Source organism: Eucalyptus grandis, chromosome 3, assembly GCF_016545825.1.
Source record: "Eucalyptus grandis isolate ANBG69807.140 chromosome 3, ASM1654582v1, whole genome shotgun sequence".
NCBI lineage: Eukaryota > Viridiplantae > Streptophyta > Magnoliopsida > Myrtales > Myrtaceae > Eucalyptus > Eucalyptus grandis.
This window is the reverse complement of record NC_052614.1, coordinates 39,069,381-39,141,469: the sequence shown is the minus strand read 5'-3', so window position 1 is coordinate 39,141,469 and position 72,089 is coordinate 39,069,381. Positions and strand designations below refer to the sequence as shown.

At 38.0% G+C, this 72,089-nt stretch overlaps 1 protein-coding gene and 1 pseudogene across 1 annotated transcript; one reads left to right on the top strand and one right to left on the bottom strand.

Annotated features, from left to right (window-relative positions):
• Window positions 1–11,543: 11,543 nt before the first annotated feature.
• LOC104435234 lies at window positions 11,544–18,756 on the top strand (annotated as a pseudogene).
• A 28,739-nt stretch (window positions 18,757–47,495) lies between these two features.
• On the bottom strand, window positions 47,496–48,836 carry LOC104437399 (auxin-responsive protein IAA33). The gene is made up of 2 exons (XM_010050340.3): window positions 48,136–48,836; window positions 47,496–47,988 (listed from the first exon to the last, which is right to left on the bottom strand). Exons 1-2 carry the CDS (start codon window positions 48,585–48,587, stop codon window positions 47,910–47,912), a joined length of 531 nt encoding a protein of 176 aa, XP_010048642.2. The 5' UTR covers window positions 48,588–48,836; the 3' UTR covers window positions 47,496–47,909.
• Between the last annotated feature and the right edge of the window lie 23,253 nt (window positions 48,837–72,089).

The following is a 72,089-nucleotide window of genomic DNA, read 5'->3' as shown; positions in this document are numbered from 1 at the left end:
TAACTTATTACGCAATCAATCAGTTACAAAGTCATCATGTGACAAATATGACTTGTGTAGTAGAAAAGTTATATAGCTACCTTAGACTATGTAAGTTGGTTACAAAGTCATCATAGAAAAGTTACATGACTTTTGTGTATGTTTACATATGCACACTTATAAACGGTTATTTTTGTTGTGATCAACGTTGCAATCAAATGCGCAAATGACCAACACCTTCTGGGACTTAATATCATGACAATCTATTACATGAAATCAAGTTGTGCTCATTATCATCATACTACATTAGACCGTATAGAATGACTTGCGATGGTTAATAGCTATATTTTACTTAGTTAGTTGTGGTTAAATTACATAGAAAATTGCGGATTAATTTTTAGCCACTAAACAAAAAGAATTTTCATCAAATTACACAGCATGTAGGAATTAGGATAATTTGCATCAATGGTGCTAAAATTTACTAATTTCAAAAAAAAAATAAAAAAATTAAACAATAATTAACTAAAAAATAAAAAATAAAAATAGCAACCAAGGAGAGGGTCAGCCTGACTCCGGCCTCCCTTTGTTTCCCTTCCCTACCCTTCCCCATGGCTCGGGCCAGCCCACTTCCTTCCCTCATCGGCCTGGCCCGCACTCATCTCTTTCCCCTCTCTTCTTCCTCCTCGCTCGACCGTGCAAGGCAGGGCACCCGAGGGACTGCTGTTGAGGTGGAGGACCGGCCGATGCTCCAAGGACTGACAGAAAGGAAGCTTCGGCCGATTTGACAACTCAAGGTGGTCAGTCAAGTTGAAGAGCTTAGAGCAACAAGTCAGCGGCAGAGTGGGAGGAAAGAAAGGGACCGTCGTTCGCACAACTCAATTCGTGGAGGAAAGGGCTATAAAATGGAGATTTGTGAAGAAATAAAATGAAGATTTCTAGTGAATGCTAGTTCCTTATGATGTTTGATTGGATTTTTTATGGTTTTGTTTTGTTATGATGGGCATCATTGTATTCGTGTTCGAGAGTGGCCGGTGGCCAATGGTGGCCGTTGGTTTTGCGCCAGCAACATTAGTCCAGTAAATTCGTGTGTTCGGCCGACTATGGTAGGGAGGTGCTCTGGTCTGGAGTTTGTGGTTCCGAGCTTGATCGAAGAAGACGACATTCAGGAGTAGTCGTGGATTTGGAAAAGTTGTGTGAAAACATTGGAAATTCTCCTTTTGTTTCCTTTAAATTTTTAATATGCTAGTTAACAAGATGGCATTTGGGAAAAAAAAATGGCATTCAGCAGTGTGCATTATATTTTTAAGATTCTGTAACAACTCATTGCTATGACTATGAAGATTCTGTGCACCAACAATTATATGGTCTCTTCCCTGACTGTCATTATTTGTTTGATTGTAGAGGAAAATTGATATAGGACGCTTCGAGGTCGTGATGTTGCCCGACTTTGTATCGCAAAATGATGCTTATGTCAGTATTTTGATGAGAGCAGCTCGAAGTTCTATCAGTGAGAAATTCCACAATTTCCTCATGGAAGAGAATGCCTTAACTCACTTGAAACTTTAATTAAAATTCTTGCACAGTGCTATTATGGGACATCCTCAATCCGACCCCTATCTAAGGAGTAGAATTACGACAGTAATCAATGAATAATGGAAAAGCAAAGGATGGTCATCTTAGGATAAAAATTCAATTTTACGTTGGTGGACTGCGAATTTTGGGAAAACTGAAAATGGGCTACAAACGAGGAGCCTTGAGGGCCCAAGCCCCGGGCTAGCCCAATGGGCCTCATGCCCACCATGGACGGCCAAGAGGGCCCACCAAAGCCATTTAAACCCACACTTATTCTTTTGGAAGCTTGCACATTAATTTACCCATGTGCATGAATAGTGTTTTACACTGTAGTCTAATTAAATTCGTAAGTTGCCCCTTCTAGAAGCTTAGGGCGCGTTTAGTAATATTTCTGTTTAAAAATTGTTCTAGAAAATAGAAATAGAAAAAAGTGTTTTGTTACGAGGAACAATTTTTGAACAAAAAAACATGTTTGGTAAACTTGTTCGAAATAAAAATAAACGAAACACGTTTAGTAAATTTGTATAATTTTTTTTTATTTCTTTTATTTTTTAATATTTTTCTATTTTCTTTCTTATTTTCTTATTTATTTTTCCTTTTTTCTTTTTCTTTTTCTTTTTCCTTTTTTCTTTTTCCTTTTTTCTTTTTTCTTCTTTTGGAGGTCGCGGCCTCGGCCATGGTCGGCGCGACCCGACGGGGCCGGCGACCTCACCCGGCCACGGCCGAGGCTTGCCGGCCCCCAACGAGGCCGAGCCTCGCCATAGCCGGGCGAGGCTCGGCCTCGCCTTGGCCGGGTGAGCTCGGCCTTGCCGGATCTCGGGGCAAGATCGAGCTCGACCCACCGGGCGCAAGGTCGCTTGCCTTGGTGGGCGAGCTCGAGCGGGCCTAGGTCGGCGAGCCCGACCTCGCCGGTGGCCGGCGACGCTCCCGGCGAGTTCACCGGCCCCCAACAGCATCGCTGGCCCCGACCGAGGCCGTGACCGTCCAAAGAAAAAGAAGAAGAAAAATAGAGAAGAAGAAAATAAAGTGTTTCTAAAATGTGTTCCGAAACAAGAAACAACTTTTTTTGTTTCTTGTTTCTGTTCCCAGATGTGTTTAAGGAACAAAAAAATAATTTTGGAACAAAAATGCAAACAAACACGTTTCTATTCTTTTTTGTTCCGGGAACAAAAAAAACAGAAATTTTTGTTCTCGGGAACAGGAACAATTTTTAACAAACGCAGCCTTATTGGCCTAATGAGACAAAATTGTTGTCTTCAAAGAGAGGGTGGGTGCCCATTTGAAGAAGAAAGGCAAGAGACCAACCAAGTTAGCTTTCCTAGTTCATTTCCAATTATAACACATGTTTGAAATCTTGCATTAATTGAAGATTGGATAGAAAGATTTCAAGAGTAATTTGTGGCCATTCGAAGGACTTGGCCAAGAGCGATTTGAGAAAATTTTTACCAAGTTCATTAATGCTTGAAGGAAACTTGGAAGAGAAGTCCTCATTCTCTCACTCATTTCTCCCATTCTCTCCCCCTTCTCTCTCTCACCATTAAACCCCCCATCCAAATTTCTCTCTGTCGACTCTCACACTCTCTATCCCTCACACAATCTCTCTCTCCCCCTTTCTTTCTTCCTCAGTCACCCCCACCATCCACCGCTGCAGTTGTTGTTGCCGCCTTATCGCCATCCTCGCACTTCACTACTCGTTCGTTGTCGGGTTGTGACGCGCCACCACCTAAGGCCATGAACCGTTGTTGTTGTTGCCATCCACCACCATGACATGCCACTGCCACCCAAGGCTGTTCGCCACTGCGCCGTGATGCCATCACCATCGTTCCCTTGCCGTGCACCCTAACCACTGTCTCCACTGTCCACCATCGTGAGCTGCATGTTGTTGCCATCGTTGCCGCTCGCCATCAAAGCTTAGAAGCCAGTCCCATGAGTGACTTCCTAAATCTTGATTAGGATGGTAGTTATGCTTGGGATTAGGGTTAGGATTAAGATTGATGATAATTAGATTAAAAGATAGGTGAATTAGGTGATAACTTATCTTGATAAGTGACAAGTAAGGGTAATAGCTTATCTTGATAAGTAATAAGTAAGGGTAATAGCTTATCTTGATAAGTGATAAGTAAGAGTGTTAGCTTATCTCGATACGTGATAAGTGCTTGCAATAGCTTTTCTTCAATAGTGATAAGTGCTTGTGATAGCTTATCTTAACTAGTAGTAAGTACTTGTGATAACTTATCTTAAATAGTGATAAGTGATTGCGATAGCTTATCTTAGATGGTGATAAGCGTTTGTGATAGCTTATCTTGAAAGTCATAAGTGCTTATGATATCTTATTTTGAAAAGTGATAAGTTATTTTGAAGTAAATCCCTAGTGTGATGTTGTGTGGAATTGAGGGGTGATTGCTAGGAGGTTTTCGTATGCTTATTTTGGTGAGTAATTAATCAATGGGTGATCATTTGGGATTATTTTATGGAATTTTGGTGTGTAAAAATTGCTAGTGTATAACATGTGAGCACTAAATACTCTTGCATTGGTCAAATCAAAAGATAAAAATTGGCTTGAGTAGTTGGTATGCTTGTGTGATCACATAAATGGTTCCGTATTCACATGACCATGAGGGACAATACCTAATGGATTTCGGATGCCTAGTGGAGGTCTAGATGTCATTCGCAAATGGATTTTGGAGCGATGCTCTTAATTGAATGTCATCTTCAAGTGAGGTCGAGACATTGTCATGCCTGATAGGGTAGGACGATGCTCGATAACACCGGAAGACCACCGACACGAGTATCGATTGTGACTGTGAGAGATTATAATAATTTGGACTCTTGTGGATACATTGTACATATTTTGTTTGGATTATTAGTCGTATTTGTCATGTGCCTACTAGAGTTGTGGATTCACGTAGATAATTATTTATGTAATTATTAGTTATGTTTTTCGGGCGTTCTATGGTGAGTTGCTCATTTCATGCTTATTGATGATGCAAAGTAAAGGTTTTGCTATCGATATGCCATCTACAATTAAGCCACACATATAGGGTGTCTCCAAGGCGAAGTACTCTCCTACACGATATTTAAGGAGTTTACTTAATGAGTTTTTCTTGTTATGACATCCTGTGTCTTCTTGGTATCAAAGCTTGGTCATTACCTAGAGTGATAAGGTGCGCTGAGACTTTGGAATAGTTAGTTAGGAAAACACCCAATGCTTGTGATTGTTGATTGTTTTGCTGAATTATGGTTCTAAATTCCTAACCGAGTTGTTGGCATTGTAGAACCAACTCTCTTTATAACTCTAAAAGATGAATAACCTAGACCTGAGAATGCCTAGAGGAACGGCAGCTCCGGTCTAAACAAGTGCCAGAGGAAAGGCACAAGGGAATCCCAAATAGATGGACTCTGCAGACCTTAGAGACGATTAGAAATATAATGGGATAGTAGGCGTATAATTAGGCTACTGCTGCTACCGCTGCTGTTGCTCATAATGATGCCTCATTAGGTAAAGACAAGAATGGCGACCGACAGATTCATAAACTAGTGGAGTAGTTTATAAAGTTGAAGTTGCCAGGAAAAGTGATCTTGAGGTTGCAACCTCATGGGTCAAGGAGATACAAAAGACCTTGCATTATTGAGGTGCACTAAGGAGGACAAGGTGACATTGACTATGTACCAACTTTAAGGTAATGCCAGTGACTGGTGGGAAGCCATTTGAGGAAGGGTCTTTTCTGAAGACACAAACCCAACATAGGGAGTCTTCATTGAAGCATTCAACAGAAAGTGCTTTTCTGAGTGCACTCAAGAACAAAAGATGACGGAATTTCTATGACTCAACCAAAATCATATGTCCATACAAAGCCAAGTTCACTAAGCTATCAAAGTACTAACCAAGATGATCAAGGACCTGGTAGATAGAGCGAGGAGATTCCGAGATGGCCTAAAGCTAGAAATCTGCAGCTAGTTGGCACCCTTAAACTTTAAAGACTACAATGAGTTATATGAAAATGTCTAGTTGATTGAAAGGGATGTGTCGAATGAATAGTCGCACTTGGATCGTGATATGCCTTTAATTGAGACCACCATCAGTTTGGAAAGAAGCCAATAATAGGAGGAAAGCACTCCATCTCTCCCAACAAGAAAAATGGTATTGGGAAGTCGGCACATAATCTTAATAGCAAGTGCCAATTCTATGGTAGGCAACATGAGACAGCACCGTGCTTGGCCAAACTGGAGCGTGCTTGGAATTTGGCCAGCACAGTCATTAGGTACGAAACTGCCTATGTCGACCAGTCGAGATACAACCCCAACAATTGCACATGGGACTACAAACCGGGACTACACCGCAGAACAATGCTAACCAATCCCCAGCTTAAGGAAGAGTGTAAGCAGTGACTAGAGAGGATGCGAAGGACTCCCGAGTCGTAATCACAAGTACAACCTCCTTACACCAGCATGCTACTTATGTGTTGTTTGATATGGGAGCTACATATTCGCTCGTAGCAAAGCAGTTTGTTAGATTAGCTAGATTAGAATTGAAACCGTTGGAAATGGTACTTAGAACCACCCTATGAAGGATAAGGTGTTACTTGTCTTAGGCTGTTGAAAGTGTAAGATTGTAGTCAATAGTCAGAAGGAATTGATAAACCTAGCTATTTTGGCCATGTATGATTTCGATGTCATTATTTGAATGGATTGGCTCAAGAAGCAATAAGCCATGGTGGACTGCTATAGTAAGGTAATAAAATTCAACCTATTTGGTTGTTCTCACTACGAGTTAATAAGGAATAGGAGAGGACCCTTGATACCCTTATTTACATTACTCGAGGTACCATGACTACTAGAGGAGAGTTGCCAAAGCTACCTGGCAAAGGTGATGGATGTGACAATGAAAGAATCAAAGTTGGAAGATATCGCAATGGCTTGAAACTTCGCAAACATTTTTCTGAAGGAATTTCCAAGATTGCCTCAGGAAAAGGAAATGTAATTTGTCATTGAGTTAACCCCCAGAACAGAACCAATCTCCAAGGCATCTTATCGAATGTCGTTGTCAGAATTGAAGGAATTGAAGGTGCATATGCAAGAGTTGCTCGATAAAGGATTCATTTGCCCTAGTGCATTGCCATGGGGAGCATAGGTCCTGTTCATGAAGAAGAAGGATGGGTCATTGTGCCAATGCATCGACTACCGACAACTTAATCAAGCGACAATCAAGAACAAGTATCCACTACCAAGGATCGATGACTTGTTTGATCAACTTCAAGGAGCTTTGGTATTCTCCAAGATAGACCTAAGGATAGGCTAGCATTAGTGGAGAATCAAGAAGGAAGATATCCCAAAGACAACATTTTGAACGCAATACGGCCGCTATGAGTTTACGGTGATGTCATTTGGGTTAACCAATACTCTAACTACTTTCATGGATGGGAAAAGAACACCCAGAGTGCCAAAATTTGGCACGGGAGACACTTAAGTGCCCAAAGTTATAAAAGATACACATAAGTGCCACTTTCTTTGAAAATAAAACACTTGAGTGCTAAGTCTGACAACCTTGGCATCCTACATGATAATTTTTATTATATAGTTTGTCAAAGAGTTGAGTAAGCAAAATAGAGGTAAAACAACATCATTTTGCTTCTTATTTGAATTTTAATATAAATATTAATTAAATTAAATTATAAAACTAAATTTAAAAAGGGGGAGGAGTTGTAGAACAGTGAGGGCTGTGCAAGCCCTCATCGCCGCTACCCTACCGTTGCCGGGAAGGTTTGGTCGGGGTCATTAGCAATGAGGGCTGGGGCTAGCAACCCTCCCCCTAGATTTGGGCGGGTCGTTAGCCTTTAGCCTAGTTGAGCACCCTTGCTGAATTTGGGGTGATGATCATCGTCGGATTTGGGGGTAGGTTGCGACCTTCACCTCAAATCTAGGCAAGGGCTTGTAGGCCCTTGCTTAGGGCCCGGCAACCCTAGCTAACCCTCTTCCCACCGTCCCTAGCCCATCCCGACAACAATGGGGAAGCATCAACGAGGGCTTGCCCAACCCTCGTTGTTCCGCAACTCCTCCCCGCTTTTTAAAATTTATTATTATTATAAATTTAGTTTTAAATTTAATTTAATTAATATTTTTAGTAAAATTGAAATTCGAGGCAAAATGACACCGTTTTTGGCTTATATAGCCATGTCATTATTTTGCACTTGTCTCATTGAGAAAAATACCATATCGGTTTTTTGGCCTGATTTTCTTACCATTGGCACTTAATTGATCCATTTTACTTCGATTTTGACACTTAAATGTATATTTTCAAATTTTTGGCACTCAAGTGTCCCCTCGTGCCAAATTTGGCACTCTAGGTGTTCTTCTCCATTTTATGGACTTAATTAACTAAGTATTTAAAGCATACTTGGATCAATTCGCCATAATATTCATCGACGACATACTGATATACTCGAAGAGCCAAAAAGAGCATGAACAATATTTGAAGATAGTATTGCTGACCCCCTAAGAAAACGCACTTTACGCTAAGTTTAGTAAGTGTGAGTTCTAGGTCGGGTAGCTTTTCTTGGTCACATAATATCTGGCAAAGGAATTTCGGTGGACCCAATAAAGATTGAGGCGGTCATGAATTGACCAAGACTAACAACGGTGATCGAAGTTCATAGTTTTCTGGGATTGGTTGGCTATTATGGGCTATTCGTGAAAAGATACTCTAGAATAGCTATGCTCCTGACACGACTGCTAAAGAAAGAAGTAAAGTTCGAATGGACAAATAAATGTGAGAAGAGTTTTCAAGAGCTCAAGCACAAGTTGACTACTGTCACAGTATTGATGGTATAGTTTAATCTTGGAGGTTATGAGATCTATAGTGACGCTTAACATAAGGGACTAGGCTATGTCTTGATGAAGCATGGAAGAGTGGTGGCCTATGCGTCTAGACAATTGAGGCCTCACGAGCAACACTATTTGATGCATGACATTTCAATTAGTTTGCGCTTTTAGCCATGGTTTTTTTTTTTTTTTTTTTTTTGTGATCCAAGAACCCCCGAACAGCTGGCAGCTGATGAGGTAAACTCGGGGTGAACTGGGCCACCACCACAAACCCAGCTGCAGGTGAGTCGCGCAATGGGGATGCGGGGTTTCGAATCCCTCCCCCCTCTGTGGGGGAGAAAGTGCGAAACCATCGCAGCCACTGCGGGCGGTGGTTTTAGCCATGGTTTTGGTGTATTGTTTTTCATGATAATTGCTCAATTAAGTCAATAGTGGGTCCATATATTACATTTATGATTAATTGACTTAATTGAATCAAAATCGGACAATTTCTCCTCAAATTGAGCAAGTTTTATCTTCAATTTGGTTATTTAGGGATTAGATTGCATAAATTTTAAACCCACAAGAGCCACAGAGGCGTAAAACAATAAGAACGAGCTAGAACTAATCAAGAATAGTAAATAACCGATCAAATTGATGTGAATCGATTCAACTTATCCTACCGGCTGCTAGCAGGGCAAGTCGGGTTGACCCCTTGCCGGCCAGTTTTGGATCTCTTGCAATCGGTTCTAGGATCCTTATTGTACCAATTTCACTCTTACGCCCTCAATTTCCCATGATTTTGCAGATTGGCTCTTCGATTCCATGAATTTGTAATTTGGCCCATAATTAGGCCCTTAAGCACAATTCTTATTTTAAACTTGAATTTTTGCAAATGGGACCCATCCGATTGCTTACTCGATGACTCCATCCTCACAAGGAAGTAGTGTTTCCTTTTTCACCAAACAGTATGGTAGTGTTGGAAACCTATCTTTCCAAATTATTTGATATTCTAGTGAAAGGTATACATAAATAATGGTAATAAAATATTACAACAAGGATGAAGTCAAGAAGGCTCTCACCAAATGAGATAAACATCAATTTTAACCCGATAACCTTTTTTAAGATTTTCTTTTTTTTGCTAACGATGTGGTCTCTAGTTTCTTAAAATACTCAATTGATGTCAATATTTAGAATAGGTTTGTTTTTTTTAACAAATTTGGCGATTATGTTCTGGCTTTTTCAATGTGAAATGTCAAAAGTTCTTTCACATTTGGTAGATATTGATGTGTAGAATCAATCATACATAATGATTTAATGATTTTTTTAAACTTAAAATAATTATTTTCTGTTTCGAATTTTGCAAAGAGGCACAATTGATGGATATGTATATATTTCATATTTCTTCCCACCAAACAAGATGACTTACGAGGGTGGCCAAAATAGAACTCAAAACAAACTTCAGGGGCGGAAAACAGAATTGCCAAGAAGAATTAGAAAGAAAATGGCTCCAATCTCTCTCCTCCGTTCGCTCCCTCCAACTTTCAAAAAGGCAAAAGAAAAAACATCAAATTCCGCCATCGCCATCAAGGATTTTCGAACGAGAGCCCTTCGAGCGCGCGCGCTCTCTCTCTCTCGAACAGCGATTCGATTCGACTGCGGCTCTTGCATCATCCATCGATCGCTCGCTCGAATCGCTCTGGGCAGGTCGAGATTCCATGGCGGATCGGGGCTCGCAGGAGGTGGAGAGAGCTCGGTTGCTGAGCTTGGCTCTGGAGTTCGGCTTCGACCTGCAGTCCGCCAGCGCAAGTTGACAAATAAGTGTGAGAAGAGTTTTCAGGAGCTCAAGCACAAGTTGACTACTGCCCCAGTATTGATGGTACAGTTTGATCTTGGAGGTTATGAGGTCTATAGTGACGCTTAATATTAGGGACTAGGCTATGTCTTGATGAAGCATGGAAGAGTGGCCTATAAGTTTAGACAATTGAGGCCTCACGAGCAAAACTATTTGACGCATGACATTTCAATTAGTTTGCGCTTTTAGCCATGGTTTTGGCGTATTGTTTTTCATGATAATTGCTCAATTAAGTCAACAAAGGGTCCATATATTACATTTATGATTAATTGACTTAATTGAATCAAAATCGACAATTTCTCCTCATATTGGGCAAGTTTTCTCTTCAATTTGGTCATTCAGGGATCAAATTGCATAAATTTTAAACCCACAAAAGCCACAAAGGCGTAAACAATAAGATTCGGCCGAGAACCAATCAAGAATAGTTAAGAACCGGTCAAATTGACGTGAATCGGTTTGACTGATCCTACCGGCCGCTGGCAGGGCAAGTCGGGTCAACCCCTTGTCAGCCAATTTTGGATCTCTTGCAATCGGTTCTAGGATCCTTATTGTACCAATTTCACTCTTACGCCCTCAATTTCCCATGATTTTGCAGATTGGCTCTTCGATTCCATGAATTTGTAATTTGGGCCATCATTAGGCCCTTAAGCACAATTCTTATTTTAAACTTGAATTTTTGCAAATAGGACCCATCCGATCGATTACTCGATGACTCCATCCTCACAAGGAAGTAGTGTTTCCTTTTTCACCAAATGGTATGGTAGTGTTGGAAACCTATCTTTCCAAATTATTTGATATACTAGTGAAAGGTATACATAAATAATGGTAAAAATATTACAACGAGGATGAAGTCAAGAAGGGTCTCACCAAATGAGATAAACATCAAATTTAACCCAATAATATTTTTTAAGATTTTTTTTTTTTTTTTTTTGGCTAATGATACGGTCTCTAGTTTCTTAAAATACTCAATCGATGTCAATATTTAGAATAGTTTTTTTTTTTTAACAAATTTTGCGATTCTGTCTTGGCTTTTTTAATGTGAAACGTCAAAAAGTTCTTCACATTATTTAGATATTGATGTGTAGAATCAATCATACATAATGATTTAATGATTTTTTTAAACTAAATAATTATTTTCTGTTTCGAATTTTGCAAAGAGGCACAATTGATGGATGTCAAACGAAACCAAGATGGCTTACGAGGGTGGCCAAAATAGAACTCAAAACAAACTTCAGGGGCGGAAAACGGAATTGTCGAGAAGAATTAGAAAGAAAAATGGCTCCAATCTCTCTCCCGCCGTCCTTTCCCTCCAGCATTCAAAAAGGCAAAAGAAAAAACATCAAGTTCCGCCATCGCCGTCAAGGTCTTTCGAACGAGATCCCTTCGAGCGCGCGCGCTCTCTCTCGAGAGAGAACAGCGATTCGATTCGACGCCGCCTCTTGCATCATCGATCGATCGATCGATCGAATCGCTCCGGGCTGGTCGAGATTCCATGGCGGATCGGGGCTCGCAGGAGGTGGAGAGAGCTCGGTTGCTGAGCTTGGCTCTGGAGTTCGGCTTCGACGAGCAGTCCGCCAGCAACTGCTTGGACCGTCTCGTTTCCCTCTACGGTACCTCCAATCGCTTACTTCGTCGCGCCCGATTTCTTTCATGCCGATTAGCGCTGCATAGGTCATGTAGGTGTTTCATCGTCCACCACGACTATGATGGCTGGGGAGTACTCTGCTTTAGGTTAGCGAAGTGGTGGTCTTGATGACGAGCGAGATGTCTGGTGCGGTTCCGGTTCGATGCGTCGAGGTTGCTCCGGATGGTGGTTTTTCCTGGTTATTAGCCGAATCGCGTGGTATCTTGGTGATTAGGGAATGGCGTGGTTGCTAAAGAAGGAGATTTATTGCGGTGAGGCTTTTATTCTGACAGTGCCTTTGGAGTAGTCGACCTTTATGATTTGAATGGACCGGAGGAGCTGATTAAATGTAGTTCACTGAGCGTTAATCCCAGCCCTATTTCTCTGCGGGTTTTGTGGAGTAGTCTTATTGACTGGCGAAATGTCTGACTTATTTCTGAACTGAACGCGAATTTACATAAAGTGTCTTGCCTACGAATTAAGTATGGTGTGTCACTGTACTAACTGCAGATTACATATTGTAGATTGTATTTATTTGATCTCTCTCTCTTTCTCTCTTTTTGTTATGGAACTTGCAAAATCATCTCTATCTTCTTTTGGTTTTCTTAAGGTGACGAAGGTCGAGAGTTTATCACTGTGGAGCACTGTGGCGATGATTTTCTGGCTGAACTTGCCGAAACTATGCAAGATACTGAGGATTGGGATGATTTGCAAGCTGCGGAATCAGAAGCTTGTGGAGTTTTGGCTGACATGTTTGGCCAAGATGTCCCTAATGACGGCGAATGCAATGTTGTGCATGATGTTAATATTATAGAGGATTCTCCACAACCTAAGAAAAATCAAACATTTCTTGAGGTGGATTCTTCTACTGAAAGTGAAGACGAAGATGATACATTTGGCAGTGCTCGAAGCAATTCGTCCACTCAACTTCTGGCCAGACGATCTTTAGAATCAATGGTATGCTTCTGAAAACTGAGAAGTTGTCTCACTCCTTTCTGCCCTAACCAGTTTTGAAGGGATTAAGAAAAAGAAAGAAAAGCAGGGTGGCCTGGCATGTTTTTCCCATGCCCAAAACTAATTTGGTTGATAGTTGTTTTGTTTGTGGCTTAAGTTTTTGATTCATGGACCTAGATTTGTCTTGGGATTGGGCCGTGTAATTTCTTGGACCAAACGCATGGCTTGAAGAATGTCTCAGTATTGTACAGGGTTGCCCATTCTGTAAAGAAACTATAGGCACCTGAAGAAGACACGATAGCTACCAGGCAAATCCCATGAGTCTGGCCACAATGGTCCAGTTGTTTAGGAGGTTGACAAAAAGTTGGCAGATCTCAGCATGACCTTTTATTCTTTTGACAATGATTCTGCACCTGTATTTTTATATATTTTTGTTGCTGAGGTATATTGGGGTCAACAAGGAAAACGAGAAGAATTGAGAACAGATTGTCTTGGTTTTTGATTGGCATCTAATTGCTTAGCCTGTTAGATGAAAGTACGATTCATAATATTTAAGTGCTGCGGTAATGCTTCTCTTAATTATGAGTGGAGAGGGAAATTAGGCAACTAGAGATTGTACCTTCTTTTTTGCTGCCATATTGGACTTTCTGGATTGCTGCACAATGATCTAAAGAGTTTAGGTGCCTGTGTAGATGCGTGGTATGCTTCAAGAAATCCTTTTCAGATTAGTAAATCAACTTATCAATATTAAACATCAAGTGAATGGTAGATAGATGATGCCTGTGTTTGGTCAAAAGATGTATACTCAAAGAGAAACCATCTCTCTGTAGAAGGAATTGCAAGCTATTTCATGACATTCTCAAGGATTATAGAAAGCTGCAGGGGTTAGAAAAAAGGTCAGCAAACTATCTTAAAAGGAGACGACCTGACGGGGTTATTGACAGTTTAACATGATTAGAACATGGGATGGTGCTTCAGTATGCACCTGCAAGGACAATACATATTCCCAATTTGTACCAACCACTCATGCTTCACACAATTCATCAAATAAGTTATTGAGTTGCTGGAAGCCAATTGAAGACAGGCGAAAACTCCAGAATGTCAGAATGATAATCGAACTGAAACTTGACTCTGTATTGGAAAGAGGTGAGCTCGTGTTGCAAACTCATGCGTATAGATTCACAAGGAAATCTCTCTAAGACAGTAAATTGCCTATGAGGGCTCTCATCCAATCAAATGTATAATAGACACTCCTAACTTGCCAGTTACTTCCACAGGCTATAAGATCTAAAATGACTTAAATGACAACTATTTGGTCAATAAGAACAGTTCATTTTTGTTTTTGATATGTAATAATACCTATATTTCTCAAATATTTTGAGTATGGCACATCATCGAAGTGTTGAATTTAGCATCCAGCATCTTTGATAGGTGTGTTTCGCAAAATGAAGGCTTGGGATTTCTTTGTGCACAATTTTCATTTTTCTTCACTCCACATCAGAAACTATTTATGGTGCTGAAGAGGCTTATTTGTGTTGAAGGACTGTAAGAGCACTTTGTCACTCATGGTTCGATATCATCAGTTTCAAATAAAAGACGTTGCTCTCGGATTTCGACATGCAAACAAGGAATTCTGAGTTTTGAGGAATTGCAAGCCTTGGATGACATAGAATTGGCAAATGTTGTTATATTCGGAAACAAGGCATTTCGACCAATGCAGCATCAGGCTTGCAAAGCTTCTGTAGCCGAGCAAGATTGCTTCATTCTCATGCCCACTGGAGGTGGTAAAAGTTTATGTTACCAGGTTAGTGAATGTTAACATTATTTCATTTGTGTAATGATGGAATGTAGAAGTATGTGTGGAGACAATGTTTAGAGCACAAGCCCTGTGCACTTTGCCGAATGGTTCCACCAATTACATACTAGATGGGTAGAACTGTATATTGAAATTTAAGCTATAAAATGATCTTGCAATCTGCTTTGCTAGCACCGTTGAGAATTTTGTGCTTAAACTTAAGGAAGAAAATGCTTTCCTAATGCAAGTGAAGCGATAGGAAGAGATTCAGGTACATAACCATGTGTTCAAAACTTCAAATGTACGGGATTGGACTCAGTTGGAGAAGAAGGAAATACAGGACATTCTCGTTCTGCCTTCGCCCATCTCTGTCCATTCTGTAATTTCTAGAATTTGAGGTCTGCTATGCTTCTAGGACCTTCGAATTACTTACTGGAAAATTTTTCTTGTTTTTGCATGTAAGTGCTGTTGTCAGTCATATTTCAGGTCTAATTCAAAAGGGTTATTAAGTCAAAGAGGAATAAGTTTTCAAATTAATAGCACCAAATTCAGATTGTAGATGTCTATATTTCCTATGCAGGTATGTGCTATGTCATCATCTCAACTAGGGGTGATCATTTCCATAATTGGTTTGAAATGGATGTCCTTTTTTCATATAAGATGGATCTTGGGAGCATGCAAAATATTGGATCCACAGAATTAAGAAGGAAGATATTTAATCTGAATTTATTAAGTGTTTTCTGTTTAGTCTTGAAGTATTTCATGTATGTTTCTAACTGAAGTAATTATAAGATAAATAGTGACAACTGGTGCTTTCTCATCAGCTAAAGGTGAATAAAAGAGTTATTCCCTCATCCCTTCATTTGCTCTTTCTGATGTTTTTACCCTTCATTTCAGCTGCCAGCAACTCTTAAACCAGGTGTCACAGTTGTTATATCTCCCCTGCTATCTCTCATCCAGGATCAAATAATTACTCTAACCCTCAAGTACGGAATTCCATCAACTTTCTTGAACTCTCAGCAAACTGCTGCCCAGGCAGCAGCTGTCCTCCAAGAACTAAGGCAAGGTTTAGCTCGATCACTCTCTCTCTCTCTCTCTCTCTCTCTCTCTCTCTCTCTCTCTCTCTCTCTGTGTTCCAACTAAAGTTTATCCTACCATACAATCATTATCCCCCCATAAAATGGTTTGCTCCATTTGTTGCAAAGGATGCATATTTTTTATGCGGTTAATGAAAAGATGCATGCCTAAGATGTTTCCCTTAAAAATAAATTTTAGCATCTTAGCCTTCCGAGAGAAGTATATCATACCATCCGATCTTTGTCCTGCCATAAAATTTTGGGCTATGCTTCATTTGTTGCAATGGGATTTCTACTGGACTTCTAAAACTTTTTTTTTTTTTGCTGAGTGTTGGGATTGTCAAGTCATTAATCTCCACTGATTTGCCTGCCTTTTCAGGAAAGATAAACCATCGTGCAAGCTATTGTATGTAACTCCTGAAAGGATTGTGGGAAACCCATCATTTCTTGAGATATTGAAATGCTTGCATAGAAAGGTACTAATTCTGATATATTGTAACTTTTTCTGAAAGTTTCTTTTTAACTTTTTGATACTCGGCCATCACACATTGCAGGCACAAATAGCTGGTTTTGTTGTCGATGAGGCACATTGTGTGAGGTATGCTTTTTGGTATCCTTGTATCTGAAGCAAAGATCGTGCTAGAGTTACATCAAATGGAAAAAACGTATTTATAATGTTGCCACTGCAAAACTACTGTCCTTGTTCCAGAGAAAAAAGCAAGTTAACTTTTATACATGCCCGCTCAAACTCTTTTTTTCAAACGTTTTTGCATCTTCTGTGTTTCTGGCCTACTTATGTTGTCAGTGTCACGCTGAACCTTCTGAAACCCAGACCTTCTGTGGAGTTCTAGTATAACAGAATGCAATTTTGAAATAACTAATTCTGGAAATGATCTAGTTCCTTGTTTTGTGAAAAGTCAGTGGCACATCATTAATCATAGTAAGCACAATGCACACAACTAAATTAAGCTCCACAGAAATTACTTTCGGATGTAATTGAAGGTGTCCATGTTTGGCACAAAAGTTAGGTCATTTAAGCTGGTTCTTGTGTCCCTACATATTCTTTTAACTTTTATACTATTCATTAACAACTTGAGATATCAAGCCAAAGTTCACACATGTGATCATTGATTGATTGTGTTTCTTATGAGGTCTTTATTGGACTTGCTCTGCTAGTGCGATTTCATGAAAGGAACGTATCGCTGTTTGGAGCTTCTCTTGTATATTTGAATGATTGTAAATCAGTAAAGCTTATTGATCATTACTTTCATGGTTGTCACTATTGCAGTCAGTGGGGACATGATTTTCGTCCAGATTATAGGGGACTGGGATGTCTCAAGCAAAACTTTCCATATGTCCCAGTGATGGCCTTAACTGCAACCGCCACCCAGCCAGTTCGTGAGGTACGAAACTTGCACATTATCCTCCAAATTTTGTTGAAAAAATCGTTCGGGTCTGATCGAAATGTACATCCATTGTAGGATATCCTAAAAGCTCTCAGGATTCCCCATGCTCTTGTTCTTGAGACAAGCTTTGACAGACCAAACCTAAAATATGAGGTCATATCTAAGACCAAGGAACCACTGAAGCAGCTTGGAGATCTGCTAAAGAATCGTTTGCTAATTTGTGTGGCATAGTGTATTGCCTCTCGAAGAGTGAATGCGTTGATGTTGCAAAATACTTGAATGATAAGTGCGGTATAAAAACAGTGTACTATCATGCTGGATTAGCAGCCCGTCAAAGAGTAACTGTTCAAAAGAAATGGCATACTGGAGAGGTCCAGGTTGTATGTGCAACCATTGCTTTCGGAATGGGAATTGACAAACCTGATGTTGTAAGTTTAAATGGACTCTAAGCCTTTACCTATATTTAGTTGTAGAGTCAAGCTGACAAGCCGCCAAATACTCAACTAATTCACTTTTTTTCTGATGTTTTAGTTTCACTGATTGGTTTGTTAGCGTGCTTGGAAGTAAACTTTACTGGTTCCATGGTCCAGTGGCCTGCTAAATTGTCATTCTTGGCTATTGATTGCAACTAACGAATTATATATTTTTTTCAAGTCAGATTCTTTCTTCCATGCATGGCACTTTGTTGTGCTGGAATTAATTAAACTAGGATAAAGTTCTTTTCTTTACTGTAAACGTGGCAAATGAATCTGATCTAATTTGTCCTCCTTTTATAATGTTTTTATCATTTTTCAACTTTGGTGGTTCAGTAAATATTTTGTTGTGGCATGTGGTCAGCGTTTTGTCATCCACAATACAATGTCCAAGTCAATCGAAAGCTATTACCAAGAATCAGGGAGGGCAGGAAGAGATAATCTACCAGCTGTGTGCATTGCTCTATATGCCAAAAAGGATTTCAGCCGGGTTGTGTGCATGTTAAGGAGTGGTCGAGGTAAAACTGAAATCTTTAAAAGTGCAATGGCTCAAGCTAGGAAAATGCAGCAATATTGTGAACTCAAGGTAATCCAATTTGTGTTCTCAACTTCTCTCTGATGATCTCAATACCCTTTGGGCTTAAACTCATATTCCACGCGCCTAAATGGAGCAAGGTCTATTGATAAATGTGTGTTTCCTCTCTAATTTGTGAAACTTTCAGGATGAGTGTCGTCGGCAAACCTTACTTGCGCACTTTGGCGAGTCTTTGAATCGGAGAGACTGTAAATACGGTTCTAATCCTTGCGACAATTGTCTCAAAGCCTCTTCATAAAGGTAAACCTTTCAGGTGTCAACTCTCTCGATGGGTGACAGGTACCGACTTACGCATGATCTTGATCTGCATAGTTCTTCTGATTCCGTCATCTGCAATTATTGGAAGACCACATGGTAATGGAGGGGCAAAGGTCCTTAACTATGGACACAGAATTCTTCAGTTATGATGGTCATGTCATCTCGTGTTTGTCTTTTCCTTTCATCTGTCGCCATGTTCCTCGTCTGGAACTAATTATTTTCGTGAGGGGAAAGAAAATGTTGGTCGACATATAAACCGGAGAGGCATATGGGAACACGCCCTCCGGTCTTGACTGCAGAAGAAAATGTTTCTTGTTTCAGTTAGTGAAGACTAGCAATGAAATCCAATTATACAAGTGCATGTTGCCTTTCGTCTTCTTTCCTGTTTTGAATTAGTGATGAATGCATATCATGATTGCATCTGAAGTTAGTTTACTTGCAGATTCAATTAATCAAGTGGTATATCTTAAGATACAATCGATTGGTTGAAAACCTTTATTAGGGTACAATCATTTGTTAATCCATCCATTGAACACCACTGGCTTTATTTTTCTGCCCCAGATCTCTCTTGCTCTCACTACTGTTGACACATTTTGGCTCACTTCATATACTCACTGTATACGTAATTCAACATAATGGTATTCCAAAAAGGGCCATCTGTTGATTTATGGTCTGTTTAAAGGTAGGTCTAGAATCTCATGGACAACATTTATTATTCTTCTTATCCAGATAATTTGATTCAGTTTTCAGTTCGTGTTCGGCATCGATAATAATAGATGGTCAAGTTATCGATAGTCTTTGTGACGGAAAATTGGAGACAGAATTGTCAAGCATGATTCTATCCTCACAGTTCATAAATAATGTCTTGCTATTTATGTTTTTCCATTTCCAGCAGTCATGTAATTTTCTCTATCGAGTAATTAACGCGTATTAGTGTTGATATACTTTGGAGAGAGACAGGTTGGTCCTGCGAAAATTTTGAGTGACTCGTTATGTTATAATAATTACAGGTGTCCTGTCTTGTCCTGCCATTCTTCGTTTTTTTCACACTTTTTTCTTGTGACCAGATTCAACCTTGTGTTTCTGGGAGATTAGTGAGCTAAACATGCAGGTAAATCTTGGTTTTTAGGTTGAGTTTTGTCGATGGTTGGTTAACTTGGTTTCATCAAAAAGCCTACTCTGGTCTCTGTTGGGATATCACAGTAATCTTGGTTTAGACGGGTGACATTCGGGTGCTCTAGCAGCGGGCACTACATTGAGTACCCAAGAGTAATCGTAGCTAATTAATGAATCTATCGGAAAAAAAGAGAAGTAATTTTTTATTAGAAAATTTTACAAACTAAAAACTAACTACTCTGGATTTTCTACTTCTACTTTGCTACGACATAGCGGACATGAATTATTACTCTTGAGCCACTTGATGATGCACCTGAAGTGAAATGAGTGCAAGCATGGTATCTTTATCACTTTATTTTCCCCATCTAGTTCGTCTAAACAAATAGAACAGCATCCGTCACCATTCTCGACAAAGTAGCTCTTCTACTTGAGCTTTTCAACGGTGCTTTTGGAGATGCCCCGCGTGACTTGATCAGGATTTGGCTCGTATCCTCCAATTGAGGCTTCCTCAGATTCTTCCATTTGGACTTCATCTTTGGTGGCCAATTCCAAATTTATGTTCATGTCAAACCCTCCATGGCCATTACCAGATGCCCGAAACACTGTACGCAGAATAGCTCTTATAATAGCAGCCCAAAAGCCGTGATGAACGCCCAAAGCATCGAGGACTCTCTCCATGTGCGTTTCGCAAAGGGATTGCCATGATAGGATGCAGAGCGGCGTCTTAAATGACTGACTCAACTCCGACAGTGTAGTGTCTTGGAAACTTATCGGCACTCCTAGTCGATCGAAAAACACTAGCAAATGTTGCCACTTGATCGAGAAGTTGAAGACAGCGGTCGGCACGCTAGAAAAATCAGGATTTCTTGTCTTCAGCTTCAAACTAAATCCGCAATACACTGTCTCCTCCATGCCGTTGCTACCGAGAGTGGACTGAAGAGGATTTTCACGTGTAATGTTGAAATCCAATCACGAAAAACCGCAGCAAATATTTTGGAAATATATTGAGAAACAGACAGAAAAAGAAGCTCTACAACGAAAAGAAAAATCCGAGAATCGAACTAACCGAACAATGGAAACGATTCCCTCTTGCAAACAGAGCAATCTGCTTCGAAACCAAGAATCGATGAAATCTGGGGTTTGTGCAGAACGGGAAATTGTAATTCTCTCAGGAGATGACAAACAATGGAACGCAATGCAGCCTTGGTTCGTGGGTCTTATTGCACAGCCGTTGGTTCGTTTTCTGGACTTTCCTGTTTTGCGGACTGGCGGTGAAATTTGAAAGGGCGTGCTGTGCACGTGCCGCGATAAAGGAAATTAATCAAATTCTATTTCTCTTTCTCTAAACTACTGATTTTCTGCGAAACCAAAAAAGGAAACAGAGAAGATGGCCACGTTCGGAAGCCAATTCTACGGCGCCGGCGCTTTCTCCGGCGGTGGTTTCATGCCCCTTCTCAGTCTACTGCGCAGTTCGCCGATCCCTCGTCCGTCTCTCTCCCCGGAGCAAGCATTACCTTACGGAGAGTTAGGATTTTGGAGTGCCAAACCAGAATCCAATGCTATTCTCTGATCAAACGGTTGATCACGAGCTCATCGTTTGGTGTTTGGAACTAAGAGTTCGCCTTGTGGAAATGCACAGAGAGGAATCTGTCTTAATAAGAGGGTTGGTGCAATGATGGATATGGCCGGGGCTCATTTAACTCTGTACTTCAGAATTCTTACTGTAGTGTTTGGATGCTGAGTTTTGAAGAAGTTCTGATTATACTTAACACGATTGTTTCAATAATTAAATTGTATTTGCAAACAGGAAGTTTGAGACTTGTAGTTCAAAACAACTCGCGGTTATCGGACAATGTCTTTATGGTTTGCTTTTGAATCCTCTTTTCCTACGAAATGATGATAACCGGACATTACCCAACATGCAGAACCATCTTCACATTGTTTTAGTGTGATCATACAGCATAATATCATGTCTTCTATCCCAAATGTCAGGTTGCAGGTATTAGTTGTATTCATAATCTTCTCTTTTGGTATCCTGCGAGCTGCTTAACATCTAAACACTTCTGTCCATTTGTTCAGGGATGGAAAGCTGAATTAGCATTATCTGATTTTGTGTTGCATACCATGCCTACTTCTTCTGAGTTTGATAGGGTCGTTGAGTTGGAGCTTGGTGCCGGAACAGGTATGTTAGGTTCTGCTGCTTTCTTAAATATGTCAGGTCATACTGTTCCAAAAAACTAAACTTACTTCACAGATTGCTTAGTTTTCTTAAGCGGTGAAGTACCATGAGGAAGTGTCCAAGTTATTTAGAGAATCAAAATTGGTGAATGGAGGATGAAAAGAATGACTGTTATGGGTATCTTCTTCTTGTGAGCTTATTTTAGGTGTAATACAAATTGCCAAATTCTGAAAGGTCAGGATAACCTTTTACTGATCATTATCATTACATGTACATACATCCCCTATTTAAACAAAGGGGAGTGCATAATCAATTCAATCTAGCATTCCTGTCTTTTCGAAACTTTGGCGACAGTCCTTTGAAAGTGCTTCCAGTTAAATTACCAGGTGAACAGTCTAGAGGTGTGAGGGTACTGATGGAACTTGTCTTACAGAGATAAGACTGCTTTGTTTCTTCATTGACTTCATTTCATCCGCTAAATTCTTTTGGTATTACTATTATGACAGTCTTCATTTCAATTTTTATGCTAGTCTTCGGTTGGCATACTGCTCCCCCATGTAGCTAAGACAGTATTCCTCACAGGTTGGAATATTGGACTCGAATCTAACTATATTATTTCCTTTCGGGACGTACAACCATCTGTTGCTGGCAGTTTTCCTCTTTGAAATATATATAGGTTCATGCGGTACAGTTCCCTGGCCGATTTATTTATTGAGGGCAGTCTTGATATATTAATAAAGTCCATTTTGCGATTTGAATAAGGTGATGACCTAGATACCCCCAAGCCCCCCAATTTTTTTTGCTGGAAAACATAGAAGGAAAAACTAATCTTAGCAATTAGAACAATTCATAGAATGTGTTATTTCTTAAGGTTACCTTTGATTCCCCATGTCATACATTAATATCGTTAGGCAATCTAGCGTTTTCACAACTCATTCTCTCTTGTTACTTTAATAATAGTCTCATTGAGGGTTGCTAGATCATTGAGAAGAAATCCTTAACAATTGTACGAAGAATGCCGAGCTCAATGATGGAGTTCTGAACTATAAGGCTACAGTTCATGTATGTGAACTTGATTGGATGAATTATTGGCCTTCTAATGTATGCACAGAAGTTTCTGATTCACAAGTGACGTAAACTCGATCTTTGGTTGATAACTAAAAGCTTTCAGTAATTGACACTGGCATATACAGACATGCACGGACTTGTTTGTACTTTCAATTGATGCTGTGCAACTGTAGACTTAACTCACTGGTTGAGTAATGTGGTAGCCATTTAGGTACTCTTGTAAGGCAAATGAATAGTTCTGAAATCTCTTCTTTACTTTGCTTCCTCTGACAGTAAAGCAGATGAATAATGTTGGCAGCACTCCTTGAGTTTTCTGCTTGTTCCCTCTCTATTTCCTTTTTCCAAGAAAAATACTTGGACATTTTCTTGATTTGTGAACCTCAACTAGGTGACTACGTTGGGTATTGCTTACAATAAAGCCAAAAGAATTACCAGTGTGCCTTTTGACTTGAACTTCTATAATGCATAGCTCAGTGCCCAAACCTATGCAAGGAATGCCCGAGGGTTTAAAGTCCTGAATCTCTTTTTCAAAATGTCTTCTGTCACGTCATTTCTTTTTTCCGAAACTGATCAACCTGGTCAACCCTGGTTCAACTAGATTTTTACTCAAGGTTCAACAGTCTGAAACTGGACGAGACCTCGCTTAACCAGTTGAACTGTTCGTTTCAGTTCCATTTTCTGAAACACGGACAAAAACCGAGACGAATTCGCCTTTCTTCCATGTGCTGGATATTAGGATGGAGAGCTCCTGTTCCCCAAGTCATGCTATTTTAGAGGATGTATTTCTGCTTCGATCATGATTACTTGCTTAATATCTTTCTGGAGGTAAAACAAAGGACTATTGAAGTTTGTTGAACTAGACACCTCACCGATTTAGGCTTTGGTGTCTTCCACAACATGTTGGCACGGTCAGGATGCTAATTTTTTTTTTCCAATGTACTCTTTATGTCTTTCAGTGTACTGCTGGCATAGTGCTATGCCCGCATATTCAGGAGAAATGGCAAGACTTGTCTTACTATGTAGTTGAATGCAGGGCCATGTTCGAGTCGAGGAATAATAACTAATTTTGCATCATGTGAACATTGTAACATAAGAAACATATTTCTTGTGTGTTTAGATGGATAGATAGTTAGATCTGGTACTTGCAATTGGTCTCTCGGGAGGATAGAGAAAACTTCGTTCTTGATCATCACTAAAAATGGTGATGGTGGTTTATGTGCGTGAGCGTGGCATGGAAAGTCTTGGCTTGTCCATGTTGCATCTTTAATATGATGTTGAAGCTTTTTTTATTCAATAACTAAGAAAGGACTTTATTAGTAGAGCAATTCTAATGTCGAACAAGAACGAAAGGAAAAACTAATAAAAAGAAAATAAAGAAGCACCAGATTAGGTGGAATCAGAGCACTATGCTTTTTAGCACTGAAATATACAAGAACATTTCTGTGCTCTCAATGCAAATTACTGTTTGTCAATCTTTTAAGATTTTGAAGTGCTATTTCAGTATTCTTAGGGAGTGAACAGTGTTTTCTCAGGTCAATTCTGAAGGACTCTACATGCTTAGAATTCGTCGCTAACATTAAACTTTGAAAGCCTTTGAGCTCACAAGCTTCAAATTCAGCAGGGGAGGAAGAAGTTCCATTTTTTGGCATTTTGTAAAATGTCGTTATAGTTATGTTGACCTCAGGTGTTGGCTAATCTCTCTTGCTTTGCTAAGAAATTACGGATGGTAGTTTGTCTTGAACAGAGAATGAGGCGCCGTTGACACCATCTGATTAATTCCACGGGAGGTACTCCCAGAAATTATCTGAACAAAGCTGCAGGGCAGCAAGGGAAAACACTTGCATATAGTTAGGTCTAGTGATTTTCTTTTGGAAGTTGGAGTGTCTTATTTTACTTAGCTGGTCTTTCCTGAGGTAATTTGATAGATGGATAATCTATTGTGCGACTGTTTTACTACATCGTATACCTAGCGTACTAGGAGCAGTGCTAGAGGCACCAAAACTTGTTATCAAATTTTCTTTACAATTTTTCTGTGATAAATCTTATTTTCATGCTTTTGATGGTTGATACCTTATTTGAATGTAAACATCAAATAGGATCTGGTCAAATTACTTGGAATAAGTTTTAATAGGAGGTAAATCTATCAAAATGGGTCACAATCAATTTATTGTAATAGATTACATATGAGCCAACTTAAACTTAAACATGGGTCATGATCAGTTTTGAAATAAGAAGCCCAAAACATATGGGTTTAATGGTCTCTAACAAATCCATTTTCAGCCCTTGGCGGAACTCACTCTTATTCGAGGCATTGTCGCCTTCGCCATTCAGTGCATCTTGCTCCTACCCGACCATCTCCATTTGCTGGTTCTCTTCCTTGAAAGGGTACTCACCCTGTACTTCCAGTAGGGAACCCTATACTAGACTATGAGGTCTTCATTGAGTGCTCAATAATGGTCGTGAAGGCAACTCGAGAGCTGCTTGAGACAGCAAGACGGCCAGGCCTTGCCGTCTCAAGCAGCTTAAGGTTTTGCAAATTGGGGTTCATATCACAAAAGAACTTCAAATTTTGCCCATTATGATATAAATATTTTGAATTTTTTTCTTGTATCACTAGAAGCTCTAGAGATGCCCATTGTGACACAAAGTTGACACAAAAAAGTTAAGGATATATGTGTCAGAGTAGGTAAATTTAGGATTTTTGGTGACGCAAAAGAAAATTTATGATATTTGTGTCCCAGTAAGTATTTTTGGGGTTTTTTTGTGTTATTTGCCTTCAAAATTGTATTTTTTTAAGTCCAAGGAAATTAGGCACATTTTCCCTTTCTCCTACTTCACCTTTAATGCTTTTAGCGTGTGGGGAAAACTAATTTTGTATTATTCAATTAAGTTTAATATATATATACATCAAAATAAACCCTAAAAGTGGTAAAGACCCGTTTACCCTTCGTACTTCTAACACTCCCCCTCAAGCTGGAGCATAAATATTAATCATGCCCAGCTTGTTACACATATGTTCTATCCTCCCATTACCCAAAGATTTAGTGAAGATGTCTACAAGTTGTTCGCTAGTTCAAATATGATTGGGAAGAATTACTCCACTCTGCAACTTCTCTTGGATAAAATGACAGTCAACCTCAATATGTTTTATTCTCTCATGAAACACGGGGTTGGAAGTTATATGAACTGCAGCTTTATTATCGCACCATAGAGTCATGGTTACTAAATCTTTAAAGCCTAACTCAATCAATAACTGTCGAATCCACACTAATTCACATGTCACTTGTGCCATGGCTCTATATTCAAACTCAACATTGGAGTGGGCAACAACACTCTGTTTCTTACTTTTCCATGATACTAGATTTCCTCTGACCAAGGTACAATACTCAGTAGTTGATCCAGCCCAATCAGCATCAGAAAATCCTTCAACTCTGAGATAACCATGGTTTTGGTAGACAATTTCTTTCCTTGGAGCTTTCTTCAAATACCTCAATATTCGAATAACTGCATCCCAGTGAGATGTACGAGGGGAAGACAAAAACTGGCTTACCACACTAACAAGAAAAGTAATGTTTGGTCGAGTAACTGTGAGATAATTCAGCTTACCTACCAGTCTTCTATATCTCTCGGATTATTAAGAATTTCACCTCCATCAGCAACCGGTTTAACCCCTTGTTCCATGGGTGAATCAAGAGGCTTTGATCCCAACATACCTATCTCAATGAGCAAATCCAAGACATATTTTCGCTGTGACAGAACAATACCTTTCTGTGATTGTATCACTTCAATTCCTAGGAAATATTTCAATTTTCCTAAGTCCTTAGTTTGAAACTATTGTTGAAGATAGGTTTTTAGCTCAACTATACCAATCAAGTCATCTCTCGTGATGATAATATCATCAACATACACAATCAAGAATAGTTTGCCTCCTCCTGATTGTTTATAAAAGAAAGAATGATCATTTCCACATCTTGATAGTCCAAAAGACTGTACAACCTTAGAAAATCTTCCAAAACATGCCCATGGGGATTGTTTCAAACCATATAAAGACTTTTTTTAATTTGCAAACTAGTCCAAACTCCCCCTGAGCAACAAACCCCGAAGGTTGCTCCATATAAACTTCTTCATGAAGAGTGCCATGCAAGAAAGCCTTCTTAACATCAAGCTGAAACAAAGGCAAGTTATATGTTGTAGCAAGAGAGATCAAAATATGAACAAAACTAAGTTTGGCAACAGGAGAAAATGTGTCTAGATAGTCAACTCCATACACCTGAGCATACCCTTTGGCAATAAGTCTTGCTTTTAAACGAACAAGAGAACCATCGGAGTTGACTTTTACAGCATAAAGGAAGTGGTACTAAGTCCCAAGTTTGATTAATCTCGAGACCCTTTAATTCTTCTTCCATTACTGTATGCCTGAGCGATAAATTTGGGAACAGGATATTATTCAACAGAAGTTAAAAAAGCCCGAAAAGTAGGAGACACAGAAGAGTGTGAAATAAAATTTGCAATTGAATGTTGGGTACAAGTACGTGTACCTTTGCGATGAGCAATAGGAAGATCAAGATAAGATACAAGCCTTGTCAACTAATGGCGAATCTAGAGCAGAAGATGACGTAGTAGTGACAGGAGGAGCGGGGGGAGCAACAGCGACACGAGGACGTCAAGGAGAGCAGGTGGTTCCTCTATAGATACTAGTGAAACAGTTGGAATAGTTGACTAAATGGTGGTCACATACAAGTCTTCATCCAATTCAGACAACAGTAATTGGAACATCATGATAAGGAGTGGATTCAAAAAATGAAACATCGGCTGTTATAAAATATTTTCTCAGTAATAGAGAATAACAACGATATCCCTTTTAAGTGCAGGAATAACCCATAAACATACACTTGATTGCCTTGGGATCAAGTTTTGATACTCTAAGTCGACGATCACGAACAAAACAGACAACCAAAAATACGGGGTGGTAGGACAAACAGTGTCTCATTAAGAAACAAAGTAGAAAAATGAATACCACCTTGCCGAACAGAAGAAGGCATGCAATTAATAAGATAACATGCAGTTAGAACAGCATCAAACCAAAAGATTTTGGGGACCTTCATCTCAAATAACATGGATCTAGTAACTTCCAATAAATGCTTATTCTTCCTTTCAGCAATACCATTCTCTTGTGGAGTATTAGGACAGGAAGATTCATAGATCATACCATGTTGAGTCATAAAATCATAAAAATATGTGGAAAAGCACTCTTTAGCATTATTAGAATGCAGAATTTTAACATGCACGCCAAATTGAGTATAAATTTCAAATATAAATGAACAAAAAATAGAAAATAATTATGAACGATATTTCATTAAGTATAACCAAGTAACTCTGGAATAGTTATCGACAAAAGTAACAAAATATCTTAAACCCAAATTAGAAACTACATGACATGGACCCTAAATATTTGAATGAACAAATAAAAAGGGAGATGCTACTCGTTTAATGACTTGAGGTGTGTAACTAACACAATGTAGTGATTGAAAACTAGCATCCAACTTTTGAAGACTACGTAGAGAAGGATGACCAAGATGATAATGGATTTGATGTGGGGACGCAACACTTGAGCAAGCAATTGAAGGAGCATCTTCAAGTACATACAGCCCCCTACCTCACGTCCTCTACCAATCGTCTTCTTTGTAGCTAGATCCTGGAAAATACAAGAATGGGGATAAAATGTTACTAAACATTAAAAGTTTTTGGTTAATTTACTAATAGACATGAGGTTAAACGGAAATTGTGGAAGATAAAGCATTGAGGACAACGGCAATGAAGGAGTTGGATAAACTGTGTCAATTCCCTTAACATGTGTAGATGATCTATTAGCTAGAGTAACTATGGACGAAGATGGAGAAAGAGAGGAAAATATACTTGAAAGACCTGACATGTGATCGGAAGCCCCTAAATCAATGATCCAAGGATGAGAAGTAGCCGAAAGGCATGCAGTAGCATTACCTGTCTGTACCAAAGTAGTAGTGGAAGAAACAGGTTGTGAGATTTGAGACTGGTTGTACCGAGCATATTCCTCATCAGACATAACCACTACCTTGCCTTTAGATGACTATGGAGTAGAGTTAATATTAGAAGCCATATTTGCGAACTGGTGCTGTTGCCTTGGTCTCCCATGTAGCTTGTAACAAAATTTCTGAATATGACCAGATTTGTCACAGTAATGACAAATTTGTGTAGTCCCCGAATTATCAGTAGATATGTGGGATTGTCCATAAAGATGCTGATGACCTTGATCTCTCCCTGTTCCTATGCCTTGGCCTCCTCCTCGACCACCACGCCCATTATATCCACCACGATTTCCTCCATCACTCCTATTAACACTACCAGTTCGAGTCTGGGATAGAAGCGCTTAACTTCCCACCATAGATGTAGTATTCTAAGAAGACTCACGAGATACTTGAAGAACTCAAGCAAACGTATCTGTGAGTGATGCAATATTCTCTCCTCCAAGAATCTGAGACAAAACAGTTTCATATTCAAAATCAAGGCCTCCTAAGAATCCCATTACAGCCAATTGTTCTCTCTGACGTTGCATTTGTTGAACATCAGCTGAAATAGGGAAAACAGCATTCAACTCCTCATACATTCTCTTAAAATCTGCAAAGTACTGCGTAATGGAACGCCCCTTCCTTTCAGACTGATAAAACTCTTGCGATAACTCATAAATCTGTGATAAGTTATTTTGGCCAGAATATAACACATTCAAATACTCTCATAGTTCTCTGACTGTATCAATATGAGTTACCAAGTCAACTACATTACTCTCCATAGAATTTAGCATTTGACCAAAAATACATGCATCAACAACATCCCAAGTTACATCATCTCTAGGCTTAAACTCAATTAAATGTCTATGTTGTTTCATGCCTGTCAAAGTAAGCTTCACAATTTTCTTCCATTGGTGGAAGTTAGCACTACCTTCGAGCTTTTTATCAATAATTCGATTAAACGAAGAGGAAATCACCTCAGTCATCACAGCATTATTCTTCTCAGGATCTACTTCAATTGGACTCTTCGAGGGATCACCCATTTTCCAAATAATAATAAGAAAATTCTGACGTTAGCTTCCGTCAAACAACTCAGCCTCAATAATTTAATAACCTAATATTACCCCGCACGAAAAATCTCCACCACCCATATGAAATAACAAAAGCTACCACAACTTGCAGATCATCAAATATGTAAAAAAAAAAAATTGTCGAGAGTAACAAATAACTGCATTGTACCCAAGCAGCAGCTATTTTGCTTCATCACAAGTCTCGAATCAAATAATCAGCCAAAACATTGAGGTCTCTTTCTCGGCAACTTAAAATTCTAACCCGCAAAAGCATCTTCTCCCATGAAAACACCTCAGAACCCAAGCTTGGTGTGGTGTCAGTCCCTGCTCTTCACGTTGTCCTTGATGGTGTTGTTGAACCTACATATTGGCGGAATAAACAAATGGGGAAAGCCATGTGAGTTTTTTTTTTTTTTTTTTTTTTTTTTTTTTGGTAAAGGTAATTATATAAATAGGGAAAGTCAAAAAACACAGATGCTTTTGAGCAAACAAAAACCTCAATCCAGTAAAAATAACTAGGCATATGCTAATTGAGCAAACACAAGTCCATAAGTTAAACATCATCAAATGAATATATCGATTCCTGCAAAATAAAACAAAATTTCTATAAAGCACTGCTCATCCTAATTCGGGGAAAATCTCCAAAAAAATCATAAACCTGTTATAATTGTGTCAATTTAATCCTAAATCTTTTTTTCTTTTATGCCAATTTAGTCTATCTAATCAATTTTGGCCGACCGGTGCTGACGTGGATGCCGGCGGATGTCAACAAAGGCTAACATGTTAATTTTTAAGTGTTTTTTTTTTTTTTTTTTTGCTTTTTATTTTCCATTTTTCCCTTTTTATTTTTATTTTTCTTTCCTTAAAATAAAAAAAATTAAAGATATATTTAAAAGATTGTCACATCAGCGTTGGCTAGCCAATATTGGCCGGATGGACTGAATTGGCACAAACGCAAAAGGTTTAGGACTGAATTAGTATAATTACAATAGGTTTATGACTATTTTGGTAATTTTTCTCTTAATTCCTAAGAGCCAATACAAAATAATACATCATGGAAAACCTTAAGAGGGAAAAGGTTAAGCAAATAAACCACAACTTAAGCGCAATGTGTTGTACCTAGCATTACATTGCACCATGACATTACTTTACCAATGTCACGCCCCGAACCCTAAGTACGTGCACATCCCTCGGCGGTCAATTAAAAATGTGATATCCCAGAACGCGTCGCTGACCCATTCTTTTTATCTTTCAATTAAACGCATGCGGAAGCGAAATAAATAAACCCCCAGTCAATAAATAAACAATCAGGATAATAAAGCACAACAAAAGTTGCCGAAAACAACTCATTTATTTATCCACTGTTACCCCTAAGAAGTTTAGTAATTACAAGCCTTTCTACGGCCAATTTCTATCGACCCTCTCAAAAACCTTTAGGGATTAGAATTAATCTAAACTTTACTAATGGTAGGGCTAGCCAAAAAGTGTCGCATCTTGTGCCCACCACATCCGCACTTAGCAGATCTCCACGCTACGGCCTTGAAAATAGTTATCAACGACGGGGTGAGATAAAATATTGAGTTAAAATCACTAAGCCTCAATTAGGACGCGAATTCGCCTCAAAGGCGGCCTAAGCACGCACCAAATATAAACTCACCTCGCCTCAGCGCACCCCTGCACATTAGCATGTCTCGTACAATAATAATAATGTAACATGCATAAATAACAATCAGAACATATGCAAGAATTTCACGTGCATTGTCGACACATGTGTTCCAATTATTACGACCCCTCAGACCACGGCCAACACAAGTTTCGGCGGTCTTCCTACATAACCGGGCATGTCCTGCCCCATCGGGCATGACATCGTCTAGGACCCCCACCTAAACAACATTCCATAAAGGAGCTTCGATCCGACCTCAACCGTGACTTGGCATCCGAACCCCCGCTAGGCATCCGATAAAATAGGGCACCGCCTCCAAACTCCCATCGGGTGACAGGTTCGATTAAGTGACCACTCAAGCACACTATCTATCAAAGCAACTTTTATTGCCGTTATTTTTCTAAGAACACCATATTTTGCCTTCAAATAACAAACTTGGGCAACCCTTTTTTTTCTTTAAAACTCTCAGAAAAAAATTCGTACGTGGTCATGTATTCAAAATCAAACCGTCAAACCCGACACCCCATTTAAAACTCCACGGTTTTATCTAGCACTTAAGATTTGGCGTCCAAACCCGACACCTCACATTTTCCTATTTAATTGCCTATAAAATCGAGTTTTATAATAATAATCGGTATCTATCATTAAGCTGTCAATCACATAATATCGGACGTGCAAACAATTAAAATCGCGCATAATTTCATCCAGGAAAATGAGCGTAAAATTCTAAGTAACGACTAATCTGTCGCTAATTACGCTAATTGCGATTAAATAAATAAATGACGATTAAATTAAGTAAATTACAATTAATTAAACTAAACTCAATTAATTAATCTAACCATACTTAATTAGACTAATCAAAATTATTTACACTAATCTCAATTAAACTTAATCTAATCTACCCTTAATCTCAATTAAGAGTAAACTAATCTTAACTAAAGCTAATTACCATTAACACTAATCTAACCATCCATAAACATAATTAACGGCCTAATCAAAGATTAGGAAGTTAACTCATGGGTTTTTTATGGCAATGGGCTCGCGGCGACGGCGACGCGACGGTGTTGAGGACGTGCCACTTCGCGGGTCGAACGGGGCTCAACGGCGGTGATGGCAGCCCTCCAAACTCTCGGCCAAAAGAGGGGGGGAAAGGGTTGGGGGCTGGTCTCGGTGGAGGTGGCGGACGGCGTAGGTGCTGGTGGCCGGTAGCGGCAGTGGACGGCTGGACGCGGAGGAGCTGGAGTTCTGGTGGTGGTTGCTGGCGGTGATGGGGTGTGCTGGACGTTGGGGTGGTGCCGGCGTGAGGTGAAGATGAGGGTGGCGTGAAGGTGAGCTGGTGGCGGTGGTGGCTGGCGTGAAGTGAAGATGATGATAGGTGATGAAGGTATTGGTGGGATGATGGAGTGATGAAGATGGCGCTGGATGGTGAAGATGGCATTGGCGGAGGTGGTGGGATGATGAAGATGGCGATGGTGTGGCGCTGATGGTGGACGATGGTGCTGATGATGGTGCGGCAGCAGAATGAAGGGAAATGGAAAAACCAGAATAAGGTGGAGAGGCAATGGAGCTGACGGCAGAAGGAGGGGATGAAGGCGTGAGGGTAAGGAAGAACGTGGGGAGGGAGAAAAAGAAAGGAATGAGCAGAAGGGTGGGGGATTTACTCGTGAGAGAGAGAAAAAGAGAAAAAAAAGGCCAATCAATCAAAACTCTTAGGAAAATATCCTAAATTCATCGTCACACATGTCTCAAAGTCCTCTATGCTCATCCTCACTCCCCCAATCAAAATTTAACTCTAATTTCCTAAATTAAAGCTTTTTGGGTAAAAATTTCAATTTTCATCCCCATCCGAATTTCATTTCCTTTTTCTTTTTATCCGAAAATCATTTTTCCGCAAAATTTCAGATTCGTCAAAAATTCGACGAAAGATGAGATGACATCCAATAAATAAATCGTGACACGCTCGAACATTCAATTCCCGAAACTGAATTAAATTTCGTAGTTAAAATCGATCGAACGCAACTTTAGTACAACATAATCTATCAAGTAGCTTTTAGGGGTTTTAGCACGTTTGACCCGTGGTCCATAATTTTTTATCCACATTTATGCATTTCCGAATCGTAGACAACCCTCGGTTGTCATGTAATCGCAATGGTTCAATTATGTATCCTGAATATAATATTGATAAAAAATCGGTTTATTGTTGTTCAACGCGAATATCGCAATCGTGCAGAACCACCTGTAATTCGACTACGTACTTCCATCGAATCGACTTATATCCGTTCGTTAATCGATTTATAACAATGTGGTATTGACCATTGCCGATTATTATGGTCAAGTGGTCAATTTCTAATTGAATTCTCTAATTTGTCGCATTTACATCCCTTAATGGCATTACCTAATAAATTAGTTAACTCGTGAATGATCAGTTCCAAGTAAAATAACCAGAAGCACGTTGATGAAATAACAATTTCATATATTCAAAACAGGGGCCAAATTTCGGGAGGTCACAACTGAGGTAAGGAGTAAATCTTTACTCATAGTCTCTTTCCCATCCTAATGACTAAACAATGTTGCATTGGAACTCTACTATTCGTCCATGAAAAAGGCAATGTAGTTGAAGCACCCACCTATATATATATATATATATATATATATATATATATATATATATATTTTTTTTTTTTTTATATTCTTCCAGATGATGCAAAACTAAGTGTTCTATAGCACTATGCTGGGAAGTTTTATAAACAAATTGTTACACCAAGCCACTTAGAGCTAACAAAACTAGCAAGATACTAGTTCGACCATGATACCATGATGGAACCATTATGCAGCGAACTAAGCAAAGACCTTACCGTTTGTACCCATGTCTCGTTTCAAGCGAAAATAGATTGCACCCACCCTTTTGGATCTCAAATCAAGTGACCCATGACTGCAAAGAGTAGCAAAATGTCACACCGCCAACTCATACAAGAATAAAGGTAATGACATGATCGTCCTTTCAACCAAATGACGTAGTCTTAATGTAATCATAATTCAACTTGATATCAAAATACACACACACACACACACACACACACACACACATATATATATATATATATATATATATATTTGACAAAAAGTCATTTGGATACAATATTGGAGTTTTTTATAAACTATCAAGAGGCTATATATACATATCCACCAAAAAGATAAAAAAGACAACTCATACCGAAAATCTCCACTATAAAAAAATTTCCCGATAATGAAATGCCCATGCCCTACTTGTGGCTTGCTAAAGAACTTGAAAAGTAAGTAAGATGAAGGAAATGAGCTATCACGGCTCAGTGCATTCACTATGCATCATTATAAAACGATATTAGGGCTCATTATCTCATTTTCAATATATGATAAAAAAAAATATCAAAAATGTTTGATAACTTTCTAATAAAAATTTATATGTATAATATTAATAAACAAAACCTATTAAGGAATAACAAACAGCCATTAATTGTCTATCCCATTGAGTAATCTCTTGAATCCGACATCGATGGTCCATTTGATCGACTATCTAATGTTCAACATCTAACTCTGGTCACATTCAATGCCCATGAGAAAGACAACCAAGTTTGCCCCTCTTGGCCACCTGTATCAGCTGGTAGTTTGGCCCAAAAAGGACATCTTGAAATAATAGGCATACCCCTTAATGAGTTCTCCTCGATACGAGCGATATCAATCAACATCTTTCTTCAAGAACCAACAATCAACATCAGAAAAGCATTTCATAAAATATTTTGCAACCAAAATGTGAAACTTGAGAGGCAACAATCAACATCAGAAAAGCATTTCATAAAATATTTTGCAACCAAAATGTGAAACTTGAGAGGCATAGCTTTGGTGCCACGTGTTTAGATGCGGAAGTGTGACTACAATAAGCACTCCTAATATTATTAGAATACCTACTCAACACCACTCACACACTAACACTCACTACACTTACAACACTCAAGTCACATACTAGAACACTCTAGCGAAGGTCCCACTCACTTCATCAAGAGCGCACACACGCATCACACACTCACGTCACTCACTGCACACACACTACACAGCACTACCACTATACACACCATATTCTAAGGGCAAGAGCCCCTATTTATAGAGTGTCAAGTTGGTCAGTGAATCGAGTTTCACACCAAAATATCTCCTTCTATTATTATTTTATGGCAACTTGCCAACTTGCATAAAACATTGGTCAAAGAAAGCAGCAGAGAGAGAGAGACGCGGAAATCTTCAATACTCCCCCTCACCGACTACTCTTGTGATCATACCGAGTTGCCTTTCGTTAGCTAAAATATCATCTTCTCCCTTCAAACTCTGGCACTCTTCCTTGGCTTTGCCCATTGCTAGTGCCAACTGTTGTACCGCATGATGAGAACTTGATTATCTGCTACAACTTTAGATGACCCTTTAGCTGTGACTTTCAACCGAGTTCTGTGAAGCTCAGATTTTAGCAATGCTAGCTTGACCTGCGCTTCAATCCTTTTTTCCTTTATCTCACTCAATTTGACCTCCAAATTCCATAAATCTTTCATTGGAGTTTTCAAATTGCCACTTATGCAGCCAAGCCTTTTATTTACGGTTTTCATTTCTTGCTTCAAGTGATTTAACTCCATATGTAGCACTTTGATGTCAACAACTTGGTCCTTTTTCTCGTTGGGCTTTTTTCCCTGCACCTGTTCATTGATTCTTGCACCTCAGGATGTAAAGTGGAGATGGTCTACGTTTCTTTTTCTCCTTCAGGTGTTCCTTGTCTGTTCCTGTATGACCAATTGGGAACTTCATAATAGGCTCGAGTTCCTTAACCTTCTCCATTTTTTTGAACTCACATGGGAAATTCTCGAGCTCTCTTTCTCTTATCTTGAACTCCTTGTCCTTCCATCTCAGCATTTTGTCTCTCATTTTCAACATCTTCTCCATCTTCACCTTCTCATCTCTTAGATGAGATCTCTTTCATCTTTTGCAATTCTTTCTCATAACTAACTGTTGGCATTGTTAGTCGCTTCTTCAAGTTCACCCTTGGCTTACTCTTCTTTGAGGACATGACAAAAGCTGTTGAATTATCTGAATCAATTATACAAGCAGTTGTCAACTCTTCTTGGTCCTTCACCACTACAAGTACTTAGAAGTCCCATTCATCTTAGCTCTCAATCTCCTTCTTGAAGGAAGTTATGACATTTCCTTCTTCTTGCCTATACCAAAAAACCCAAGTATGGAGTTCGAAAGTTGGTAGAGAGAAAGTAACAGAGAGAGGGGAGAGGTAATTGCAAAAATTCTAATAAGTGGACCCAAAATTACGCGTGTCTCATTTTGAATGGTCCGTCTTATATATAATGTGGCAAAATAGTTGCACGCAATATTTTCTCATATCTTAGACTATTGAAATTAACTAACTGCCCATGGATTTCAACTGGGTGAATTTGACCCACCCGAACCTTCCATTTATTTGAGTCGTCATTGCGCAAGTTGGAGGAGAAAGTTGAATGCTTTCGTGAAGTATGAATAGTGAATTGAAATGGGAAGTCCAAAGACACATTTTGTGTCTTCAACTTTTCACCTAGTTTAATTGTGCCTCTCTGGTTTGATTTATGGCATAACTTTTCTCAATCTCCCCAAAGCCACATGCAAATTGAAACTAGAATAAGAAAAAAAGTGAGGGGCAAGTTGATGCAAATCACAATTTCTAAGGGACAAAATATAACTAAATACAAAATTGAAGAGGTATCATATTGTAAAAATCTATGAAATAGAAAGCTAATAGTTGTACTCTGGCCACCGCGGTCGAATGATGCTTGGAAGCAAACATATTCAAGATGTAGGTAGCAGTGAAGGAAGGAGTGTTGTAGGTAGCAGTAGCAAAGGCGAAGGAAAGTGAATCTTGTTGGGTCAATTAGAGTTGAACTATTTTCAACCTAACTCGCTCGACTGGCAGGTCTATCCTATGAAGCCCTACCATCATTTCTTTGTTAAAAGAGTCTAAATATTAATTTTTGGCCAATTGAGTTTAAACTTTTGAAAATTTTCAATCAAGATCTACTCTTGTCGATGATATTCGGATAATTCAGCGCTATTCATTTTTTATGAAATGAACTAAATCCTTGGGGGCTAATTACCAAAAAAGCGTTAACTTATTTTCACAAATTAGACGATTCTAGCTTGAGGAATCAATTTTGCATTTTAAATCGGCCTCGACCTTTCTGATCCTTGCTTCGAGCACTTGCTCAACTGCTACTAGATTTCGCAACAAGTTGACTCTCATGCTCCATTTGGTTGACAAAAAATGAATGATGTAAAAGAATATTTTCTTAAAAATAATTATTTCTTCAAAAATAATTGTTCATGAAAAATATTTTCATTATCGACAATTTATATCTAAATATTTTGATAGATAATAAATATTTTTTATTTATTTATTTTTGTCAACGATGTTAATAATCATTTTCTCTAAAATATTTTTTTAATTATTATTTTTCGTAAGACAAATGTACCCCTCTTGAGAATTTAAACTTGACTGTACAGAGAGCATCGGGATTAACCATTGACAGGTTTGCAGAAATTTGATTAAACTTTTCACTGTTACGGTTAGTCCTGCAAATATTTTTATCCGACAGCATTCAAGATCCTGTCCAACCATCCATCAGCTTACCCACGGCGATTCCAACATAATCATCGATCATCGGCATCACGAATCCCGACAAATTTCGACTTCACAGACTCATTTGGAAAGCAACGAATTCAAGAAAATACCTTTCTCCCCCTCGTCTCACTGAAAGTGCCTAAAGATGTTTCTGTTCAAAATTCATGATCATTAACTCGATAGTGGAATCGCGCTAATAAACGATTCTGACCAAAAATCGGAGTTCTCGGGCTTGAAATCGACAGACAATATTTGGAACAAGACCGACCACGGGTTCTGAAATGATCAAATGAACCCGCTAATGACAACACAAATCCTTCTAGAAGAACAAGAGCAAGTTTGTTTGATCGACAAATGGAAATGAACAATCGGAACGACCAGAAATAGATTGCAAAGAAATGAAGAACACCTGTAGAAGTAATTCTTGTTCTTCAGAAGTTTGTGCGTGGCCATTCTCGGTCAGAGCCTCCTTTTACACCGATTACCATCCGCGACCGCTGTAAAACGTTCATTGATTAGGAAATGGGGCAACAAAATTCTCAATTTTTAAGATTTTTTTGGTTGTATGCGTAAAGCTTATTTTCAAAGAAAATGACATGGATTTTGAAATGTTAGGCGAGGGCCATGACCTAGTCGAACAATACGTGCGAAAACAGTTTTTAGATTTTCTTTCGTTATTTGAATTTTCATCCCTTGTCCAAGTTAGCTGTCCAAAATTGACTTTAGGATTTCTGCCGCTTGTCGCGTTTACACGTTTCAAGGAGGGTCAAACCTACTATACTCCGATAATTGTCTAGCGTGTATTAGATCGAGAGGTTGTCACACTCAATAGGAATTAATTGGATGCTTAAAAAATTTCAAACACTCAAATTGATATACAAAAGATATTAAAGGAGGATCTTTTCCTGATAAAGAAACTGAATTCTTCTTTTCTTTTGAAAATAATTGTAAAATCTCTTTATTTTTTTGCTTAAAAAATCAATATTCATTGGCACAAATTTGTGTGCTTTAGCTACGATTGATTATCGTAGCTAAATTTACGCATTTAAGTAATTTATTATTTACAGTATGATAATCATCATAATTACATTCAGTACTTAAACTTATTTCGTGAAAAACATATAGTTATGCATTCGAAGTGTGGCTAAATTGCAATTTAGTCAGTCAACAAAATTCCAACTAGATTTTACAATGACGGTCTCTTAACTTAAAAGGCAACAACATCACTAAAATTAAAAAATAAATGAAATAAATGCATTTGAAATCCTAAATATTGTTAACAAAATACAATTTAGTCCAAAAACTTTCAAAAGGTATAATAAAGTCCTAAAACTTGTTATGAAAATACAATTGAGATCTAAAACTTTTGAAAAGTTTAATGAAATCCTAAAACTTGTTAAATTGGTCAAATTAAGTGCTTCAGTTGGTAACACTTTTTGTAATTTTTTAGGATTTGATTGTAATTTTATATGTGAAGTCTTCTATTGGTGCTTTGTTGATGTCCTACACATACTCCAAACTCAAATTGTCACTAACTGAATATATTTATTTTGGGATAAGTTTATTGGAAGTTCTAAAACTTGTTACGAAAATGCAATTGAATCCTAAAATTTTCAAAAGTTGCAATTAAATCATAAAATTTATCACGATCACCTCGATTGGTCCAACTCTCCTAGTGATCTTAAAATTGCACTCCCCACGATTTGGTATTTTCATAATTTTACTCTTGAAGTATTCACAACAATTCTTAACCCTAAAATCACAAAGAGAGAGGTAAAATTCCATACTATGTAGGCCAACATCTTTTGGGTACTTTCAAAGATTTAAGAGTAATGAGGTCACCATACTAAATACCTTCTTATCAAGTCATTATCTTGACAATGAGTTCAAAAAAAAAAATTATCGTGACAAATCAACCATGATATCAAAAATTGTACGATTAAAGTTTCGAAATGTTAATTTTAACGTCAATATGCTCACTAAAAAGGTTTTCATAACTACTACTTAAGATGTTAAAAAAATGTAAAAACTGTTGAAGAATAAAAAAATGTAAAAATTGCATAGCCCGGCCTCCGGGTCGCTTTCTTGAAAAGATACGATATATTTGGTAGTGATATTGAAATAATACTTATCTTTAAAATATGTTAATTACGTTGCTTTAACTTCTGGTCAACCATCATTTTTTTATAGAAAAGACCAAAATCTCTAATCAAAACATGATGTGAATTAGATAATGGGATCAATCAATCGAACAATTCCTTCAAATCAGCATTAAATTCAATTGCAAGACTAGACCTAACCCTTTTTCTTTGTTTTTATTTCCACCAACAAGAAGACTAAAATCCAAGATAATTATTTCAAATATATAGAATAAAATTGATTCCTTATGTACTATTTTTGACACGACGGATTTGTGTACATATTAACTTTTTAGGGGCTTTGATTAAGATTTTCTTGTCCATGCGTGTCGATTCTTATTCAAACAATAGAAATTTAAATTCAAGGTGAGCCAGCTACAATTATTGATGTACTTGAAAACAATATAAAACATCTTGGATCACTAAATTCCATTTTTGACTATATTAGACAAAGCCAATGCGAAAGATACTTAGCGGAGCATGCACGGAAGCCCATCGGTTACATCCCAAAGTCTGCAAATACTGCTGACTCAAATCCAAATGTTGAACGCCGACAAAAAAAACAAAAAAAAAAAAAAAAAAAAAAAAGCAAAAAAATCCATGTTGATAATTTCTCTATTGCATGATTCCATGTGCCCGAAAAAAATGAAGTTCGATTTCTTTTTTCCAAAAGAAAAAAGAATATACTTTTCGTTTATCGTACTTTCGTGTTTGTCTAATGGAGTCCTTGATTAGAAAATTGCATCCGAAGTGCTATACTTTATGTATTAAATACAATTTAGTATCCAGCCTTTCGATTGTTTTAATCAAATTCTCAATCCTAACTAAATTGAAAGTGCAATAGAATCTCAAACTTTTAGTTGGTTTAATTAAGTTCTCAAGATTTATTGAAAAATGCTATTAAGTTTTAGAATTATGTTGAAAATGCAATTGAAGGATATCCCAATAACCCTTTTTAACCACACGATATTCATTCATTGTACTTCGTGAAGAAGGCGTAGGATTTAATCGAACCATTTGAATGGTTTTTGAATAAATTGCATTTTATACATAAGGTTCAGGACTTCTTATGTAATTTTTCCTGTTCCTATATGCTTTTAATTTTTCTCATCAAGTCATTCTACTTGCTACTAACGCGGCTCAATCTCAAGGAGTTGAGTTTGAGTTGTTGCAACGGACGAAATCTCCTGTATAATGCATATCCTTCTTGAGTTTAGGACCTTAAGATCACATTGCCATGAATCTTAGTGGATGATTATATTATTAAGAAGAAAAGCAAATTCCCAATTGCCAAATAAGATCTCTCGGGCATTTTTAACCTACTCGTTTATAATACCACTAGCAAAGTTGCACTACTGTACATGTGTGCGTAGAATTCGTGTCAAAGTATTATATTAACCTAAAAGTTAAATGATTGAGAAACATCGAATTGTAATTTATTGAAGTTCAACGATATATAATACAAAGCAAACTTTTTCTTTTTTTTTTTTTTGAAAAATTATCCAAACAGTCTTAAATTTATTACATTTTTTCCAATTTAATTATAAATATTTCAATTTTATAAATTGAATCCTAAACATCTTTACGTTTTGCCAATTGAGTCATCTAGTCAATTTTAGCCGAAAAATGCTAACATTGATACTAACCATTTTACATGATATAGTTAACATTGATATTGACATTTTTAATGATATTTAATAAATTTTGAATTATTTTATATATTCTTTAATTTTTTTCTTTCTTCTTTCCTTTTCTTCTCTTTTTTTTTTTTTGGGGGGGGATTTTGGATTGAGGCCAACGAGGGCATGCAAGCCCTTGCTCAGACTTGACAAGGGCTGTGGCACCCTCTTTGTCCATCTCGGTTCTAAGGAGGGGCTTGCATGCCCTTCATTTGACTAGCGAGTGCCATCAAGCCCACACTGGTAGCCACAAGTACCGTGACACCATTGTCGACCTTCAATTCAAAAAACAGAAAAAAAAAAAGTAAAGAAAAGAAATAATGAAGAAATAATAAAATATAATTAAAAAGTGTTTACGTCAGTTTAGACCATGTCACGTGGGATGTTTGGCGTTAGGGGTGAACATGATTCCAAGGTAGAACCTGATACTTGAGAACCAGACTAATGGAAATTTGTAGGTTTTAAGTTCCAATGTATACATGATAGGTTTTAGATTCCAAAAAACTGGTAGATTTCAAGTTCTTAATTGGAGAAATTTGGAATCTAGAATTTATAACCTAGAATCTGGAATAAGTTTTAATGTTTTTCTTAGTTCATTTCTCCGTGCGATCTTCAATATTCCATACCGTTTGATTATGAGTGTATAATTTAGAAGCACTAGTCCGAGTTTTCATTTTATAATTGAGATTTTTTTTAATAATGTTTATATTTTTCATGTGTATAAATATAAGTTATGGTTAGTGAATTATAATCATTCAAATAATAATATAAGTGGAACCTGAGTAGACCCTAGAATTGACGTTGAAACTTGTGACGAGATAAATTCCAGGTTCTAGGATATGCACGGGAGGTTTCAAGTTCTAAAAAATGAAAAACATGTTCCAACGGATAAGTCCCAGATTCTAGGCGGAGCCTATATGGAACATTAAACCGCTTACCCCTAACTGATGTCTACGTTAGTAATTTCTAACCAAAATTGACCTAATCGACTCAATTGACAAATTTATAAATTTAAAATGTTTATAACTAATTTGGCAAAAATGCATAGGTTTAGGACTTTTTGAACAGATTTTTCTTTTTTTGATTAAGTTCCTGAATTATGCGGTTTTTCCCGTTAGTCCTTTCATTAAAGATATGGATAGAAACGCTGATGTTGCATGTTGACTCAATGATAAACAGACTAAAAAAGATGACATTTAGTACAATAAAACAGAATGAAACAGAAACTAGAGAGAGGGCAACCTACATATTTTGATGTTATTAAAGCTGGCATGCACAGCATTATTCTTCTTAGTTAGTTGACTTGATTGATTAAACCGGTTATTTTCACTTGCCAAATTCCATCAACTCCCCCAAGCAAACCGACTTTCAATCTCAGCCAAGATCATATGACACAAGTACAGGTCACTTGATGTTATTTTCATAGCACAATAATTGATTTTGAATTCCCGAGACGAAGGAAAAAAAAGACCCATTGGTTTCTGGGACATATTTTCGTGGACATAAATTTGTCAGTCTTTTCTATGCTATGAATTCGAACCGTTACTTCCTTGGTCCTTAAGGGACAGGAAAATGCAATGTCATAAAGCAACAACAGCACGTAAATTGAAAAGAAAAGAGGTCCATACCATATCCCTAACCAACGCTACTTAATTGAAATTGGTCCATACTTAGAGCGAAAGTCTTTCCCCTCATTTATATCTTGTCCTTCCACAATACCTCATTTATATCTCGCCAGAGGCGCAGGCTGTATAATTTCACCTATCGATTTAGATTTCTGGGTCATTCTTTGAATTTCATTTGTATTTTACATAAATGAGGTCTCAGCTCGGTAACGTATATGTTAAGCATGCTTAATTTCAAATATGGTAACATGAACAAGTGTCTCTCGAGCACTTGTCGAATATGTTTAGCGAGAAAATAATCGATTTTTTAAATTTTAATTGCATACGTCCCAACTATGAGAATAATATTTCATTATATGGTAATTTACGGCAATTTTTAATAAGACTCTTTAAAATGATTCAACTTCAAAGCAATGTAACACCAGAAAATCTAGTATATTAAAAACTGAAATCATTGTAAAAACCCCATGTTATAACTCTTTTGAACCTAACCTATGTTTGGGAATCTTTTATGGAGGTGAAGAAGAGATGTGGATAGTCACTTTGCTCGTCTATCTTGGGAAGAATAAAAACTAAAAGGTGAAATAGAAAGAAGACTATACTTTCGAGAGAAAAATCACATGTCTCTCTCTGGACTATCGTCGACAATGATATGGATTAATGATATTCACGTGAGCTATGGATTAATGATATTCACGTGAGCCTCTCTAATTTCACTAATCTGATCAATGCACTCGATCTCATATTCATTAAATTCTATTTCTATCATAGATGAAAATGAAAAAAAAAATGATTCGAACAAAATTTTCAAAAATATGTGCATGAATAAGTGTTAATACCACCACTGGCCGCGGTGGCTCCACTGGCTACGACTCTACTAATCCTCAACGAAGAGGTGAAGGGTTCAAAACCCAGGGGAGGCGCTAGGTGTATTAAGTGTGACTCGGGGGTGGTGGGTCCTCCCGCTAAGTGTCACCTGGGGGGTTTACGGCGGCTGTCGGTGCAAGCCGGTTCCTCCAGCACCAAAAAAAATAAAATAATAAGTGTTAATACCACCGGCCGCAGTGGCTCCGCTGGATAAGGCCCTGCTGATCCTCAGCCCAGAGGTGAAGGGTTCAAAATCCAGAAGATGCGCTAGGTGTATTAAATGTGACTCGGGGTGGTGGATCCTCCCCTTAAGTGTCACATGGGGTTTCTGCGCGGCTGTCGGCTGCCGGTTCCTCCAGGACCCAAAAAAAAAAAAAAAAAAAAAAAAAGTGTTAATAAACCGTGGATAGATACGTTGGTTGAGAGTCTCTCGTTCACCGCCAAGGTCGAAAGTTTGAAACCCGTGGTTACTAGTGCGTTGTAAGTGAGGGGTCATGGTGTTGGGGTCTTGTGCTAATCACCCCCGAGATATAATCATCGATATTAGGTGTTCCATGCACTGGATGACCTTGTGACCCCCCACAAGGGGGTTTAAGCGGATTCCTCGATTACCAAAAAAAAAGTAATGATAAAGCTTTTTATTTCGCTAATGATGGAAACAATTCCAAATCTTATGAACGCCCTTAAGAAAAGGCTCAAAAAAGAATATAAAAAGGATAGAGAATATCTCCTAAAAATATCAAAATTTATTGCATGCGACAAGCATTGAGGCTAACAACAGTGAAATACTGCCAACATTTCCGCATTTCTGCTTAAGGACGCGGTCACGAAGTTAATAGTCCCGCAGATGCTCCAATGGGAAAAGTCAAGCCAATTAATTGCATCTTGGACTTTTTTTTTCTATCAGAATTTAATTAATTGCGTTGATTTAGACGTAAAGCAACGCAAAAAGTGAAATATAAAAATAAAAAAGCTGACCCATTTCACCAATTTGCAGTTTACAAAAAACTGGCCACAGAGAATTAAAGGTTGAGAAATCAATTAATTTTTAGGTGTTTGTAATAAAATGACAAAAATAAGGAAAAATGATGTGTACTGCCTACCGAGCGACAGCCAGTTGGACTCTGAGAGAGAGAGAGAGAGAGAGAGAGAGAGAGAGAGTGATTACAAATAATCAATTTCCCTTTACATTATTGAGTTGGGATCCTCATTCTTTTATTTAAGTTCAATTAATTAACTCAATTAATTGTCATTCTCAAAACCATGATACATGTATGAGATTAAACGAAGACCACTTATTCCTTTTCCGAAAAGGCGATATATCATATATTGAATTTTAACCGAGTCAAATATTCGAGAACATTTTAATTCAAATTCACTCTTATAATTATACCAGAAAAATGCACCTAACATATATTTCATATGAGATAACTTTAACGTTTTATAAAGTGAGATGTCCTGATCCTTCATCCTCGTCAATTATTGCAAGTCTTTTATATTCTTTCGGAAATGATAACATATCGCGGATGTGATAATCATCGTAGAAATTAGGAAACATCGTGCTCTCGAGGATAACCTGATTTTTCGCTTGTCTCAATGCAGGCAACAACAATCCCACTGAAATGAAAGTGCAAGCCTTTAAGCGGTGCCTACATTCTAGGAGTGGACCCATCTGATCTAAAATTAACAGTGGACCCATCTGATCTAAAATTAACTAATTAATGGCCGGAAAAATAAGGTTGATGTTTTTAAGAAGGGGCTGCTTTAGCTTCAGTCAACTACACTGTAGCCAGCCCCATCCTTTAAGTTCAGTGGGTTCACTTCCTCCATTGCAGCATCACCATACCTCCTCCATGAGAATACATGAAGATCTGTGACTTTCTTGAGTATTTCTAGAAGTTGTGCGTAAGCTAAAAGCTAGTAACATGCGTGTGGATGCCTAACTTCATGAAATATCAGTTTTTTTTATATATAAATATAAGTTAAAGACTATAAAAATATGGATAGGATGAATTTGTTTGTCAGTCTCCATCCATGGGGTCTTGTCAGAGCAATCAAACATCACAATAAGCAGAACAAGACATGAATTCTTTAAGCTTATACACAAAAAAAAATATTGCCCAGAACAATCGTCGTACCTTCGAATATCATTAGACGACATTCTTTGGAGCAGGAAAGAAACTTTGGTCTTGATGCCAAAAAGAGGAAAAAAAAAAAACTACAGACAAGACACAGAAATGTTAAAGCAAATGGAAGCGCTCTTCCAATTTTCGTACGACCTTTTTACCTTTTCTCTCGCCTAAGCATTTACTCCCGTGGGAAGCACAGTAACTCTAGCCACGTTTATTAACTACAAGCCACTTTTTGCAATAGGTTTAACTGTGTATCTCACCACTTCCTCATGGAAATGTTGAGGTGAAAAGCAGAAAGACTTGAATCTGCAACATGGTACGTGGGGGTGATTAAAGAACGCAGCAGGAGAGGAAATCGTGGCTTAGGAAAAAGGATATCTTGGAGTTGTATTTGAATCTTTTTATTGGCCAAACATTACATTTTCATACATCACTTCACTCCAAAAGCTGTAAGTTATACAAGAATTTATTGGGACCCTGAAATTTGGTTTAGTCTTGTCCTCCATTACATGATGGAGGACACTGCATTTTCAAGCATTAGCGTCCTGAGTCGTTCAAGTAAATTACGTGTACGGCTTCACAAATATCAACCATTACGTGTACACGCAAGGCAAATCAAGGAAAGACAGACCATTTATTTGTAATGATAATACACTAAGACCGGATCTCAAAGTTCATATGTAAATGATATGACATCCGACAGTAAGTGAATTTTAAACAAACGGCTCAGTTAATTCTCAATAAGATGATGTTGTGTACATTATTGAATATGTCGATTTTACGAATCAATCTTAGTTCATACCTACTATATCTTGATTCCTCACGCAGGATACATAAATTGAGGGGGAAAATGTGGAGTGAAACATCGATTAACGAAGTCGTATAGCTCCGAAGAGTGGTGATCAACAAATTTGATATTTTGCATGCTTTCAGTCCTCTCGCCATCTTTGGACACAAGAAGAAAACCTAAGTAATAAGAAAGTCTAAAGAGAGAACAAATTCCACTGGCTCAACTTAGAACTGAGTTATGAGAGAAAAACACAAGAAGTAAGAAATCGAAGTAGAACTGTATAAATACGATAGCCAAGAAAGTTCATACCCAAGATTTAGAAAGGACATTGGATCTGGATCCCTAAGAGACAAAACATATCTTCCTCTTTTTTCTTTTTCTTTTTTCCCCCTTTTGGTTCTCTCAAGCTCATACAAGTTCCGGTTGCCTTCATCACACCGAAACCCTCAACAAAAGTCCAGGCTAACACAGCAGCTCTCATGCTTCTCCTCTTCCTTTCCTCGAATTCGTCTTCACCGGCAGAATCCGGATTCTCTTCGCCACACGTACAAAGTCCCTACTCGAAGATAAAACCGAAAAGGTTAGGTTTTCATCAGCGGAGTTTGTAACAAAAGCTCCTATTTCACAGTCATGGGCGAACATGACAAATTTTGAGAGACAAGCCAAAGGTTCATGTTAAATATTCGTAAAAGAAAGAACTTACTTCCAATTGAGGTCACCAGCAAGAAGAAGATCATTCTCAATGTCTTCGTAGGCAATAAGGTGTCCGGGAACAGCATTGGATAGGTTGAGATCCTTGTCCGGGACATCGGCATCGTCCACGAACATCTGCCTCAGCGCCTTGGCGAGGCTTTGGTAGCTCTCGTGCTTGTGGAGGCTGATGCGGTGGCAGATCGAGCGGCCCTCGATGGCCACCGTCACCGGCGGCACGACTGCGGCCACGAGATCGTCATCGAACCCGATAGAACTTGGGATCTTGCTGTTGCTGTTGCTGTTGCTGTTAGGGTTCTTCAAGAAGGCCGGCGAGGAGGAAGGCGGAGTGGCGGCGGCAGCCATGACTTTTGCGAAGTAGTTGTCCATGGACGAGATGGGCAAGCTCCTATCTTGGAACCTCCTTTTCATGGAGTCTTGCCTTTGAGAGTTAAACCCATCCATATTGCTATGTTATAATAGATGGGTGTGATCTTGAAGGAGATATACGGCTCAAGAAACTCAAGGGCTGTTGGTCTAGGGCAGATCAAACACTAGAACAGATGGAGCAGAGATGCGGTGAGACTTGGTTTTTGGAGTAGACGGAGAGAGATGAGTGAAAACCGAAGGCGAGAGAGAATTTGTTGAGATGGTGTTAAAATTTGATAAGGGTCAGAGGTGAAGATATATGGCCGGGGTGGGGGAGGAGAGAGAGAGAGAGAGAGAGCACAAATGTCGGGAAAGGTCTCTTTGGTGTACGCGGAACAACCACTTAACCTCTTGTTTTCCCTGTTCTTTTTACTTTCCACTTGTTCAATAATAATGCCAGTATTCCAAATATTTGATGTACATGGTTACTTTGGTAAATAAAGTAACAAAAGCTGAGTAGGTAATGAGACCAAAAACATGGAGTGATGAACTGAAAGTGATGTTACCTTATAAAGTAATTGTTTTGCATCTTTTTATATTCTTCTTACATCTTGAACGCAATAAAGTTAAAAAAAAAAAAAAAAAAATCCAAGATTGTTTCACACAGTAAAACTATAAATCGATGCAACACAAAACGTTCTTCTTACTTTTGTAAAGTAGTCTTTTGCATCGAATGCCGTAACGTTGTCTAATTATTATTCTTTATAAATCGACATTCACGGTTGACACGTGTGAACCAATTTTATAAGTTGTCCTCTCTCTCTCTCTCACTCACTTGCGTCGGTGAGAGAGATGAAAGATGAGCCTCGGACCATTCATTAAGGACCTGTGCAAGGTCGTCTGCTTCTGGGGTTTGCCGAACTCTTTAATCTGAATTTCTTAGCCAAGACGGGAATGAGAGCATCGATGAGAGGGACAGCTACAAACAGTTGTCCGCCGAGAAAGGGGTTGCCAGTCTAGTCTCGTGTCCCTCAATTGCTGATTTTCTCTGTTTAGTTCTTGTGTGGCAATTTAGTCCTATTCTTCCATGGGAAAGAAAAAAAAAAAAAAAAAAATGAGAGTCAGAAGTTCATGTTTTCTATTGTTTTTCTTATATTTAGGGTATTTGGGGCCAGCCAGCAACCACTGGATTCTCAACATGTGCGGTGGTTTCACGTTTTGACCATATTGGATAATCATAAAGTCGCGCAAATTCGTAATTCTTAGGGTTAATGCTAAGAATTGATGATAGTAGAGGTCAAATAAATATTGTCCAATATGTCACAAATTGTTTGGAGATCAACATGAATACGTACAAAGAATGATATTTGTCCATGGAGAATAACATTTCCAAGAATAATTTTTGTCATGTGACCCAGTGACCCATTAGAGTAAATCATACATATTTCGACAAAAGGAAGATTCTGTCTCCTCATTTTAACAACCTTCCAACAATAGTCGAATAAGCTTGGAGCCATGGAGATGCGTCACTGAATTTGGGAACCAATTTCAAAGATCAGTACAAGAATGTAAACTTACATCAACTCCATCGTTGACTCCGAGATCCGTTCGTTCACCTACATTATCTATTAGTAAAGAGATTGCTAGCTAATATTAGTATAAGGTTTCAGAAGTAGTAAGCATATCTATCCTCTCAGCTCAAGGTATAGATTCATATTTCGTACTAGGGCATTCTCTTGAGGTCTACACTTTAGAGCGCAAAGCATGTGCCTTTTGTAATTATCCGATGTTTGACACGATTGGTCAGATGTTTAAAAAGACCCCAAATACTGATCAACTTCGAAGGATAATGTACAAGCCGAAGTTCTTATTTTATCTATGTTAGAAAGAACTGTAGAAATGTCATCATCCTATGAGCAGAGTTCTACCCGATGCTTGTGAACGCTACATTTTGCACACAATCGTGAGGATTAATCAAGTCAAAAAAATTCGGATTCCTTGCAGAATAAAAGAAAAAGCGAAAAATGAGGTTACAAAATCCTCAAGTACACAGTACAGACCCATAATTCATTGGTCACATGCACTGATTTTCACTAGAGGGGAAAAACCCAGATTAGATGAATGGATTTGTCATCACCTTAACAAAGACAATAAATCTACCCAAAAAAATAAAAATCCTCGAGTACACACACTTAACTGAGGATGATGCATCAGTGGCCATGGAAAAAAAGGTAAACAGAAGTGTTTTTGGCACACGCAGAGCTCTCTCTCTCTCTCTCTTTTCAACTGGCAAATGAGTACATAGTACAGACCCATAATTCATTGGTCACATGCACTGATTTTCACTAGAGGGGAAAAACCCAGATTAGATGAATGGATTTGTCATCACCTCAACAAAGACAATAAATCTACCCAAAAAAAAAAAAATTCAAATCCAAATTCCAACTGGGTACTCTGTGCATGGGATGTTTGCTTGTGGCTGCAAAAGAGGGAGGAACCTCTTATTTTATTTCATTTCTTTGAAAGTTATTTCTAGGGGTGCCTACCTCGTGGAGGTACTATTGCCATGGGGAAAAAGAACTTAATTTAATTAGTAATTTTCGGTGGGAATGGTGAGAATATCGCGTGTGGCAGAAGGAAGCTGAATAAATGACGGGCTTGGAGCCATTAAAATAAGGGGAGATACGAGCCGAGGAGGAGGGGCATATGGAATAGAAGCAGCCTTGTAAATTGAAACGCCGTAGGCTGTGGAGACGACCGCGCTGCGGTCGGCGAACGGCTCGTGCTTTGACTCGCAGACGGTCGGAAGAAGAAGAGGGAAGGCCCCAAGGAGGGGCATGGCGACGACGATCTCGAGAGGAGAGGAGAGGAGAGAAGAGGAGAGGAGAGGACAAGTGTTTCCATTCATAGCCTCATGATGCAAAAAAGAAACCAAATTTGTGGTTCCCGAATCCATGATCGACGGGGTTTATATATGTCTTATACACATGGAATCTCCTCCCCATTTAAGAGTTTGGCACTCATTTTCTTTTTGTTGAGCTTTCTCTCACATGTCATCGGAGTTAAAATTTACCCTGAATTCATCTCAATCCTATTTGTATATGAAAAGTGACGTTAAAACTTAAAGTTGTCTTATGTCGCTTATTTATGTGGATCAACCGAGGCTATCCATGATGCTCTTGACCGCATTTCTCAAAGAATTCTCACATAAGAGGCAAAATGCAGGTGAATAATTTGTAAGAGTTTTCGGATGTGAATTACATTAATTGATATTGTAATTTACCGTTTTATGAAGTTGATCTAAAGTGAGATAAAATGTTTTTAATTAGTCTAATATGGGCTGGTTAGTGTGGGCCGAGTTGAGCTTGGCCCGTAATGAGAGGGCATGGTTGGAAACTCTACAAATAGTGCTCAAGTTTCTCATCTAACCATAATTCTCACAAGTATCCTCACATAAGGAGCGTTTACTTAGCGCTAAAGGGTGAGAAGGCCGTCTCATTGAACTAGTGATAAGGAGGGCAATAGAGGAGAATAACTTACGTGTGGATCATTGATTTTCCGCTTCTGCATCAAGAACAATGGATCCCAAAATAGGTGTGATAACCTTTTTACTTGATCATCTATACTCTTGTTCTAGTTTTGGAGATCTTGAGATTGTGCAATTTGCATCCAACATGTAATATCGGAGCAACTATAATCCTAGAACTCGAATACATAAATTTTTTCCCTAATTTTGTGATTTTCGTGATTTTTTCTTCAATAAAAATAAAATCAAATCACAAATTCAGACTAGGCTCCTTGAAACAAGCAAGACCATGGGCGGTGCGTCACCGAGGGAGACCCCACGTGCCCCCACGCACGGCCACATGCCACTAGGGCATCAAAGATGCACTCCACACGCCCTCACGCGCTCCCACGCAAGCGATGTGGCTCGCACGTGCAACATACGTGAGTTGGTCACGATGACGTCAACAACCCAAGCCCAACCCAACCCTATATGCACCGACCCAACCTGACCTATGGACCCAACCCAACTCGGTCAACTGTTGACCGGACGAGCGGTTGGACCGGCGGTCGAGCCGGGAATCGATCGAACTGCTACTGGTCAGATCGGTTTTGACCCAATTTTATGCCCGCACGTGAGCTCCACGTGCCGCGCACTAGGTGGCGCATGCGAGCGCATAGGAGCTCCAATTGGCGCGTGATTGGTTGCTACAAGTTCGTATGAGCATTCTCTATCTTGTGGTGTATTTATTTTACATGTTTGATGATTTATAGATGTGAAAATACATACGGAACCTTAAATATATGTATTTTTAGTATTTTTTTCTCGTATTTTTCTTGTATTTTTTCATGATTTTGGAAAAATACAGGTGTTGGCTTACTGGTATGTTATCACATAAACATTATAAAATTATTTTTCATTAATAATATGGAATAAAGTTTAATTTTTATAAAGTAATGTAATTAGTATGATATGTGATTTTAGTGATTTATTACTTCTATCACTAAAATTAAAATCAGATGTATATGGTGTATGTGAGAAATAAAGTTTATATCCCTAGTATGAGAGAGTTTCAAGAATTCAATTAAATAATGACCGCCAAAGTGGCACACTTGATTGAGTTTGAAAAATATCTGTCTCATATAATGATTGGAATGTCTTCTGGTATAATGCGCGATCATACTCTCAAATGAGGTGATTGTGTATTAGTTCATGAAGGGATATATGATAGTGCGGTAGAAGAGTGACTGATCCTAGTAATTCATATGCCCAAAAATGATGAATTCCCGAAGGTTAGAATATATTCTCATAATCGCTATCATGTGGGGAGTGCGCAACTACATGTCATGTATTCTGCCTAAATGTAATTATATAATTATGCGTGTAACTCTCTCGATATGTACTTGTACACACAGTGCTCACATGATGGTAATTATATATGTTGCTTGTTTTTCAATCACACTTTTTGTAATTAATAACTCAACTATTATTGAAGTTTTTATTACTTCAAATTTTAAATAGTGTACATATGATTTGCTACTTGAGAAAATGGCAATAAAATTTGTTTACTGTCCATGAAGCATTCCATTCAAGAACACTTGAAAAGTGATTTACCAACTGACTGCATTGTAGAAAGATGATGGAAACTTTAGTGGCTTGAAATTATGTCTTGTTTAATACCGAAATTAGGACACATCTGCAATGACTTTTTAATATATATACGTCTCATATATGGTTGAAAATGTTGTTTTAAAAGGTTTTCAGTCATGTCTAAAAAAGAGTAAAAAAGTTAACAATATTGATATTCTATATACTGTTAACGATTATTTAAAGACTTCTATTAATTATTGTAGAAGTAAAATGACCAAGATAAAGAATAAAAAAAGTTAGAATTAATCTTAAAGATTATCAGGCTTAATATTGGTAGTGAATGTTTTGGCAAGTATGATAATGCGGAATAGCTTAAAGGGTCATTTGTCAAATACTTGATAAATTCTGAAATGGTAACTTAATTATTATGTTTGAAAATCCTGAAAAATGATTTTGCTGAAAAACATAATTGAACCATAATCAACATGATGATTAGTATGATTTGTAAGACTAATTTATCCAGTCTTTTGTGGGTTGATATATTGAGAGCAACATTTTCACATACAAAATGTGTTTCTTACCAAAACTGTTCGCAAAATTTCTTTTGAGTTATGGACTCAACGAAAATTATTTGAATCAAATTAAATTTAGAAGTTTCATGCAGAAGTGAGGCTGTACAATCCAATATTAAGTGCTTTGCAATTTAGATCCACTCGGAATTATTTTGTATCTTACTTAGATTATTTAAAAGGGTATTGATTTTATGACCTTAATGAAGATACAAGAATTATGGAATCACAGACAGTAAAGTTTCTAGATTTCGACATAGTTGTTAAAGATAGATGCTCTCAGACTAATAAGGATAATAGTACGATGGAGGTTACTGTGTTTTTTTCTTTACTTATACAGACAATTGTGGAATCTCTTATACTATAAACTAAACTTGTTGAAGTTCAAGGTACTATTCTTGATATAGTTTATGATGAAATTTATCAAACCTCTCAAAGTGCAGAATGAAGTGGTTGTATCAGAAAATCTGTTAGGAAAAGATGCTCAATTATACCATCAAACTATATAGTCTATCGATGAGAGCATGACTGCAATATCCATTACATAGTTGATTTAGCAACTTATATAAATGTTGTTTCTTATCCTCAATCAAATATGTAATTAGATGCAATGAAAGGCGATATGCAATCTATGAAACATCATAGTGTTTGGAAACTTATTGACTTGCCTAAAGATCACAAGCTCATTAGTTGCAAATAGATGTATAAAACTTAAAGAAGTTCAAAGAAAGATTGTGGAGTTTAAAACTAAACTAGTAGCTAAAGTTTTCACTCTAAAGAATGGTGGATAGTTAATAGTGAAAAATAATTATTTCTTTCTAGTATTTTTAAAGATTCTTTTAGAGTAAACATGACATTAATAGCTCTTTTGGATATGGAGTTATGTCAAATAGATACAAAATCTATATAGTGCAACCGGAGGCTTTTGCAGTAGATGTTTCAAGTAAACTTATGTATAGACTGAAAAATCTTATTCATGGTCTTAAGCAAATTTCCAAACAATATTATTAAAGATTCATAGTTTTGTTATTTTGTTCAATTGGGAATAAAGTAATTCAGTATATATTGCAAGGTCAATAAGAGGAAATTTATTTTTATCAGACTCTATGCACGTGATATTTTACTTACAAGTAGTGATCTTAAGGCATCTTTTGTCCTTTGCACTGAGATTGTTCTCGCCATATATGTCAAATTTATCTCAGATGACATTTGTTGATTGTATTTTGGAAATATTCAATATACATCATTGCAAGTCAAGAATTGCTCATGTCATTAAGGGCGATGGACCAAATCTATTACATTATCCTTATTTAGATATTGAGAAAATCTAGTTAAATGGTGTACCTTGTATCAATGCACTTAAAAGTATAATATATGCTCGAATTTATACTAGACTAAATATCATCTTTGCAGCGGGACTTCTAGACAGAAATCAGTCAAATCCAAGACGCGATCACTGGGTTGCTGTTAAGAAGGTTTAAAGGTACTTAAAGAGGACAATAATTTATGTACTAATTTATAGACAAGTTCAATTCTTGCAACTAGTATGGTATTTAGATGTAAACTTTGCTGGCTGTTATGATAATATGAGATCAATAATAGAATACATATTTATGTTAGTAAGAAGTGCAGTAAATAAAGTTCTATGTCATCTTCTACTATATAAGCATAATTTGTAATATTATTTTAAATTGTTACTTGGGCTATTAGGCTCCAGAACCTTATTAAAGAGTTGACTGTTTTTAATTTTATAAATAGACTCATACTGTTGTATTGAGACAATAAATTTGTAATATTTTTATTAATGAAAGATGTCCATGGATCTAAATATATGGTAGTCAAATTTTTTGACTATAAAAAAACAATACAAAAATATGACATTATAATATAGCATATTTCCACAAATGATATGGTTGCAAATCCACTAACTAAATGATTTCGCTATTTTATTCTTGAATGACATGTTATTAATGAGCTTAAGAGCATCATAAGATACTGTTGTTTAGTGGAAAATATTTTGGCTTTACTTTAATAAAGTTTACTTCTGTATTTATTACATTTAGTAATGGTTTAATATGTATCAACTTTTTTATTTAATAAAATATTTTTAAATGTGTTGTTATAATGTTAAATACATATTGATAAAGTCTCAATGTATTGTATAAACCTTAAGTGAAGGCTAGGAGCATTGTGCAAATGTCTTATTATACATAAAAAAAAAAATGTCAACTGTAAGAATAAGGCATATGTGGGTTCATTGGAACCATAAAAGACATTTTCTAATGGCACAAGTTTCTTGTAACGTTTAAGTTAAGAGAATAATGACTGACAAATAAGATCTCTCTAGGAGAGATCTAGAGATCTTATCAATTTGACACACTATCATATTGAACACACTATCATATTGAATCCATATCAATAAAGTTGAAAGCACTCGTAACCATGGAAGGCTCTGTGTGTATATATGCAGTTATTGCCATGATTTGGTATTTGAGACTTTATGAGATAGGATTGACTATTAAGAATTATCTCTAGACCAATGTGCGCACTTACAGTACAATTTCAATTAATATAGCCCAAGTGAGAGAATGTAAGAGTTTTCCTAATATGGGCTACATTAATTGATATTGTAATTTGCCATTTTACGGGGTTGGTCTAAAGTGAGATAAAAAAAATTCTTAATTAGTCTAATATGGGGCTAACTAGTGTAGGCCAAGTTGAGCCTAACCCGTAATGAGAGAGCCTAGTTGGAAACTCTATAAATAGTGCTCAAGTCTCTCCTCTAACCTTAATTTTCACAAGTATCCTCACATAAGAGAAGCATTTACCTAGCACTAAAGGATGAGGGAGTTGTCTCATTAAGCTAGTGATACGGAAGGCAATAGATGAGAAAGACTTGCACATGGATCATTGATTTTCCGCTTCCGCATCAAGAATAATGGATCCCAAAATAAGTGCAATAATCTTTCTACTCGATCATCCATGCTCCTGTTTTGGTTTTGAAGATCTTGGGATTGTGCAATTTGCATCCAACATAATTTTGTATTTTCATATTTTATATATATATATAAAATATTTCCTTTTATACAATTTTCGAATTTGCTAGCAAACTGTGATCTTAGATTTGTTGTTAGTTTACTTCTTGTGGGCATTACTTAATGCAAGAATGACAAGGGATAGTGGCAGGAGAAGTGTCAAAAAAAGTCTTAAACCTTTGCATTTGTGCCAATTTAGTTCGAAACCTTTTTTTGGTGTCAATTTAGTCTTAAACATTTTACGTTGTGCCAATTCAATTATTTCAGTCAATTTTGATCGGATTTTGCTGACTAGATGGCGGTAGGCTAATGTGACCTAATCGACGCTAAAGTGGATAATTTTTAATAATATTTATTTTTTTGAATTTTTTATTCTTCTTATTCTTTTTCTATTTTCCTTTTTTTCTTTTTCTTTTTTCCTTCCTCCAGCCGGTCGCTGGTGACCGGCCAGAGGTGACCGTTGGTGAGGTCAACCTCACCGGCCACCTTGCCAGTGGCCGCGAGGGTGACCTCGCGCTGGGTGGCGAGAAGCCAGCTCGAGGCCGCCCAAGCCGCGAGGGCGGCCTCTCACCAGCCATGGGCGAAGCTTGACCCTTGCTGCCCAAGCCTGGAGGGCGACCTCATGCTTGGATCTGGTGAGGTCGAGCCTCGTCGGCCATGGGTGAGGCTCGACCCTCGTCACTCATGCCTCGAGGCAGCCTCACGTCAAGCCAACGAGGCTGGCCCTTGCCGATCATAGGTGAGGCTCGACCCTCATCACTCGAGCCTCTAAGGCGGCCTCGCGCCGAGCCGACAAGGCTTGACTCTCACCACCCAGGCCTCGAGGGCGGCCTCGCCCATGGCCGGCGAGGCTCAACCTCACCAGATCCAGGTGCAAGGCTGCCCTTGAGGCCTAGGCGGCGAGGGTTGAGCCCCGGCGGCCCGGCACGAGGTCGCCCTCACAACCTCAAGCTAGCTTCTCGCCGCCCAGCATGAGGTCGCTCTCGTGGTCGGCGAGGTCAACCTTGCTGGCAATCGCCTCGGCTAATGGCCGGCGACCAACTGGAGGAGGAGAAGAAGGAAAAAGGATAAAAAAAAAAATTCAAAAAAATTCAAAAAAATTAAAATATTATTAAAAATTATCCATGTTAACACCAATCAGGGCACATCGGTGGCCGGCGTCAGTCAGCTAAAATCCAGCCAAAATTGGCTGGAAATGACTGAATTGACACAATGTAAAAATGTTTATGACTAAATTGACACAAATGCAAAAGGTTTAGGACTTTTTTAACACTTTTCCCGATAGGTGGCTACATCTTAGGTAATTCTTATTCATTAGGGATGTTTTGGAGAATTTTGACTTGGTGGGCTTGGAGCAAGGTTCTTTAGAGATAATCCAGCTTATTCCCAAACGATTTCTAGCAGGTTTGGTGTATGCTTATTTCATCCTAACATGCACTAGCCCATGATTGGCCCGTGTCTCTCCTAACACGTGGTAATTTATCTACCGTCAGTTCCCTACATTAGGATTGTCACCTCGCATAAGTCTACAAAACAATTTTCTTGGAACATTTTGGATTTTTGAAGTTCTTTCATTGTCTCTATTGATTTGGGTATCTCCGAGCTTGGGGCGGTGGGGGTGGGATTTGGGTGGAGAACCAATGAGAAATTCTTCACAATTAGTGACTCGACATTCCTCACCTGCCACCTAGCGTCCGGCTACACTAGGATTGCCCTCTCACGCCCTTATGTTTCATCCTACTTACGGTGTTAATATTGCGCCACACTAACCATTCCGCAAGACTCAAACATTGGGAGCAAACCTTATCAACAGTTGGTCATATAATTAATTTTTAAGGACTAAACCTCGTTTTAGTCTAGACTGACAAAACCAAAAAGGACAAAAAGGAACAAACATCAGGGATCATGATATACTTTGTAATTTTAGAAGTTGATGTTTTGATTGAACTGGAGTAGAAGAACGACTAGTCAGGGAATAAAACGATTATCGAGGTTGGGCCGCTATGTACTAGCAACCCAAACTCCATGGTCGATGGCACACTAGCTTACCCTACAAAACTAAGATCGTAAGATGAGCCTTCCAATAAAAAGAACACTCATGCAAAGAATTCAAATCGAGCGAATTTCTCACAAAAGAAAATTCCAACGAGCGATCTGACCACCACGGACCACCGTTGGGGTCACCTTGCTTAAACGATTACCCAACCGTGGTCGCATCCCAAGGAGATGGCGACCATCAGAAGCTCATCCCCCCTCCAAATCTTTTCTCATTGTTGCAACATCTCGAGTAAACCACATGAGAGCTAACAGATTTTCAGGGCAACGCACTAATCTTCCTAATCTTCCTATCAATTCTTACCGATCATAACTTGATTCCTCTCATTAATTCATTATTACATTAGAGTTGCTACTAAGCTATTACTAGCATGGTTAGGAGTACTCCAAGTAAAACATGGATTAAAGCTTTACTTTCTACGAAACTGAAATTCTAGGACTCGGGAATTTGGTCACACCTAAAAGGCTAACCTCCATAAATTGATACTTTTATCTCTTTTGAGGACAGCCATTATCATGCATTCTTGCTTGATTGAATTTTCCAAACATGCAACCCTAAATAGTATGCAAAAAGTAGAACGAAACACTCAATATAACTAATAATGAACACATTATAAATAAGGAAAAAGCCCCAAAAAACTCCAAACTATGTCCACTTGATAGATTTATCTGGAAATTCTTTTTTATGAAATCAAAAAACCCCAAACTATACCTATTATAACACATTTACCCTAATTTTTTTCTTGTGACATAAAAACTTCAAACTTGCATCTAATGTGATATATTTACCTTCAGTCAAAGTTCTGTCAAATATTTTTTTAGTCAAAATAGCCTGGTTTTTATTTCACTTAAGTTACATAGGTGCCATGTCAACAATATTTGGTTTCCAATAACCATCTAGACAGATTTTTAATGGTACTCATTGGCAAAACCTTAATAGAGGGTAAATAGATCACACAAGTATAAATTTTGAATTAAGTTTAGAGTAAATGTATCACGATTGATATGATTTAAAATTTCTGATGGCTTTTAACTTAAAAATAATAAATTAATTAATATTCAGCCTAAGCTGTCTTGGACAATATAGAAAAGAGAAAATCACCTAAGCCATCTTGGGCAATTCTTAAACATGGCCTTACCATGCTCACCAGACAAGAGCCCTGGAAATAATAGATGGAAAATCTGAAAATGGCCATGCATGTTCCCTAAAATAGATTTATGTATGAGAGGAGAGTAAAACCTTGTTTGGTAATCGGCCAAATGATAACTATTTTTATTCTTTTATTCCCTGGAACAAAAAAAAGAACATAAATATATTTGGTAATGTTTTTGTTTCCGAGAGCCAACGACCTCACCGGAGGCTTGTCGGCCCAAGCCTCATTGGTCTATGGTGCCTAGCTATGGTGAGGCTCCTTTGAGGCTGGCGACCAATTAAAGGAAAAAGAAGAAGAATAAAATGAAAAAGCAAAGAAAAAAAAAAGTAAAAAAATATTTAAAAATTAAAAGAAATTCTAAGTCATAGAAAAATATGAGAATCGTACTAAACGAATTTTTATTCCAAAATAAAAATTTGTACAATTACCAAACACCTTCGAATACTTAGAAACTCGTACAAGTAATAGAATCAGGAAAAAAAAAAAAAAAAAAAAACTATTTCTAAGTTACCAAAATTAAATTGCAAATGTGATATATAATGTCTTTAATCTAAACGCTGTAATGAAAATGTTGCATAGTTTAATCTAAAAAATCATATTGAAATCTAATCCTAGATGTAGTATGCAAAAATAGTTACTTTTATGGCTTTTTTTTTTTTAAGATTCGAGGAAAATATTAGCGTAAAATTGAAGATGCATAAGAGGAAACTAAATCTACTCTAAGTTGATGGAAATATGCAACTTTATCTTAATAAAATGGAAATGCAATCATAATGACAATTTAATAAATATGCACTCTAAAAAAACCGATACGCATGATATTATTTATGTTGTATATTTTGATTTTCATGGCATGTAAATGAGGCATGAAAAAATATCCAACCTAGAAGACTGTCATGATGCAAATATCCAACATTTATTCACGATTTTTTTTTTAACATGGCAACTATCATGATGCAAACTATAATGCAAAACCCTATCCGAATCCTAATATGCAATGTGAGATTTTTTGTAACAATTGTCAACTATTCTAAAAAATTAAGCCATTAGATGAAGACATGATTCATTAATTAAATATTGTAACACTCATTCTTACGTTAAGTCCGGTCTTTTGCCTAATCTAAGAAATTTAATTGGGAAGATAAATGGAGCTTGAAAAAATTTGAACGCCTAGTACTAAGCATGGAAATTTAACTAGGAAGATAAGTTAGCCTGGAAAGATTTGAATCGGGACCTCCAAATATGATATTATGTGAGATTTTGTGTAACCATTAGTATTGTTCCAAAAGCTTACATTGTTAGATGAATGCGTAGTATATTATTTAAATATTCTAACATGCAAAAATATGCAAAATCCTAGATATGGGCAAATATACTAAGATGAACACAACTTGCTATGCAAATGTTACTTTTTCTAAACATGTAAATATTCAAGAGCCATTTTTTTAATGCAGAGTGCCTAATTAATCCACTCATGTGGTTTTAGTAAACATTCCCCTAATATACGAATTTACAATATGATGAACGTCTCTAACACGACTATGACATAAATAATTTTTTATGAAGTGTAGTTAAACATGTAAATTATAAGCGATTGAATTATGAAATTAAAAGTGACGACATGATCTAAAGTGACTAAGCAATATGCAATTCCATAAAATCCCTAACATGAAAGAAATGGAAAAATTATCCAACCAATTCTCAATATGAATGTCAATTCAATCATAATTTTTTTGTTAATTTAATCCTAAACATTTGAGTGAAATTCCAATATACCCATTCTAGGCAATTTTTACTGGAAATTGCTGATGTCTGCCAGGGAAAATCTCAACTTGGTAGCCCTTGGAAACATCATAATACAACCACCATGGCACTTACTAGGGTGTGCAAAATACCGAACCGCCCGGACCGCCCGGAACCGGACCGGAACCGCCCGAACCGGCGGTTCTTGAGGGAACCGGTCCCGGTTCCCGGAAAATCTGGGAACTTGGTAGCCCCGGTTCCATGGGCGGATCCGCCCACCCGGACCGGACGGTTCCCTTTTTAATATTAAAAACAAATTACTAAAATTGAATACAAAGCAATTGTTTTGTGGCAATTGTTTCTACCGAGGATGAATACAAAGCTGAATATTGGGGAATTCTTATGCTTTTTGGTTGTTTAGTTTATTTATTAATATAATAATGAAGGTGATGTATTCAATAAAGTCTTGTTTAGTTGCACTTCTTTTGTTTTCATTTGTTTGGATGGTGCCTCATTTCACCTCCTTTGATTTGTTTGTGCGACTTGTGATATTTTGCCAAACCTTATGAGGGATATGTCCAGTTCATAGCTTTAAGAGAGACCCGTTTTCCTGAACACTTACTACTCTCTCTACCTCTATATCAACTTACGTACATCCAATCCTTCATTGGTTGCATTTATAGTTGCAACAAATGAATTTTTGTTCCACGTACTTAAATTTGGTTTTTCTTTTTTGGCTTGCTTTGATGTCACGTAGTCGTTCTATGTTGAAAACCAAAATTGTTTCGCGTCAATATCGGTTTCATGGATCCACCCAAGAACTGGACCGGACCGGACCGACGGTCCGGTTCCCGGGTGGATCCATGCAACAAACGGGTGGATCCCGGTTCCAATTTTTGAACCGGTCCTTAGCGGGCGGTTCCCGGTTCTAGGTCGGGAAACCCGCCCGGACCATGCACACCCCTAGCACTTACTCAGACACGATTTGTGGCATTTGGGCAAACACTGTTAGGGGTAGGATGGATTTATTTTACTAGGGGTGCTTCGGGTATAAAGCAGAAAGGGTGGACTAGGATTACCTTAGGAAAGGAGTGCACTCGGTGAATTCAATTACAATCAATCATAAAGATATCTAGAATATTAAAGATATCCATAATATCATACATAATCTAAGTATATATAACATCTCCCGCAAACTTAATGTGACATCAAAGAAGTCAGTTGGAGTTTGAAGAAAAGACCTTGAAAACACCTAGGTGGATATGCCTTAGTGACAATATCAATAGTCTAATCAGTAGATAAGGTGGAAACAAGTCGAACAGTGTCACAAAGCACGTGATAGTGCACGAAATAATGGTCGATTTCAATGTGCTTGGTGCACTTATGGAAAACACCATTATGAGCTATTTGAATAGCTCTTCAATTGTCATAGTAAATAACTATTCCACCATTATGATGGATTCCCACGTCTTTTAATAACCACCATAACCAAAGTAATTCCAATATTGTATCAAGAGCACAACATTCCACCTTGGTTCTAGATCAATTGATAACAATCTATTTTTTTCTACACCATGATATGAGTGAGGTACCAAGAAAGAAGCAATAGCCTTTAGTGGAGCAACGATCAAGAGGTTGCCAGCCTAATCAACATTAAAATAAGCGTTCAACTCCATAGTAGAGATAAGGTACCCTTGACATAGCGAAACATACAAAGGACAGTAGTAAAGTGAGTTGTACACGATGCGGTCATGAACTGACTGACTAAGTGAACGGCATAGTCAATGTTAGGACGAGTAACAGTAATATACACAAGTTTGCCAACCAACTATCAATAAAGAATGGGATTCAAAAGAGCAATTCCAACGTTTGCATCAAATTTGGCATTTGCCTCAATTGGAGTTGCAGCAGTCTTGGTATTAGTGATCTCATGCGAGAAAGAAGATTGGTGGCATATTTTGCTTAAGAAAGATAATAGCTTGAGGAGTCGAAGGCAATCTCCAAGCCTAGAAAGTAGTTGAGTCGCCCAAGATCTTTCAATTTAGATTGCTGACTGAGATACTGTTGGAGCTTTGTAATACCAATATGATCATCACATATAATAGCAATAGAATATACCCACAAGAAGTTCTCTAAATGAATAGAGCATTGTCATGGGGATTGGATCTAAAGCCAAGACATTTCATGGTGGAACTGAGCTTAAAATACCATGCGCGAGGAGCTTATTTCAGTCCATATAAAGCTTTACATAAGCAACATATTTTATTAGAAGTAAACTATGTACCCAAGAGGTGGCTCCATATATACTTCCTCATAAGATGGCCATTAAGAAAGACATTTTTAACATCCATCTCCAATAGAGGCCATTGTTTAATAACTGCAATAGGAAGAAGACTTTGAACTAAAGTAAGATGTACAATTGGAGCAAATGTCTCATCATAGTCAATTCCATACTTCTAACCAAAACATTTTCCTTCTAGTCTAGTTTTTGTAGCATTCCACCATACCATTGACCTTATCTTAATCCATATACCTATCTACAACCTGTAGCTGACTTTCTAAGAGGTAAATCAACAAATTCCCAAGTATGAGATTTGTTGAACACATGCAACTTTTCTGCCATTGCTTGCTACCAAGAAGGTTAATTCGAGCTTCTCTGAATGTGCGTGGCTTGTGAAGGGAAGCAATAGCAGAGTGACAATGAAAATCATGAAGTCGAACAGAAGGTTGATTTACTCGAGTGGAGTGACGAACATGAGAAGAGGGAATGACCAAGAGTGAAGAATCCGTGGATGGTGTAGACAAGTTAAGAGATGCTGAAGTGGGATTGCCATAGGTAACAACATCAAGTTTAGAAGAAGACAACTTTGAAGAGGAAGATTCAATTGATGTATCTTCAGGAAATAGATCCACCGAAAGATTGTTTAAAAAGGAAAAAGCATGAGAGGAGTCAAAGGGATTGAGCGAAGAGAACATCTTGTGTTCCCAAAAGGTAACATCACGAGATATACATAGACGATTAGAGATAGGATCCCAATATCAAGACCCTTTGTACTTGATCCCAATCACAAGGAAACAACATAGATGAGCACGAGGTTCTAATTTCATGCACCTTAGAAATTTCTTTCAAGTTTATACCCGATGCATCCCTAACAAAATAAATTCATCTTGCCCTTGACAGTGTTCACCCAAATGCCCCAATTCACGTTTAAGTAAGTCCATGGTAGTTGTGTATGTTATGACTTCTCTACTCATCACCAAGTTGAGCTTTTCTTTTCCACAGAAGTATTTTTTTTATGCCGCAAAGGCGTGTTTTTCATAGTAACTTTTCCCTCAGCAAAGCCTAACTTATTTCACTTGTTATAACCATGCCAACCATATCGATCGCATTTAAGTTATTGTCCTAACAGCAAAGTCAATCACAAAGGACACATGTTGCTCGACTCTAATTCCTCTTATTCTCAACTTTTCACTTTTCATTTTGAGAAGCCGACACTACCACCAAACCCAGCACCCGCAAACAAGCTAGATCTAGAAGACTATCTCACACACTACCCTACCATGGATCAACAAGCCCAATGCTCCATTGTATCGTAAGAGAAACAAGTTTTCATGGCATTGAGCGACATTAATTCAAACTCTAGTTGACTTCTTCAATGTCATCTTGAGTTTAAGGGAGTATGTTAGAGATAATTAGGATATTTTCTTATATTAGTAATAATTATAATATTTCTATTGATTTTCTGTCTCTCTCAAAATCACACAAATATCTCTGAATGATTGTGTATATCTTGATTGATATATGTTATTTTATATAATCATATCATAAAGCCAATAAATAAGCTCTTTATGCACTCTTTTATACATATCAAATTATATGGAAAATTCCCCAATTCTCTTTTCTACTTTATATTTCACTAGACTCATGAGTTAATTTTTCCTTTCATTTATATGGTTCAAGCTAAGGGTTAATCAGGCACAAGTCCACATGGAATGCCTAGTAACGAGACTGAACTTGATTAAGCTAAAAATTAACCATGAGTGAGGCAATTAAACCACAACTTAAATTTGGACAATAAATGTTTTACACCAACTTTGCACAAACTCACCGCAGAATTTGCAGCTTTAAAGTGTAATTAAGCATGCTATCATTTTCTAGCATAGACTAGATAACTACCACCAAATCTACACATATTCCTCCCTTGAAATCGAAATTGCATCATGCGACTTAGCAATTCAATGTTAAGTTATTTGAAATCAAGAAGCAGCAATTGCATGTAGCACACAAACCAACTAGTTAAAGTTTAGTCAAAACCCGGTACTCAAGTCTAGCATGGATCCTATACAATGAATATCCACTAATACCTCTACTAATAATAGGGAAATTACCAAAAAAGTCATAAATCTATTACAATTGTGTTAATTTAATCCTTAATTTTTTTTATACCAATTGAGTCTTAAACCTTTTACATTTGTGCCTATTCAATCCATTGACCAAATTTGACCTACCAAAGCTAACATGGACGATTTTTAGTAATATTTTAAATTTTTTCGAATTTTAAAATTATTTTTTTTCCTTTATTTATCTTTATTTTTTCTTTCCTCTTCCTTCTTCCTCTGGCTAGTCGCTGGACCGAGGCGATTGGCCAGAGGTGAGGGTTGGCGAAGTTGAGCCTCACTAGGTCGACCTTGCACACCCCAAGTGAGGCTCAACCTCGCCATTGATGGGCAAGGGTAAGCTCGCTTAGCCACTAGCAAGGCAAACCTTGCCAAATTCAACAAGGTTGACCTTGCCGAGCAATGGGGAGGTCGAGCCTCGTCGGCCTCACCCAACGACAGCAAGGTGAGCCTCGCTAGCTAGAGGAAGAAGGAAGAGGGGAAAAAAAATAAAGAGAAGTGAAAATAAAATAAAAAAAAATACCAAAAAAATTATTAAAATTGTGTACATAAGCGTTGGCAGTGTCACGTTAATATTGTTGTACCACATCAGTGCTAACCAATCAAATTTGATCAAATGGACTGATTTGGTACAAATGCAAAAAACTTAAGACTTAATTAGCCAAAAAAAAAAATGTTTATGATTGAATTGGCGCAATTGTAATAAATTTATTACTTTTTGGTAATTCTCCCATGATAATGGAATTAGCAAAGCAATAAGTTAGTGGTCACCAAAGTGGGTTCAGTGGTCGTGGACGAGATCACCGGCGGCACTAGTGAATTATGGCGGCATCAACTCGGAGATGGCTAAGGTCAGATAAGTTATGGTTCAGCGTCGGCCTCAGTGACAATCGGCATCTATCTTGAAGCACACAATTCAAACTGGAATGGGTAGCTCACGTGCTAGATGATGAAGGCACCGAGTGGCGACGGGCAACGACTTCGATCGAGGCTCAGACCAGCAGTGAAGCGGTGGCTCATCAAGGCGCTACTCATGTGAGATCCATGTAATCCAAGGGGTGGAATACATCGACCAACAAGTAATTAGTGCATTGAAGAATGTATGGAAAGGAGGTTGTCCCACAAGGAAAATGCGTGGGACGTGGACGGGGGAAATAAGTACTGAACGGACTCTTAACAAAATGGACTGATCGAGCAAAGTGGACCGAGACCAAAGCGATATACGAGCTAATCCAATGGACCAGCCAGGTCACACATCACGTCCAACTAGTTCGCCGATCAAATCACCAAAATTCAGAAACGATCATTTTCTAATTTCTTTAAATTTTTATGAAAGCTAATTTTTGTCAGAATATGTCTCGAGACCCTAATTCAAGATTTTTTTTTATTTAAAGAATAAACTTCCCAAAATAGAAAAATAATTATGTATGACCAGGAGGCAATGACTGACAAAACACTTATGCCCGGAAGCCGGTCCAATCACACTCCCAAAACCCAAGAGGATGGCCCAAGTGCAGTAATTAAGATTTAGTGCAGATGCAGTGCACAGTGCATAATGCATAATGCGTTAAAGGAAATGACTGATTGCGCGAAGCACAACATAAATGCGTGGTGACACTTACTAGCACCAAAAACACGAAATGCCAGAATTGGATCAGCAGTGCAGAGATATTTCGTTAGGTACCAACATCCCAATTTTCGAGAATACAAAAAAGAAGAATTTCTGAGTAAAATTTAAGTGTGAACAGCCTTAGGTGATCTCCGTGACCAAGGAATTGGTCCAAATCATTCTCCTGGCGACCACGCACATCTTAATGAGCTTCCGGTGAAGGTGAATATAACGGGTTCCTTAAGGCACCTTTTAGGCCGTAAGGTGCTGTAAGGAAGTGACGAGGGCTTGATATTTATGGACATGTTTTCCTCCGTTCCCTAGCTGAAGGAAACCATTTTCTAGGCACTTTTTTTCCGATAGTGGTTACTTGCATGCACCTATCAATATTATTTTTAGTTATGTTTTCATGTTATTGATGTTCATTATTTGTAACTTACCGACTAGAGGTATGATTGGAAAGAAGTTCCTCTGATTAAAGATGGAGGAAAGTATTGTTCAGCTTTTAAAGTGAGAGCCCTGCGTCTTGTACAAATGGGCCAAACTAATGGGTGGCCCATTATATTTTTATTCCTATTAGTACAAGCAGCTTCTTACTAGTTTAGCATCAGATGTTTTCCTCACAAATAAGATAGCGAGAAGGATTAATCAGCGCTCATAGTCCCCTGTGGCCCTTATTACGAGGTTCTGATACTCGCTATTGAATATTAAATTTGAGCCCAAATCTAATTCGCATCACCTGCAATCCGAAAGTTTGAAGTTGGCAAGCCCGTTGGTGCAACCTTAACAAAATATTAGCAACCGGGAAATCTCTCCCCACAACTGCACAAGCCATTTGGAGATTCGTTTACCATGTAAATCAAACTCGTGACCTCGTGAAAATAGATGCCGTGTTTAGTACCAGGCTAATCTCGTTATGCTAGCCATTATATCACTTGATGCTCTTTGCATGGTAGATGTTTAATTTAAGGTTAATTTGAGTCATTTCTTCTTCTCGTCAGCTTCTCCCAACTGTGGCAATGTCATCATCAATGTCAACGTTACCCCTCCAGGGTGGGAGTCCCCATGCCCCTTTTGCTAATTAATGGGGCTTGCCTTTTGGAGGGGTAAGTTAGCTGATAGCTGCCGGCCTCTATTTGATGTGTCCCTGGGCATTTAACTTAAAGGGAAAGAAGCAGCTCCTATGCTTCAATAAATACAGTGGTTGGAAACCTTCCCGTAAGACTGGACCTAGGTAAGCCCTCATATTGATTTGTCCGGAGTCATTGTAGACCTTGGCAACCTTTGATATAAAACATCATGAGGATATTCCCTCATCCTGGGGAAAATATATATAGAGAGAGAGAGGAACTAGGGGAGACTGGTCATACAGGTATAGTAGTAAAAATAAGGAACGCAATTATGTCAGCCCACTTAAGTTACCAGACCTGCGGGACAGCCCTAACTCGGAGTCAAAGATTCCTGCTGTTTGGTGAGGTTACCCTGTAACCAAACGCCTTGGATTGTCTCCTCTTGTGTGTGATCAGTCCAGCTTTTTGTATACCTGGGAGGGCTCAGAGAGTCTCTGGTTTGGTAGTAGTTTGTACTGCCTCAACTTATATTGATAGTCATGAGGTGCCAAAACTCGTATCTTCTACCGTGTTACGCTACACGAGGTACCATCACTTTTCTGGTGTCAATCTGGCCATCCTTTTTACGTGTCGCATATGGGGCCTCAACCTACTCCACCACGAGTAGGTCCGACCACTGTTCCATGCCTAAGATTTCTGTGCCTTTGCCCCAAAATCGTTTAGAACTTTCGTAGTGGTGGTGCTGAAATGACGTCCCACCAGCAAATTTGAGCATTTGCCGAAACCGAACGTCCACATCTCTTTCGTATCGCCGTGTTATGTCACACGAGGCTGAGATTTGAGGAACCAGAAGATAGAACGAGAACCTGACCTAACCCCATTGCCCAAAAGAGTGGAACGAGAATGCAATCAGGTAGACATTGGCATGCATACACCGAACGCCTGCCGTTTGCATAAATATGTTAGTTTAACACGTGAGTCAGAGCATCATATTAGCTCTACGCGAGACCTATCGAATCCGATGCATCATGTGTCCTGAACCCGCAGCACATGTATGTTAAAAAATCTTTCTTGTCGATTGGAGTCACTTCAAAGGCTATGAGCTCACAAGTTCAATTCCTACATGATGCAACTATTTGGGCCCCAAATAGTTGCATCATGTAGGAATTGAACTTGTGGCCTTTAGAAATGCACTCATTTTCCAAAAGGGTTTCAAATTCCTTCACTAAACACCTTAATATTTACACAAGAACCTTCGGACGCTCAAAGTACTTTGGTAATATGTTCCCAAACACATCACTAAGTAGTGGTTAACCAATTTCGTAGTATTTCACGTAGTTAAAGTTATTAGCAAAGACAGACCAATAGAATTTGATGGAGATATCACAAGATTTGCCATTTTTTGGCCTTTACTTTTGTATAATTTTCTTTTCTTCATTATAAGTTTCTCAGAATGTCGATATCATTGAGGATAATGCTATTGCCACAACCAAAATAGCTGGGGCCACAGCATCTTGCTGACCAATGTAAAACCACTTCGGGCTGCATTCTTTTACATCATGTCTGGCCCGTATCATCCAACCCATCTTCAAGTAGAAACTAAACATCAATGCCAAACCACATCGAATCAGATCCTATATTTTTCTTCAGTAAAATCAAGGACTGAATATTGAGAATTTCTCAAATGTCTACGGACCAGTTTTAATGTCGATTCTGTACATTAAGGAATTATGTTCTCAGCGACCGGCAAAATTCAGGGTAGGCTTTGTGTGGGCGGTGGATAGTGGACGCTTTGAACGTTAAGTGATTTCTCATGGACAACGAGATCTACTTCGAGCAACCTTGAACAACCACCGCACCACATGCGGTGGTGGTATTATGGCGCATCTTTTTCTTGTCCGAAACCATGGGCTCTATTGAATTGTTTTCATTGGACCATTTGACTACTGAAGTAGTTGAGATTTTATGAACCTATTTCTCTCAACCCTTCTAATCTAACTTAATCTAATTTATTATTGTTAGACTAACATGAAAGTGGGAACGAACGAACGATTCAAGCGAATAATAAACTGCAGAACTAAAAACTGAACGGAGAAGATTTATGTGGTCAATGATGTGCCTAGTTCACCAAGAAAGATTGACGAGATGGTTCCACTATAATAATTAAAGATGAGATCACTCAATCACACTCACTTATATGTATTTTTCAATTTTAGATTAAATTCAAACTTATGAGAGTTAATTACAAGAACACTCGCAACTCTCTTGGAGGATCACTCTCAATGCTCTGTGTATCTTGTGAGTTTTCACACATATTAAGTTCACTCATCATATGCACACCCGACCGACCAAAAAAAAAAAATCATATGCACACCGGATTAAACTCGACAACAGCATATATATTTGCAAAAGACTATGAACCCTTCAACCACGTCTACATGGAGTGGGTATTCAATAAAGCAAAGAAGTCTTGTGGGAAATTATCTTTTCTTTTTCGATCACTCACGATCTTGCTGGCAAGATTCCAATTTGAACTTTCCTTATAGGGCCCGAGATTCCTTCAAGTTCAGTTATGGCTCAGATTCCAAATTAAGCGGGATTAACTTCAAGAAATGTTTTATCAATTATAACAAAAATATGCTTTCTGACATTTAAACATTTAATTCAATGAGAGGAGCTTGTCCTTTTCCAAATAAAAGTTTTCAAGTCTTGTAAGTTAAAAAAGAAAAAACGTCAGCACGGTCAATACGTTCAACTTCAGTAGGAGGAGTCTATAAAAGGTTAAATTTCGGTAAATGAAAGTAAAAAGATTAAGTAGTATTTTCAAAGTCTCAATCTAGTTACAAACGTCTTATTGTATGATAAATTTT

Bases quoted from the DNA above. Each gene is read 5' to 3' on its own strand.
- LOC104437399 (XM_010050340.3), bottom strand. From the start codon at position 48,587: ATGGATGGGTTTAACTCTCAAAGGCAAGACTCCATGAAAAGGAGGTTC. The intron at 47,989-48,135 runs GTAAGTTCTTTC...ATCTTCGAGTAG, and splicing joins GCTGGTGACCTCAATTGGAA to GGACTTTGTACGTGTGGCGA.